The sequence below is a fragment of the Capra hircus genome, chromosome 3, assembly GCF_001704415.2.
Source record: "Capra hircus breed San Clemente chromosome 3, ASM170441v1, whole genome shotgun sequence".
In the NCBI taxonomy this organism is placed as follows: Eukaryota; Metazoa; Chordata; class Mammalia; order Artiodactyla; family Bovidae; genus Capra; species Capra hircus.
In genome coordinates, this window is record NC_030810.1 from 44,084,233 (window position 1) to 44,156,321 (window position 72,089).

The 72,089-nt window shown below is 37.4% G+C and overlaps 1 protein-coding gene and 1 non-coding gene across 4 annotated transcripts; both read right to left on the reverse strand.

Annotated features, from left to right (window-relative positions):
• On the reverse strand, window positions 10,942–11,013 carry TRNAK-UUU. Its single transcript has one exon. It is a non-coding gene; the product is annotated as a tRNA-Lys (tRNA).
• DEPDC1 (DEP domain containing 1) lies at window positions 12,553–35,768 on the reverse strand. Of its 3 annotated transcripts, none has more exons than XM_018045413.1 (12): window positions 35,627–35,768; window positions 32,390–32,655; window positions 29,732–29,888; window positions 28,956–29,074; window positions 28,403–28,533; window positions 27,042–27,089; window positions 24,095–24,235; window positions 21,345–22,196; window positions 20,736–20,908; window positions 18,344–18,520; window positions 16,792–16,977; window positions 12,553–16,084 (listed from the first exon to the last, which is right to left on the reverse strand). In XM_018045413.1, the coding sequence occupies exons 1-12, from the start codon at window positions 35,672–35,674 to the stop codon at window positions 15,944–15,946; spliced, it is 2,439 nt and encodes an 812-aa protein (XP_017900902.1). In that variant the 5' UTR covers window positions 35,675–35,768; the 3' UTR covers window positions 12,553–15,943. The 3 variants fall into 3 exon arrangements, with proteins under 3 accessions (XP_017900902.1, XP_017900897.1, XP_017900907.1); XM_018045408.1 differs by having other exon boundaries at window positions 18,335–18,520; XM_018045418.1 differs by lacking the exon at window positions 21,345–22,196.

Here is a 72,089-nt window from a genome sequence, read left to right on the forward strand (position 1 = left end):
CCTGTGCCCTGGTTTAGAGCTTTTCCTCAGCATTTTGGTTCTACTGGCCTTTAGCTCAAAGAAACATATTTTGGCATGGTTATTCTGTACCATTCAAGATAGAGTAGCAATGAAATCAAAACTCCTGCTCTCAAGGAGTATATTAAATTCCTGCTGTTAAACACCACATACTAACTGAAACAACAGAAACATTATCTTAAGTCTCTGGAGGTTAGAAGTCTAACTTGGTTTCACAGAAACACTTTTCTTCTGAAGCCTCTAGGAAAGAATGTTTCCTTGACATTTTCAGCTTTTAGAGGCCACCTATATTCATTGACTTGCGGCCTCTTCCTGTATCTTGAAGCCAGCAGCACAGAATCTTGTCTGTCCTCTGCTTCCATCATCACATCTCTCTCTGTCTCTGATCTTCCTATCTTCCTTTTATAAGGACTCTTGTGATTATATTGGGGCGACACAGATAATCCAGGATGATCTCTCTATCCCAAGATTATTTCAGTCACATTTGCAAAGTATTTCTTTCTTTTCTTCTTCTTCTTCTTGTTTAAAAAAATCATACAAGGTGTTATAGTCACAGGTTTTTGCCATTAGGACATAAACTTATCTGGGAACTTATTCAACTTCACACAAGAAAATTACATTTCAGTAAAGTCCACCTTTATAGGATAAATTTCTTGAATACATGTCAGATAAACTTTTATGATGTTTGGGAAGGAGAAAGATGGGGAAATAGGAGGACTTGAGCTTATCCCCTCTCTTGAATACACTAAAAGTAACATTAATAGCTGAACAACCATTGACAAAAATGACTGGAACCTACCACAAAAGATATTCTATATCTAAAGACAAAGAAGTCACAAAGAGACAGTAGAAGGGGTACTTTTCATGATATAATCAAATCCCATACTCACCAATTTGATTATCCACAGATTGGAAAATAACTATATTGCAGAGTTTCTCCCACAAGAGTGAGAGTTCTGAGCTCCATGTTAGGCTCCCCAGCCTGGAGGTCTAGCACTGGAAGCAGGAGCCCCCCCACAGCATTTGGCTTTGAAGGCTAGAAAGGTTTGAGTGCAAGAGCCCCACAGGACTAGGGGAAACAGAGACTCCTTGTGTGCACTTGGAGGGTGCACACAAGTTTTCAGTTTCCCTGGGACCCATGGCAAAGCAGTGACTCCATAGAAGCCTGGGCCAGATCTAACTGTGGGTAAGTTGGAGTGTCTCCTGGAGAGGCAGGGGTTAGCTTTAGCTCACGGTTGGGGTGAACACTGGTGGCAGAATCCTCAGGGAACACTCACTGGCATGAGCTCTCCTAGAGGTTGCCATTTTGACACTGAGACCTGGCCTGACTCAATAGTCTGCAGGTTCCAGTGCTGGGATGCCTCAGGTGGAAACACAGCCCCATCCATCAACAGACAGGCTCCCTAAAGTCATCATGAGCCCACAGTTGCTGCCTCTAAACACAACCTGTGACATGGCCCTGCCTACCAGAGACAAAATGCAGCTGCATCCACCAGTGGGCAGGCACCCGAAGCAAGAGGAAGTACGATTTTACAGCCTGTGGAACAGATTGCACAAAGATAGGAAGCTATAAAAAATGAGATGCCAGAGAACTACGTTCCAGATATAGGAACAAGATAAAACCCCAGAACAACTACGTGAAGTGGAGATAGGCAATATGCCTGAAAAAGAATTCAGAGCAATGACAGTAAAGATGATCCAAGATCTTGGAAAAAGAATGAAGGCAGACTGACAAGATTATGAGAAATGTTTATCAAAGAGCTAGAATATTGAAAAAAAAAAGATGAACAATACAATAAATGAAATGAAAAGTACACTAGAAGGAAGCAATAACAGAATAAATGAGGCAGAAGAATGAATAAGTGAGCTGGAAGACAGATTGGTGGAAATCACTGCAGTGGAACAAAATAAAGGGAAAAAATAGTATGAAGTTTTTATGATGTTCTCAGCAGTATCTCTAGTAACTCCCTGACTCAAATCCATAGCTCAGCAATCTTGACTTGCTCTTGTTACCCCAACCTGAAGAACACATTTGCTATTTTTCATCCCCAATGATTTGCCTCTGTACACTACCCTATGGAGTAGGCAATGGCAACCCACACCAGTGTTCTTGCCTGGAGAATCCCAGGGATGGGGCAGGCTGGTGGGCTTCTGTCTATGGGGTCACACAGAGTCAGACATGACTGAAGCGACTTAGCAGCAGCAGCAACAACACTACCTGAGCTCTGTACCTACATCTGTGAACCCTCTGCCTGGAAAAACACCCATCCAAGGTATCACTTCATCTGAGAAATGGTGCCCCTTCCATTTACTCCAAAAAGATCCTTTGTCTTTACTACGGGCTCCAAAATCACTGCAGACAGTGACTGTAGCCATGAAATTAAAAAGACACTGGCTCCTTGGAAGGAAAGCTATGACAAACTCAGACAGTATACTAAAAAGCAGAGACATCACTTTTCTGACAAAGGTCCATATAGTCAAAGCTGTAGTTTTTCCAGTAGTCATGTATGGATGTGAGAGTTGGACCATAAAGGCTACTAATGATGATAAAGTGTTACTCAGTCGTGACTCTTTATGACCCCATGGAGTGTAACTCACCAGGTGTCTTTGTCCACGGAATTCTCCAGGTAAGAATACTGGAGTGGGTAGCCATTCCCTTCTCCAGGGGATCCTCCTGACCCAGGTATTGAACCGGGGCCTCCTGCATTGCAGGCAAATACTTTATTCTGAGCCACCGTGGAAGCCCAAAGAAGACTGAGAACCAAAGAACTGATGATGCTTCTGAATTGTGGTGCTGGAGAAGACTCTTGAGAGTCCCTTGGACTCTAAGGAGATCCAATCAGTCAATCCTAAAGGTAATCAACTGTGAATATTAATTGGAAGGACTAATGCTAAAGCTGAAGCTCCAAAACTTTGGCTACCTGATGTGAAGAAATGACTCATTGGAAAAGACCCTGATGCTGGGAAAGATTGAAGGTAAAAGGAGAAGAGAGCATGCTATGAGAATGGTTATATAGCATCACTGACTCAATGGACATGAATTTGAGCGAACTCCAGGAGATAGCGGAGGAGTGAGAAACCTGGTGTGCTGCAGTCCATGGGGTCACAGAGTTGGGACAGGACTTATCGACTGAATGATGACAACAATGGATTTGATCACACACTGTATTGGAAGAAAAGTTATGACCAACCTAGGTAGCATATTGAAAAGCAGAGACATTACTTTGCCAACAAAGGTTCGTCTAGTCAGGGCTATGGTTTTTCCTGTGGTCATGTATGGATGTGAGAGTTGGACTGTGAAGAAAGCTGAGTGCCGAAGAATTGATGCTTTTGAACTGTAGTGTTGGAGATGACTCTTGAGAGTCCCTTGGACTGCGAGGAGATCCAACAAGTCCATTCTAAAGGAGATCAGCCCTGGGATTTCTTTGGAAGGAATGATGCTAAAGCTGAAACTCCAGTACTTTGGCCACCTCATGTGAAGACTTGACTCACGGGAAAAGACTCTGATACTGCGAGGGATTGGGGGCAGGAGAAGGGGATGACAGAGGATGAGATGGCTGGATGGCATCACTGACTAGATGGACGTTGAGTCTGAGTGAACTCCGGGAGTTGGTGATGGACAGGGAGGCCTGGTGTGCTGCGATTCATGGGGTCGCAAAGAGTCGGACACGACTGAGTGACTGAACTGAACTGAACTGAACTGAACGTGATAGTAGTCTTGCTCCATTAGTTGAAGGCTCCTTGAGAGTAGGGAGTGTATCATTCATCTTTTCTAGCTTCATCACTCACTCATAGAAGTTGGCACACAGTGAAAGCTTAAGTAATGTCAAATAAATGAGTATCACTGAAATTGTTTAAGTATAGTAATTATGAGAGGATGGAGGGATGGAAAAATTGAAGGAGTTTATCTTGAGTTTTTAAGTAAGTTTAGTAAAGAGCAGCTTTCTCTGCTGAGCCTTAGAAACAGAATGGCAGACAGGAAAGATGAGATGAGATGAGATATACATGACTCACAGGCAGTGAAGATAACAAGAGCTGGAGGCGCAGAAGCTTCAGGGCTGCTCCTCTCAGTTGGGGTGTGCTTTTGATGTGTGCCTGCTTTGATCCCTGCTGTGTAGCTATGGCCCAAGATGTTCTGGAATGAAGAAAAACTACTTACTGTCTTCTGTTTCCAAGATCCAGAGTGTGTTAGAAAAGAAGCACATGGGGAGGGGGCAGGTTTATCTGGTGGCAAAATAAAGTCATTTCCCAAAGGTAGTCTCTCCCAATGGTTGAGAGCTGATGCTAAAGAAAAGAGGATGCACAAAGGGGACACTGCTGTGTGCAGAAGAGAAAAGCTGGATGCAACATAAAAGCAGAGACAAAGAAAAAAAAAAGCAGAGACAAGATAAAACAGAAAAATGTAAAAGGGCAGCTGTGCACAGGTGAAGTCAGCTAAGCTATATAATTAGTAAAGGACACAGTGGGACACTGGGCCATACATGGAAGGATTTTGCCAGCCTCTTGGACAACACATGGGAATATAGTTAGTGACATTCCAGCACCTTATACCAAGGAAAAGGACAACACAGATAACAGATCATGACGGGGGCAGAGGGAGAAATACACTGCTACTTCTCTATGTAAATGGGGCCAAGTAGAACTCCCATTTGTGTACCCTATTTTTGAAAGCACAACTTGTATTATAAATTACACCCAAGTAAAATCATCCTAAGTAAAACCTGGCTTAAAACTCAACATTCAAAAAACTAAGATCATGACATCTGGTCCATCATTTCAGGCAAATAGAAGGGGAATAAGTAGAAGCACTGACAGATTTTATCTTAGGTTCCAAAATCACTGCAGATGGTAACTGCAACCATGAAATTAAAGATGCTTGCTCCTTGAAAGGAAAGCTATGACAAACCTAGACAGTGTATTAAAAAGCAGAGATATTTCTTTGATGACAAAGTTCCTTATATTCAAAGCTATGGTTATTCCAGTAGTCGGATGGATGTGAGAGTTGGACCATAAAGAAGGCTGAGCACTGAAGAATTGATGCTTTGGAGCTGTGGTGTTGGAGAAGACTCTTGAGAGTCCCTTGGACTGCAAGGAAATCAAACCAGTCAATACTAAAAGAAATCAACCCTGAATATTCACTGGAAGGAATGCTGCTGAAGCTGAAGCTCCCATACTTTGGCCACCTGATGTGAAGAGCCAATTCATTGGAAAAGACCTTGATGCTGGGCAAGATTGAAGGCAGTAGAAGAAGGGGACGACAGAGGACTAGATGGTTGGATGGAATCCCCAACTCAATGGACAAGAGTTTGAGCAAGCTCTGGGAGATGGTGAAGAACAGGGAAGCCTGGAGTGCTGCAGCCTATGGGGTCACAAAGAATCGGCCACAACTGAACAACCAGAACAACAACAAATCATCCTTATTAAATTTGAGATGTGGATTCAGTTATTCTCAAAACTACTTTTTTGAAATAGAGCTTTCATTCATAAATTTTCTAAATTTGTATGATAGTCAGATCATCTTGACCATCTCAGACTAACCTAGTGTAAATGTTAAACAAATTTCATCTCCCCAGGTTGGTAAAGAGAGAAAGGAGATACTATGAACTCTCAAAGGAGAAAAAGGGTCCAGGTGGAACAAGCTTTGGAGAGTTATTGTTAGAAGAAAAATCAAGTACTATGATGCCACACATATTAAACGAGATTAGGAGTAAAAATCTGGGGCTGTACCTAAGCAAATTTCTGATGGACTTGATTCAAAAAGGAATCACTTCCAGAATATGCAGTATTTTAGGGTTAATTGCTCCATCCCTACATCTAGGTATTAGATGAAATATATGTGGAGGTCAAAGTCATTATAGTTCTTCTGCTATTGTTGCTGTTTAGTCACTAAGTCTTGTCTGACTCTTTGCAACCCCATGGACTGTAGCCCACCGGGCTCCTCTTTCCATGGGATTTCCCAGGCAAGAATACTGGAGTGGGTTGCCATTTCCTTTTCCAGGGGATTTTCCTGACTCAAGGATTGAACCCACTTTTCCTTCTTGGCAGGTGGAATCTTTACCACTGAGCCACATGGGAAGCCATAGATCTTCTACAAAGGCCTAAATCATGTGATTTAAAACACCCCAAAGCAGACTTTATTTTATTCACCAATAGAAGAGTTTCTGCACGTTGTGGATACTCAACAAACAGTTGATGGAACAAGAATAAGTGTAGAGAAACTGAAGCACTGAATCTATTAAATTTGTGCTTGTGAATGGGGATAATAACTGGGAAGAAAATCATGATTTTTCAAAGACCTGTTGAGCCTCTGAGGCTTGGGCTTCTGTGATTTAGTCCCAGGAGAGAATTAATATTAATAGTTACATGTTTTGAGTTCCATGAATACCAGATATTGAGCTAGACAATTTAGATACATCGTTGTTAATACTCAGAATAACTTTCCAAGTTACATATTATCTGTTTTATTTATGTGTATATAGGCTGTGAAAAAGTTAAACAATGTTCCCAAAGTTACATAGCCATTAAATGGCAAAGTAGTAACTCAAATCCATATGACTGCTAAATCAATGCATTTTACTTTTATCACATTTAATATTGTATATATTTTGAAAAATTTTATTCCTTGTAGTAAAATTAGTGTATGTTCATTCGAATAAATTCAGAAAAGAAAGGTGCAGGGGGACAAAGTCAGCCATGATACCTTCACTCTTTTGTAAACATATGGCAATATAATGTTTCTAAAAAGTCACCGCAAACACTGAAATAACAATCACAAACCTTTGCTCTTAGGGGAATTATAGAGTTAGGTTCCTGCGAGCCTTTGGCCCTAACATTTTCATGAACTGACTAATCTATAACCTTGTTTTATGTATGTTTCTGTTTAAAAATGCATTATTTAATTGTTTTGTTGATTCATTAACATTTAACTGATAGCCGACAGTACTATAACTCGTGCCTGAATGGAGTTTACATAACACATTCATTTGCTCTTCAGGTATATCACCACTTTGTTATTCTTAGGAACAAAAGGCAGCACTTCAGCACTATACTTGGGGTTCATTTTAAACAGTGAAGCCACCTATCAAAAGCTCCAAAATAAAAACATGGCACTGCATAACTGTAAAAAGGACACTTACGTACAGCATGAGAGCTGAAACAAGAAGGTAGAGCCTTATCTTGCTCAACCTCAGCTGGAAACATGCATGTCAGGCGATTCAAATATGGTGTTATTTGGGCATGTCCATCAATGATCATGGAAATCATAGTCTACTATGTAATCACAGAGCTAGCAACTGAATGATCATGTCAGCTTCTGCTTTCTAAGAGGACAGATATTAGGCAGTTTATTCCATTCTTATCAATTTTGAAGAAAGCTGTCTACAGATTCCCTTGAAAGTATACATTATGATTTTAGAGAAAATTTACTCTAAATCTGAATTGCTCAGGTAAGACTTCTCTTCTTTATCTTATTTAGAAGCAAAGATTTAGAGGTGGGGATGAAGAGAGGGAATTGTCATTCATTTTAATATAAGGATAATCTCAGATATTTTCCTTTTCCAAATATTTATATTTATTAGCACTCTATTTTGGAAAAGTAATGTCGGATATGACAGAAATTAAAACAGTTTTGGGGGTACACACATTTAAAAAAAAAAGACTCCTTCATAATCCCCAAATTCAGCAATCACTGTTTATCATTTTTTATAAATATATTATAGAAATACTCTATGCAGCTACCAACATATATATCTACATTTAAGTTTTATAAAAGACATAAAAATGAAAAGATATACAGGATCGGATAAGTATCCCAAATTCTATTTTATCCAAAAAGGTAATGATATATTTTATAACTCTTAAATGCACTAGGTAGAAAGACAGTAAAAATGTCTTGAGATTTTTGTTCTAATTTTAAGGGAAAGGGAACTATTATCAATTGATACCATCCTGTACGCATACTTGTGCTAGGCACTTTATACATTTTATGTATTTTGAGGTCTCAAAGATGTCATGAAGGAAGTATTATTCCCATTTTATAAATTAAAAATACTGCATTTCAGGGAAGTTAAGTAATTTCTTTACTGTCACACAGCTGATTATACACAATTAAAACCCACTTCCAGAGCATTATTCCAATATCTATGCTCATTTCATATAGATAGTCTAAATCTTACACGTTATGCTTAACATTTGAATTATTAATACGGATATGGCAGTTGATATTAGCTCAGTGGTTTAAAAATCTCTAATGAGGATCTGTAAGGACCTATAAATTCATCCTTCTTCAGTCTGTGATTAATGCCACTTTGTACTTGACATTATAAAACCATAAATATTCAGTAGAGTCAAATCTCTTAGAGAACATCAGACACTAAGAAGAATGGCATCACAGACCTGCAGATGGCACTGCTGCCCACAAGTCATCCAAATCTAACTTACTAATAGGTTTCTTAAAAATATATTCACTTTACAAATTATGCAACAGATTCCAAAAGTTAAATTTCCACTGTCTGTGATTTTTAAACTATGTAATTCTTTCAACTTATGATTTGATTTTGAAATTTAATTTTCTGTTTACTGACCAATAAGTGCTTAATAGCAACACTTAATAGCACTACAGCCTAGATGAAATATAAATCTGAGTGGAGGGGACACACAATGTTAAGATGGGTTAAAGAAAGACTTTGGACTCTTCACTTGAGCATGAAGTAATGCCTGGCAAGTTAGATCACTGAATTGTAAGAAGACAGGTAGAAACTGCTAAAATCTAAAGATGGATGCAGTCTTTAGGATTTCCAAGATATAAATCAGAAAGCTGACAAAAACCCCATAAATACAAAAGTCTGAGACATTGTACATAATGAATAAGAATGCAGGTCCTTTCATTGTATTTTTAGCTTCATCATGAACTTTTAAGAAAAATACTGCTAATCTCAGTCAATCATATAAGCCTTAGAAGACAAAAAGAGCTACTTTATTCTGAGTTGTTGAGAGACAGGATACTCCAAGATTTCATAGGGTTTTATCTGATTGTTACGATTACAGGCAATTTAAAATTTTCAATTCCAAATCATCTATTAATATGACAGACATTACTTTTTAATAAATCAACAAACAATGAAGCAAATAATATCCCAAAACATTAATTCTCATAACCTCTCTCATATTAATCCCTTTTCTAGATTGTTCATTTTAATGCTAGGGATCCCTTGCAGTGGATATGAGGTGTCCTCCATAGAACCCCTTCTGTGCTGAGTCATTCTCTTCTCACCAGTCAGGGATATTGGCTGCAGTCCTTTTTAGGAACCATGCTTGACTGAAGGGAACTTCTTCACCCAGGGTTGTACTTCTGAAATCAGTCCATATTGAGTGACTGGTTTACAGGAAGGTACCTTCCCTGGTGGCTCAGATGGTTAAAAATCTTCCTGCAATGCAGGAGACCCAGGTTCAATCCCTGGGACAGGAAGATCCCCTGAAGGAAATGGTAGCCCAATCCAGTATTTTTGCTTGGAGAATCCCACGGACAGAGGAGCCTGGTGGGCTACAGTCCATGGGGTCATAGAGAGTCAGACATGACTGAGTGACTAACACTTTCACTTAGATGAAGGTACAAAGGCTCAGTTGCTTTTTTCAATTTGGGACAATTCTGAAGGCCCATCCCAGCTCCAAAGCCTGTTCATTGGATCAGTTGAGGCCTCTGTTACAATTCTGCTGCAGTTCAACCTTTTCTTTTGCCCCATCCTTCCCACTCTCCATCACTTTTGCAAGTATTGCTAAGTGTTGTTCAGTTGTTAGAGTCGTGTCTGATGTTTTGCGACCCCATGGTCTGCACCATGCCAAGTTTCCCTGTCCTTCACTGTCTTCCAGAGTTTGTTCAAATTCATGTCTATTGAGTTGGGGATGACATCTAACCATCTCATCCTCTGCTGCTCCCTTCTCTTTTGGCCTTCAATCTTTCCCAGCATCAGGGTCTTTTCCAATGAGTCAGCTGAATGTACTACTCAGTAATCTCCGACACACAAATATTTGTCTCAGTACTGTAATACGGGTAACATGACCTAAGGCAGAACTAAGACTAGTCCTACAAAGCTGACTAAACTAGGATTTTGGATCTGGATCAATCAATGGCTAGCTTGTAATGAAGAATCTATTATTGGTGGTTGGTAGAATACTGACAGGCCTTGCCAAAATTTTTACTGGTGGTGAGTTTACACCAATTCTCAACCAAGAAAACAAATCTAAAACAGTATCACTTAATTGTCTTCTCATTTACAGTTTTTAAAAATAAGTCTATAATTCTTATTTTTGTTCCTTTGTATAAATTGTTTTTCTCTGAATGCTTTTCCTCTTTGTCATTAGTTTTCAGCAACTTGATTACATGTGCCTTGGTGCAGGTTTTTTTTTTTTGCTGTGTTACTTGAACTTCTATAGGTTTATGGTCTTTGTCACATTCAGGAAAACCTCATTGTTTTTTGTCAGTAACTTTACACCTTCCGTTTTTCTTCTTTCATTTCTAGGCTCTAATTTACACAATTCTCAGTTTCATATTTTCACATAGCTCATTGAAACTCTGTTCTTTTCATTTCTTTCAGTTTTGCTTCCTTTGTACTTTATTTTGAAAGTGAAAGTCACTCAGTCGTGTCTGACTCTTTGTGACCCCATGGACTGTACAGTCCATGGAATTCTCCAGGCCAGAATACTGGAGTGGGTAGCCTTTCCCTTCTCCAGGGGATCTTCCCAACCCAGGGATCGAACCCAGGTCTCCCACATTGCAGGTGGATTCTTAACCAGCTGAGCCATAAGGGAAGCCCAAGAATACTGGAGTGGGTAACCTATACCTTCTCCAGGAGTTGAACCAGGGTCTCCTGCATTGCAGGCGGATTCTTTACCAACTGAGCTATCAGGGAAGCCCAAAATCATACCTTCCCTTACTGGGAATCAAACCCAGGCTGCAGCAGTAAAAGTGCTGAATCCTAGCCACTAGACTACCAGGGAACTTTATTTTGGGTAGTGGATATTGCTGTTTCTAAGCTCATGAATCTTTTCTTCTGCTGGGTCTAATTTGCTCTTAATTTTATTACATTTATTTTTCATTTTAGATATCATAATCTCTAGAATTATCTTTGAATCTTTTTTGTATCTTCCATGTCTGCCAATATATTCCTGATTTTCTTTATATCCTAGAATATATTTATAATGTTTATAATAACTGTTAAATTGCCTGTTAATTTCATTATCTCTGTTATATCTAGGTACATTTCTATTGATCACTTTTACCTCTGGCTATGGATTATATATTTTTCTGTTTCTTTGCATGTCTGATAATTTTTGACTGGATGCTAGACATTGTAATTTTTATATTGTTAAATGTGGATTTTGTTGTATTTCTTTAAAGTATTGTTCTGGCACACAGGAAGTTACTTGAAGAGCAATGTGAACATTTTGAGGCTTGTTTTTAAGATTTTAGCAGGGTGAATTCATAGCAGTTTTTATTCTAGCGCTAATTTGGCCCACTATTGAAGTGCAACTCTTCTGAAGATGCTACCCAATGCCCCAAGTATTAGAGGTTCTCTATACTTTGACAGATGGGAATATGTATTCCCAGATCTGTGAGGTACTGAGATTGTTTGGTTTACTGCTTTTCATTCCATTCTTTCTTTGTCCCCCAAACCCCTTTTTAAGTACTCAACTGATTTACTTCACCCTGTCCAACGCCAATTAGTACTCAATAAAACCTTTCAACTACTGCAGATCTCTGAAGAGTTTTTTTTTCTTTAACTTTTTGTCTTCTGTATTTTTTAATAGCTTCCTCACTCATCCTCTGATCTCTAGCTACTGAACGCACCGAAACGCTGAGCTTTATTTTGGCTGTCCCTCCCTGCACTGTGGCCTGGCAGCTGCCTGGAGGCAGTAATCTTGAGACAATCATAGGGATTCTCCTGTGGCTCAGCTGGTAAAGAACTTGCCTACCAATGAAGAAGATACAAGAGATACAGGTTTGATCCCTGGGTTGGGAAGATCCACTGGAGGAGGAAATGGCAACTCACTCCAGTATTCTTGCCTGAAAAATTCCATGGACAGAGGTGGATGTGACTATGCACACATACATAGGGCTTACCTCCTTTGTTTTCATTTTCTGAGGAATCAGTCTTTTATTACCTTTAGTTGGTATCTATTAACAGTTGCTTCATACATTGGGCTGGCCAAAAACCTTGTCTGGGCTTTTCGTAAGATGTTATGGAAAAACTTAAAAGAAAGTTTTGGCCAACTCAATACTTGGTTTCCCAGTTGCTTATGGAAGGATAAGTTAGACCAATTAATGATATGAAAGTTGTTTTCATAATGAGCAAAAGTCAAGACTATTTTCAAATGTCTTATACATTCTGCATTTCCTCAGTACACATCCTGGGAGGTTTTCTGGAGAGATTAAAAACAGCTATTCTATGTATTTTTCCCCCTAGTTCTTAAGAAAATAAGATTCTTAGTTAATACAAAAGCTAAGTTAATCCTGAGTTAATAAAAGATTCTATAGGATAAAGTTGGTATACTTTATTGTATTTAGAACTGTGAATTTTATTCCAGTGAACTGACTTTATTTCCTTAAATTTAGAGTTTAATGTTAAAACCACAATCCTTCATTTCTCTTCTAGAAGTTTCAACAGTAATACCACATGCACACACATGTGCTTTACCTTCAAAATCAAAGGGAGATATATCTGTTGGAGAGGCAACAGGCTGCAGGTATATAAAATTCTGGAACTATTTTTAATTCTTCCAAACATGAAGTAAAAATATCACCACTGATAGAAGAGAACAGAAAATATATTGTGAGATATGAGGACAGAGATTGGAAGGAAAGTTTCAATCAGCAGAAACTTTATTAAATTCAATATAAGAGGAAAGGACCTAGAAATTGAGCTTAGGCTTGCTAATAAGTTCAAGATTTAAATACATTACATTGCCTCTTTTAATTATCCTTACAACTTGGTTAAGTAGATGTTATTATTCATATTTTATGGATGAGGAAACTAAGAGTTTAGACTTTCCAAGGACAGAAAGCTAGTCAGTAGGAAATTCTTTGTACTTTCCACTACTGAGTATAGATTAACTAGATAGTATATGAGAAGTGTGGATCACTAAATGACAGCAATTAGCAGAAGCTAGTGGGAATGCTTGGTGGCGATAACTTTTGGCATCAGAAATAAAATTTCCTATGTGTTCCAACAGATTTGCTAGACCATTTCATATCCTCTTCCCTGAAATTTGCAACATCTTCCCCCAAATGCTTTACTTTCAAGGGCTGATTTTGATTATTTTTTCCCAAGAAAGTAAAAGTATTAGAAGAAACTTTCTTTTCTTTTTTTTAAATTTTTTTATTTAATTTTTTTTTTTTAGTTTTTTATTTTTTTAATTTTAAAATCTTTTCTATAAGCATTTAACATCAAACCAACCCATCAATATTTGAAATTAAAGACTCTTTTTTCCCCCTGATACAATGGTATCTGTGCACATTCCAGTCAAAGGCTAAGCATTCTACTTGTGTAATGTATCCTGTATGCTTTCACATATTCAATGATTGCTTCTGAAGACATTAACGTTTTCTTTCTCTTTATACTAGACCAAATATTTTCAACTAGTATGTACAATCAGAAGCTTTCTTTCATAACTAAAAATAGTTTAATAAGACACACACTACAAATAAGTTTAACAAGAAATTGTTCACAATTTTGTTTTGGTTCCTTCCCTTCTGCTCAAAGCAATTGAGAGGACTCTATTTTTTCCTACAATCTCTTCTAGTGCTATAATTCTAGGTGTTTCTAGTATTAATTTCTAATATTTTAGAGTGCCTATTTTATGCTAGATACTGTGCTAAACACTCCTGTCATGCATTATTGTATTTAATGCTCACATCCTAATAGACATGTACTATTATAATTTTTATCATACAGATAAGAGAAAACTGGGATTTAGAGAAGTTAAACAACTTGTCTGTGGTTACACAGTAAACAGCACAGTATGATTCAAATCTGACTTCAGAGTTCACATTATTAAAGTGTTATATCATGTACTCTTTAACCTCAATTGAATGCACACTAATGGAAATGAAAGTTTACTATGCCTTTATAGTATTTATATACTTAATATCAATCAATAAATATAAAATTAAATTGTTACAAAACCCACAATAGTTTTTATCACAATACACAACATAATTCACACTAGTACACACCTTTAAACAAATTTTTGAGTCTACAAACACCTTGGGAAGAATTCTAATTTGGTTCAATATTTTTAGCTAAGGTTTCTGGGCAAAAGATATATTATTTTCTGTTCCTATTTTTAATAAAAATAATAATCTCAAATGGAACATTGTCATTTTACTGTATGACATTACACTGAGAAATCAAAACAGTCATTGAACAATAAGCGTCTATTACATCCCAGTCAGTATGTATATCTTTACACTTACCAAATAGATATTAAATAATCTTCAGAAAAATTGAGAAGAAAAATTGCTTCAAGTTTGTACTGTTGGTCAAGCAGAAATTTGGAGAACCTTCTATTAAGATGACAGGAACTTACACTTGGGATTTTCTTCCATGAAATAATAAAGCCAATGTGATCCCAGTTTGACATTTTATTTATGCAAAGTATTCAGGGCACTGATTCTCAAAGTTGGCTGAATACTGGATTCACCTGGAGAGTTTAAAAAATACTGAGGCCTATATGCTATCCGTTAAAATTTTGATTTAATTAATATAAGGTAGGGCCTGAGCATTTTTTATTTTAAAACTCTCCTGGTGCTTCTAATATGCACCAATTTAAAAAACACTAGTTTCACTTTTCACTTTCATGCATTGGAGAAGGAAATGGCAACCCTCTCCAGTGTTCTTGCCTGGAGAATCCCAGGGACGGGGGAGCCTAATGGGCTGCCGTCTATGGGGTCGCACAGAGTCGGACACGACTAAAGCGACTTAGCAGTAGCAGCAGCAGCAGTAGAGAACTGTTTCATCATTAAAAAGGCTAGTCTTCAGTAGGAATGAATCCTCATGACTTGATTTCAGGGGGTGTACTATTATTTTAAATATATAATAGGTATATTTTCCTTGATTAGAAAATATTTTAGGGGAAGAGGTTTTCCGTTTTATTCATCATTTTCTCCCCACATCTTGAAGAATGAAAGGCATATAGCAGTTGCTAAATAAATATCTTTTAAATGAATATATGACTGCTTTCTACTTCTTTCATATCTCTACCTTCTTGGGGATTCCTGACAATTAGAATGCAAAAGATATTTACTGGAAAAAAATGAATGTCTGAAGCAGTTGGGGTAAACATTAAAGGCAAACCAAAGTCTTATATATACATATTTTAAAACCACATAGATACATAAATAGATCAAAAGTAGAAAAAGAATATATGAGTGCAATATTTAGTAGATGAAAATTAATTCATCAAGTTTCCAAATATTCTTCACATTCTTACACTTAGAAACAAAAGTAATTATAAACAACTAAAACAACTAGTTCTTTAAGTGACATCCATAAGCATGTGCAGATAAGTTTTTTTTTTTAAACAGAATTACAGCTTAATCTTGATGAGCAAATGTCAGTTTTCAAAATTCAAGTAAATATAGTTTTAGCACACATCATGATAAATTTTCCAGATAGCTGTATAAAAAACAACAGATCATTTCTGGTTAAAATACCTGGTATCATCTACTGTTATTTGCTCTCAGTTAAGGTCTACTAGTTTCTCAGCAGCTTCACAATGATAAAAACTATTTGGCACCTCCTTATATAATGTTTTATTAAAAAAAACCAAACAACTTTATTAATAAATAGACTTCCTTTTTAGTACCTGAATTCTTACATATGGCTTCACTTACCAAAGTTCTAGAAGTAGTACATAATTTTCAATTCAATTAGTATCTTAAACTACGAAACTTTGGTTTTCTTAAAAATAGCATTGGTTGCTTGATTGTAGGTTTGTCACCGAAAAGTACTGCTTCACTTTCAGAGGTTGGAAATCTTTTCTGATATATTAAGGGATATTCCTTCTGAAACTTAAAAATGGGGTTGAACAATTAGAGGATATTTAACATTATTATCCAAGCTGAAGCCACTGGTCAAGATTTTATAAGGATTCCGTGCTCCTCTCAAATATGTATTTGATAAGTATCCTTTTACTTTATCCTTGCTTCTCCCTTCACTTTCTCACATATGAAAGGTATCTTGTAATATTTCTTGGAGCCCAGTTAGCATTAATGCTCTAGGATTCTCTTCTGATATTAATTCTGCTAAATTCCAGATGTTCTTTCTTCTCATTGGTAACACCATGAAGGTCACTGGGATCTACTTGGTATATTTCATATTTCTTTGAGTGTTTCAGATCTGGAATTGGACATGCTAGAATCATGTGGCTACAGTGCTTTGATATAGAGCTAAAAATTCTAAATGGCAATGATGAGTCACTAAAATTTACATATTATAATCTAAAGTTTATAATTATTTTCCTAAGGTATAAATACAAATATAGCGTTTTCCATGCTATAAATACAAAATACTTGACATAAAGGAGAGTATATGCTATTATTGTTATTATTAATTTCAGGACAGAGTAAAACCAAGGAGGTAGAAATACGTAAGTTATATATATATATTTAAAATTCAAAATATTAAAATAAGAAATTAGATTCTAAATGCTTTTAAATAACAAACAGCAATAGCATCTTAGAAATATTTATGATTAGGAAATTATTCAATTTCTTACCTGTTTTAGTTTTCTCCTTTTCTCCTTTAGAGGCAAACTCTTATTTTTAATAATATTCTCTAAAAGTTCTGCAATTGCAGCTTGAGAGGTAGAAACTTTCTGTTCATCAAACTCCTGAGGACTGATCTGCTTACAGTATGAATACGTTGGCAGAGGAGCAATCACTCCATCTCCAGGATTTTTAATCTGTAAAGAACAAAATGATACAGTCAAATCTATTAATTCAGGTCATGTTCCTATTTGGTAAATGATTCTTTCAATGGAATTTTGTTCATATTATTTTGCCACCAAACATGCAACATTTTAAGAAAACTGTATTATGCAGCAGAGAAGCAATAAGTCAGTAGAGTCTTACTCCCAGTCCTACAACCTACTACAGCTTTATAACCATCAGCAAGTTATTTAAACTTGTCTTGATTTGTCTCATCCATAAAATGGGGATGTACATAAGATATTGATAATGTAAAATCATCATTAGTACCATTAACTATAGATTTTATCCTTTTAACTATGAAACAGTAACAATCAACATGATATTTTAATTCATCTTAAAACACTAATGTTTTGAAATAGTGAGTGTTCATCTACGATTTCTGAGGTGTAAGAATATGGGCAGGGCCTCTAACATCTGTAGACAAGAGAAAGAAATTGTAGGTGATAGTTATAATTATGGTAAGTCATGGCAACATTAGAATGGTATGCGTAGGAAGAAACATGAGTATATATGCTGGGCAGTCAAAGACTGAATAGAACAGATGTGTTGTTTCTGGCTGCTTAGATTCCTTTTCTCCTTTCCATTCTACTCCCAACTATCCTTACTTTTTTGAATAACAGACTATTCTCTAATCTATGTAGAGTCACTCAGAGTATGGCCCTCTCTCCAACTCGCTCACCCTCAACCACTTAAAAAATGTGCATTTAACCTAGATTGGGCCAATATGAGTCCATACCAGTAACTTTTCAAATCAAAGGTGAAGGAATGGCTCTTTTTCCCCATGGAATGTAAAGAGCTTTAATGGACCATAGGGCTTCCCTCATAGCTCACTTGGTAAAGAATCTGCCTGCAATGCAGGAGACCCTGGTTCGATTCCTGGGTCAGGAAGATCCACTGGAGAAGGGATAGGCTACCTACTCCAGTATTCTTGGGCTTCCCTTGTGGCTCAGCTGGTAAAGAATCCACCTGCAATGTGGGAGACCTGGGTTTGATCCCTGGTTTGGGAAGATCCCCTGGAGAAGGGAGAATTCCATGGACTATATAGTCCATGGGGTCACAAAGAGTCAGACACGACTGAGTGACTTTCACTTTAATCAACCATATCACATCATGTGAAGGAGCCAGTTTTCAACTACAGGACTGAAATGGAAATAAGAGATGAAGGGATGGAAAAGAGTCCTCTGGCTATTTGAATCTCCATATTCTATCTATATTCCTGACTTTTGGAGGTTATTTACGTGGGCTGAAATAGTTTCCCTTTTTGATAAGGCTAGTTTGAGATGAGTTTGACACTTGCAATAGATTAATGCAAAGAATTTTAAGACTTACAATACATACATGGCCCTTTCTTAAGTAGTCAAGATGTTTCTCTACTGCAGCCTGCAGGTAAGAAGGCACTTGAAGAATTTCCTGTTGATGATCCATCAAGAAAGATACTAATCTTGCAGCAAGAAGCTCATCAAGATCTACTTCTTCAGCACAGCGTAACACACTCCGAGAAAAAGTGTGTATCATCTAGAAACATAATAAAAGACGTGAATTCAAAAGCTTAAGGTTTTATATAAATTAGAGTATCAGTAAATTCTAGGTAGCATTATGCTAACAGTTTGAGATAAAGTGATAAGCCAACTTCAGCTTAAAAAATGAGGACAATAACATAACATTAGAAAGAATAAAATGCCAATTCCTTTTATTTTAGTACTTGTTAAGTAATTCCTTAATATAAATTCCAAACGACCACAGAAGACTTAGCTTTTTAACTTTGTCACAATTTTATTAGTAAATACATAGATTCCATTAATACCTCATAAATATGGTGCCCCTAAGTTGGGAAGTTCCCCTGGAGAAGGCAGGAAGGGATAGGCTACCGACTCCAGTATTCTTGGGCTTCCCTGGTGGCTCAGATGGTAAAGAATCTGCCTGCAATGTGGGACACCTGGGTTCGGAATATCCCTTGGAGGAGGGCATGGCAACCCATTCCAGTATCTTGCCTGGAGAATCGCTCTGGACAGAGGAGCCTGGCAAGTTACAGTCCCCAGGGTTGTAAACAGTCAGACATGACTAAGCGCAGCACAGCACAAGGACTGTTAGAGAAGAGTGACTTATAAAATTGATCCCACAAAAACACAAATAGGAGAATATACCACATATAAACACACGTGGTTACAAGGTTGGCACCATATATCTTTTGAAATTGGAAAATAGTTTTTAATGCTATTCCATCAGTCTTTAAAGACAATGTATGTATTATTCGGTTCCATCATGATGATCTTCAAATCCTGGGATAAATTTTAGGTTTCAAAACTAATTTACTCTCATTTATATCCATATAAGCCACCAAATATAAGACACACACATGCATGCACCCTTGCACACACTATTTTCCAGCTTCAAAAGATATATGGTGCCAACCTTGTAACCACGTGTGTTTATATGTTATATATTCTATTTGTGTTTTTGTGGGATTAATTTAATAAGGCACATATAAACACACACTTCATTCTAAAATAATTTGAATACAAAATTGTATTTTAGGTATTGTGCACATAATAGATGCTGAGCATATTTATTAAACTATTTTTGGTTTTATTTCTACACGTCTGGCAGGTTTTTCCTATCTTTTTCTAAGGTTCAATCCTCAGATTTTTATTCTTTTTTTTCTCAGCTTTGTAGAGCTCATTTACTCCCATACTTTCAACTACCACTTTTCAAAACACGTACTTTCGGCCCTGATCTTTTTTCACCAGTCTCAGGTTTCCAACACTCTGTAGGATAAATTTCACTTGGATGTCCTATAACCTAACTGTAAAAGTGTAAAACCAAAATTATCTTCTTTCTACTCATATCTCTCTAAATATCTTCCCCTACAAACTTGCCTATGCTTTTTAGTGGTGCCACAATCACTAGAGTGCAATTTTTTCTCTTTATATTAGGTCTGTTATTATTAAAAAACTGTCCTTACTGAGTGGAAGAATGGAACTTAGCTCTTGAGTCCTTGCTACAAGAACATCCTGTAAATTGAAGCTGTGCTCTGAGGAAGTGGCAGTTCTTTATAGACAGAGAGACAGACAGAGAAAGAGAGAAACAGAGAAAGACATATTAGAGGTACAATTTCAAGAGTTCATTTCCAATGGGGATCTGCATATGAATGCCTCATCCCTCATCTTCATATGGAGCCCAAGACTATTTCACAGAAGTTCTCCCAACTTCCTGCCTACAGTGATAAGCCATCCTAATTCACATAATACATCAAATACAACTTTTCCACTTCCAGAGTATCTGAAACACTCTGACTTACTACATATGAATTTCCCATTAATTCTCTATTTCAAGGGTTACAGTGCCCTTCAGCTTTCAGCAGTGCCTATATCTCCTTTTCTTTCCCCACCAAACAGAATTGGCATGAGGCAATATAATATGGTCTGACAGTCTGACTCATTGTAACACAGAATGAATGAAGAGGCAAAGTCCTTAGACAATACAAAGATCAAGATGTGAAAGTATAAAAGACTGGGCATAAAGGATTAATGTGCATTCCGCTGTACATTAGGGAAGGTTAGACTTTTAAGTCTTTTAAACTCAAGAATCTAGATTTCAAGACCATGATATCACTTGAATAGTACTCTTAGTTTGGTTTTCTATCTTTTTTTTTCTGCTGGGGACGGGAGAATGGTGGTGGTGGTGGTGGTTTATGATTCAGACTTATTCTTTCCTTAAGAAATCAACTTACCAGTGATCTTGTACCCATTGCATCATGAAGTTGGGGCATATCAACATTTTGACTCATTCGAGAAATCATGCGCATTAAAAGTTGAAGCTTTCTACGATTTGGTGGGGGAAGTAACAAACAACATAACTGCAGTGCATCGATGGCAACCCTCTCTAAATGAGGTTGCAGCAAACCTAGGAAAGCAAAGTCACCCCCCAGGAAAAAAAAATCATCAATGACACTAGTCATTTTAATACTACCAGCATACAATTATATAAGGAAGGCAAAATAATATTTTGATATTTTAACTATTCCATGAAATTTACACATTCTTCAAAAACATGGTAAGGTACTCATTATTTTCTTCATAACCCACTGGATTATGAAGGACTGAAAATCTTTCACCAATTATAAACTGACTTAGAATAAATGAAATTTAAGGCAAAGAAAAGGAGTGCTTTAGGTAAGTAGAATAAATCTTGGTTATGCCATGACAAGTCTTATACAACAAGAATTTTTTCTTTTGGAGAAAAAAATTAAGCAATTTCAGAGAAGAAAAGCCAGGTAAGCAAAACTGGGTTAGTAAACACTAAAAATTAATATTACATGCATTGAAAGCATCAACCTTACTTTGTGTGCCAGTCAACATAGAAGAAGCTGGAGGTAAAGAGTTTTCTGAAAGTTCTACTGTGCTTTTGCAGAGTCTTTTATTGATTGTGGTACTAGACTCTCCGAGTTCACCTTCCATAGCTGTTTGCACACTGGTGCTGCCTTGTCCAAGATTTGGTTTCATGATAATTTCAGCCACTGGCATATTAATATAACTATTCCTTTTTGTACTACTTCTTAAAAGTAAACTCTGAGATCTACAAAGCTGTTTTGGTTTGCACTTTCCATTATATAACTCCTCTTGGTCTTGAATGGTCAAAGTAGAGGTTCTCTTATAACCAACAGAGAATGGCTTTTGAATACGTTCCTCTGAATGAAGATTCATCAGGGATTCCTGTTTGGTCTCAGATTCTAAAGATTGCTTATTATTTTGTCCTTCTATGTTCAGAACAGATTGATGGAAGACACTGGAGACCTCTTTATTTGAACTCCCTGGTAAATCTACAATTCCTTCTAATGAATAGCACCTTGGTTTGATGTTAGAGGATAGAACATGCATTCTACTTAAGCCTACTAAATTATGACAACTTCCTCCCATTATGTCATTAGCACTGGCTCTTCTGTTTTTAAAATTAACTAGCTGCATTTTCTTAGCATATTTTTCTTGAAATCCTTGATCACTTATCTGCAGTCTCTCAGTAGTATCTGATTCTTCTTTTGTTTTGTCTTTATGAAGAAGACTGAGAAGAAGACACTCAGTTGATTTGAAGGAATTCAGATTGTTTAAATGAAGAATTTTTGAAGACTGTGGATCATCTTGGATTTTATGTATCCCACTGGGTCTATCTGAAACTGTGACGTAGCCACAAACAACTACCAGGAAATGAAACAAAAATTAAGATGCAACTGTATGATAGTGGACAAAAATAAAACAAAAACAATAGCAATATTAAAAAAATAAAGAATCACTATAGTATATATTGTTAGTATAGTACAAATAGCAGCTGCTTAATTCAGAAGCCACTTAAATAGGACACATGCAACATTCAGTTACAAAGTGCAAGACTAGAGGTTTTCCAACTTGTGATGAAAATAATATTAAAATTTATTTCAACAATCTAATTAAATGGATTGAGTCAAATACATTAAAAAATATCTACTTTCAGTCTACAAGTATTAGAAAGCTCTTAATTATAAGACAACTATAGTTTAAGAAAACATATATATGATCTTTCTCTCAGATACCTGGTACATAGCTCCTAAAACCTAAGGAATTTCCAGAGTGATTGGAGCCTTTTATTCTTCACCATGAGCCTATTTGAGCACACTTCAGTTTATGCTAATGAGTTGACTTAGGGCTGGCCTGAGTAAAGTTGAGTAAAGAATCTACCTGCAATGCAGGAGACCAGGGTTCAGTTTCTGGGTTGGGAAGATCCCCTGGAGAAGGAAATGGCAACCCACTCCAGTATTCTTGCCTGGAGAACGCCATGGAGAAAGAAGTCTGGCAGGCTACAGTCTATGGTCGTAAGAGTCAGACACAACTTAACTACTAAACCACCACCAGTGCTGGCCTTGCTTAGAAGGTTGGAATTTCAGTCCTACCTCAAGGAGACCTGGATTTGATCCCTGAGTTGGGAAGATTTCCTGGAGAAGGGAATGGCTACCCAGTCCAGTATCCTGGCCTGGAGAATTTCAGGGACTGTATAGCTCATGGGGTCAGAGTTGGACATGACTGAGCGACTTTTACTTCACTTGACTCTGGTGTTTCCCAGGTGGCACTAAGTGGTTAAGAACCCACTTGCCAACGTAGAAGACTTAAGAGACATGGGTCTAATCCCTGGGTCAGGAACATTCCCTGGAGAAGGGCATGGCAGCTCACTCCAGTATTCTTTCCTGGAGAATCCCATGGACATAGGAGCTGGGCAGCTAAAGCCCACAGTGTCACAAAGAGTCAGACACGACTTAAGTGACCTAGCATGCACACATGCATACCTCCCTGGAGGGGGTGGTAGGGTAGGTGGTGGTGGTGGTGATCAAACTTAATCAACAATGACCAATGATTTAATCAACCATGTCTATGTAGTGAAATCTTAAATTAAAATGGAAACAACACAGCTATGGGAGCTTACCAGTTGGTAAATACATGGGCAAACTTGGAAGAGTGACATTCCTGAAGAAAACTTAGAAGCTCTGCACAGCCCTTACCCCCATTTCTTGCCCTATATCTCTCTTCCACTTGTCTACTCCTGACTTATATACTTTATAATAAACTGGTGATCATTAGTTAAAGCACTTTCCACAGTTTTGAAAACTATTACAGTGAATTATTAAACCTCACGGGGATTGTGGGAATCCCTGGGTTTGGTAATGAGTCAGGGAGAAGGGCTATGAAACATGAGGACCCCATTTGCAGCTCCTGTATGAAGTGAGGACAGTCTTGATGAACTGAGCCCTTAATCTGTGGGGTCTAAGCTAGTCCTGGGTAGTTAGTATCCAAGTTGAAAAACTTTGCCCTCAACTTTTGGGGTCTGGGTTAACCGGGTAGTTTCAGAAATGAACTGAATTGCAAGATGTGATTGGTGTAGAGAGTTGGTGTTAGAATGGTATATCTGAATGACTGAAAACATAACAGAAACCAGAATATTTCTGAGTTTTAAAATAATTTATAGCCTGTCACTTTCATACTTATCTATACTTTTAGATCCTTTAAATTATGGGGGACTTGGAAACCAGTAAAATAAATTAAATAATAAGGAAAAATCTATACATACCCAAAATGTTTACAAATAATTCATAATATTCAAAGGTAAGTAGAGGTTCAGGGAGATCTAGAAAATAATCTGCAATTGTTCTGAATACATCTCGCTCAAATCCAATATAAGTTGGATTATTCATGTCATTACTTCTTGGCCCTAAGTGGAAGGCAAAAAAATAGTGAAATTTATTTCTTTTAAATATAATTTTTAAAGACACTTATAAAAAGCCTAAAGCCTGTATTTATTTCATGAAGGATCTATGCTTAACAACAAATTCTGTCATAATTCAAAAATTTAAAAGGTTGTGCATATCTCATGCCTTCACACTATCTTTTCACTAGAAATCACTGCAATTATTAATATTTTGTTTAGTTTTAATATTTGTATGACTGAAAAATTTGAAATATATTTTAAAAGCATTGGGGAAGTTTATTTTAATGGAATTTTATCACAATTCATTTTATATAGCACAGAATATTTAGATATTGCAAATAACTCTTTCAAATTATCTTTTGCAAATTTATATTTTCATGATTAAATTTTGCCTGATATAAAGCATACTCTGAATGAATTTAAATAATGTCATTACATTGCTATTCAATTAGCTTAACATTATTGAAATAATTATGCCTACTTATTGGTATTTTCCTCAGGAAATTCTGATCTCATGTTATAGATGAAGAAACTGAAGCTTAGAACCACTTGCTCAAGATTCAAGAGCCTTTGATGGCAAAGCTAAAATTAGAACTCAGAGCTCTGTAACAGCAAGTCATAGGACCTTGAGACTCAACAGCATTTAAAGTGCGGTTCATGGACAACATAATCAGATAGTGTGAAGGCATGAGATATGCACATCAATATGCCTATTAAAAGCATAATCTCTTCTATACAGTACAGAATCTATCAGAATTCCAATGCAGCTAGGGATTATTGGTCTAGAATTTTTGCTATTTGTTCACTAACTTAGTAGCTTCCAAATACTGATCTGGGCATCTTCACTAGAAGAATCTTCTGAGATAGGATTTTTTTAAAAAAATCCTGACATATTCAATCAGTTGAACCTGAAAGTTTGGTGAGTATCTCTAGTGACTATATTATGCACTAAGATTTGAGAGTTACTCTACTATCTTTCAAGGTAACACACACACATACACACTTAATAGTTTAAAGGCTAATGATGGCTTTATATGGAACAAAATAGTTTTTATAAGGAGGATATGAGATATATTCTTAATATGTAGAACAAAAATTTTGATAATCATTACAAGTTTTTTAAGATAGAAAATTCTTTACTGGAATTAACATATAAAATTTACAGTTAGAGAATCTAGGTTTGAATATATAGCTCCTCATGTATCAGAAAAAAAGCCTGAATTTTCTTTTCTAGAGAAAAATTGGGAATAGTATATTGATCACTGATTCTTGTAGGTCACAGGATTACTGTGGGGGAATAAATAACAAACATGTTAAATGAAAGTCTTGATATTGCTTCTGGCTAGACATATTGTTGTTAAACTGGAATCCAGTAAGTTATATCTTTGGTATCATTTATGTATAACGTGCATAATAAGGGACTGCAAGGAGATCCAACCAGTCCATTCTAAAGGAGATCAGCCCTGGGATTTCTTTGGAAGGAATGATGCTAAAGCTGAAACTCCAGTACTTTGGCCACCCTCATGCAAAGAGTTGACTCATTGGAAAAGACTCTGATGCTGGGAGGGATTGGGGGCAGGAGGAGAAGGGGACGACAGAGGATGAGATGGCTGGATGGCATCACTGACTCGATGGACATGAGTCTGAGTGAACTCCGGGAGTTGGTGATGAACAGGGAGGCCTGGCGTGCTGTGATTCATGGGGTCGCAAAGAGTCGGACACGACTGAGCGACTGAACTGAACTGAATGCATAACATGGACTGGGAAGCAAAAGAAACAAAACCCTAAAGATGAGGTATCAGAGAAATCCCTGGAAGTATGCTATCTGAGTTGCTAACTATGAGGCAAGGTATGAGAGAGAAAGGCAGGTAGGTAGGGGAAGGTAGAAAGAGAATTTCAAAAAGCTTATGTTTCTGTTCAAGATCTTTACCTTGATTTGATAAATAGAAATTTTCTGTATCTAATATTATTTACTTTATTGCTACTCTGTTATTTTGTCATATTGACACCCAGTGGACAATAAGGGAATATATACTTATTTTGAACATTAATAAAATACAAATTTTATAAGACCTAGAAAATTACTTCTGTAATATAATTATTAAAATATAATTTTACTTTTGATGATTAAGAAGCATACACCTCTGCACACATTTTTAAAATTGACTTTGAGAGCAATTAGTGTTTTGTACTTGAACAGGGCCTTAAATTATAAAAGTCAATCATCATTGACCAGTATGGAAAAAGCTTGAAGAACAAAACATTAAAAAATTATCTAACTTAGTGAAGATCATTCTTTTTGATAAACATAAAAGTCCCATTAATATATCCTATGGAGAAGAAGTATATCATGAAACATCTGAATGCTGAAGCTGCATACAATGGCCAGGGGAATGAAGTGGGTTTTATGAGACTTCATTTCTAATTGAAACTTTATATTTACCAGCTGCTTTATTTATAAGTTGCTATTTGAACTCCCTGGACTCATGAGACAATTGATGTAGATTATATCTAAAAATTGTTTGAGATCTTCTAGGTTATGATTTTATGATCTATGAAAACTGAGTCATAAATGATTAGCTTGGATTATAAAATCATTATCTGCACAGAAAAAGTTAAGTGCTCTATAATACAATCCACATGCAATGAAAGGTAATCAGTTCTACTAGATCTTCATTTAAACATCAACAGAAATGATATAGTTCAATTTTATCATGACTTTCATGAATTAAAATAATCCCTTGGTTCTTATTAAATACTATCAATATAATACATACACATATCACACATATACCGTTTGTTTACTTACAATTTGCTAGGCACTTCATGGCAGATAGTACCCAGTGAGGAAGATCATCTACACAAAAAATTAATATCATTTAATTATACAATTATTATAACAGTATATTTAAAACTTCACACTTGCTACATAATTATACATATATTTATATATATGTATATGTACTACCAGAGTTAAAATTGATTACATATTTAATAAGATATAGGGTTTTAAAATACAAGTTTAAAAGTTAGCTATGCTTCTTGAATATTACGGATTTGAGTGAGACCTATGACAGAAACAAGCTATATTTTATAAAATATATAAATATAATTAATGAAATATATATTAATATATAAATATATTAATAAAGTATATATTAATTAAAATATTATATTTTACTATTAAGGTGATTTCAAAGCAAGGCTTGCTTAAAATCTTTCAATTGCCACTAAGTGTAATATGATGCATAAGTGTTGCAGTTTTTTGACACAAACACATAAACCACACATACATTTCACTTGAAAAGTTAATAGTCATAAAGAATAGAAAACTTAGATGAGAGCATATACTCAAGTTATTTCAGGTAATGAAAGATGGGATTGATCCAAAGCTGCATACAAATACAACATAGCTCCTAGTTTTCAACATTTACTTTTTGTCCTTATGATTAAAATCTCAAAAGTTCTTGCCCACAGAAAGAATCTCAAAGTAATACATGTCAGTTAATTCTACAGCCAGCAACTGATTATTAGGAAAAAAGACAAGAGCCAACATTTTGAGTAAATTTATTAATACACTTCCTGTAATGTAAATTTTCCAATGCAACTGGCTTGATTTCCCTGATTTTCTTTATATTTGAAACCAATACATTATATAAAATACATACAATATGAAGCCGGTATTCTTTTAAATACTGCTCTTAAGTTTGGACTTATATTTTACTTTGTGTTACTTTGGTTTTGCATGTGTCTTGACCCCTTTAAATCTGTATGTAACTTCTCATGTAAGCTCCAGAAAGGAATGGACCATTTTTCTCTTAATCATCACTAATCTTTAGCACAATGCCCAGCACATTGTAGGTCCTCAATAAAATGTGGTTAAACAATAGTTTCAATTTTATTTGCATACTCTTTGGATGTTTACTCTGTCATTAAAAAAATTCATGCAGGAATCCACCTTAGGAGCTAAAACAATACTGTGAATAATATTCATTTTAAAATTATTTTGTCATGATTACCAAAATACCTCTGATAAAACAGTAGTCTCCCTGATGTTCTCTCAGTTGAAGCATTCTACTTTATATATTTTGGTTTTTCTTTATCCTCACTATAGCTGCAGCCTTTTTTAGCAAGTTTAAAATGATTCCAACTTCTTTTATTGATACCAACCTGATTTGTCTTGCAGTATAACTACTCCATGTTTACTTGTATTGGTCATGTTGTACATTATATACTGAGGAATTACTTGTTTGGGATTTATGACTTCTTCTAGGGAGGATACACCTAGAACGGTTTGCAGGCTAAATAGAAGAAAGAATACAAGCTTTTTTTTTTTCTCCATAAAATAGGTGGAATAGAAATATGCGAGTATGAATAGAAAACAGACAAAGATTTCAGAATATTTTTCTTAAACCTCTAAGGCTTATATTTAGTATCTACTTTAAAGTATATTTATCTTTATAACCTTTGAAGGATTCCAACATAGACCCCAAACTATAGCTACAACTTTGAGTCAAAGAAAAAGCAAATCATAGTCAAACCATTCTACTTCTACTCTACCAGAACAATAAATACAAAAGTATTTATTATGAAACACATATACAGGTGAAATTCTAAGTGTTGAGAATTAATTTGCTCTTCTTCAACTGAGCATATTGATGAAAATAACAAAATAACATCCTAAACACCCCAGGAACTTGGTTACAGCTTAGTTTTAGCTTACTATATCAGAATAACATATCTCCAAACTTCTTCAACTTCTTTCTGGCTTATTTCTCTGTTTTCAGCGAAATTTTCTTGATCTTCATCAATTATTTCACAGTTCATTTTCTCTGCATTTTCCTGAAAAAAGAATTACTTTGGTTTAATATGACATGCTCAAATTTTAGAAATAATGAACTGATACTACTTCTAACATATAGTAATTCTATTACTATCAGTCTACTGTGGAGCTGTAAAGGTGTCACTTGAAGAAATAATATAGTATTTGGGGCTTCCCAGGTGGTACCAGTTGTAAACAAACTGTCTGCCAGTGCAGGAGACTTAAGAGACACAGGCTCAACCCCTGGATTGGGGAGATCTCCTGGAGAAGGAAATGGCAACCCACTCCAGTATTCTTCCCTGGAGAATCTCATGGACAGAGGAGCCTGGTGGACTACAGTCCATGACATTGCAGAGTTGGATATGAATGAAGCAATTTAGCCCTTAGCATGCACTGTAATAGAGCTTTTGGTTTTGTATCTGCCCCCACTACTGTCAAATTAATTTAAAATGTAGGCTTAAATTATACAAATAGTATTTCAAATATGTCTCACTTTTTATTATTATTTGAGTTCCAAACAAATTTACATATATACATTTAGAATATAATATAGCTAAGTGATTCCAAGCATTGGCTTCAAATCTTAAAGAATCATTTACTTTTAATTATTCCATTGATATTATTCAGCACACAGTAATTATATTTAAACAAGTGATTAGTAAAAAGGATGTTTTTACCTGAGAGAAATGTAGTCCATGTTTTTTGGGAGTTCTTCGAGATAAGTTTCGCAATTTAAAAATACTATCTTTATCTTTGGAAAAATTCTCTATGCTGTTTTTTCTCAATTCTGGATGCCTTCGTGGAAGAGTTTTAAGTGGAGAACTTGTAGGAAATCTGGTTTAAGAATATGCAATTAAATAATGTGAGGTAATGAACTTTTAGTGCCTATTTATCTTTTCAATTGTGGTTCTGGGAGAAGACTCTTGAGAGTCCCTTGGACTGCAAGGAGATCAAAAAACTCAATCCTAAGGAAATTCAACCCTGAATATTCACTGGAAGGACTAATGCTGAAGCTGAAGCTCCAATACTTTGGCCACCTGATGCAAAGAGCTGATTCACTGGAAAAGACCCTGATGCTGGGAAAGATTGAGGGTGGGTGGTGGGGGGGAGTGGGACAGAGGATGAGACAGTTGGATAGCATCACTAACTCAATGGACATGAGGTTGAGCAAAATCTGGGAGACAGTGAAGGACAGGGAAGCCTGGTGTGCTGCAGTTCATGGGTCTCAAAGAGTTGGACGTGACCTAGCAACTGACCAACAACAAAAATCTTAAAAATAACTCAGAAACACTGGGTTTAATTTATCAAGGAATGAATATTCTACATAAATTAATTTTCTCCTTAAGCCTTTAATTTTTTAAAATAGTTTCCTGATATCATGAGTAAACTGTATATTTTAACTTTATTCCTATATAATTCAGGGTTATTATTAGGACTAATTCTTTAGGAGAGGTATGACTTACATATGAAACAGTTCTAGAAAGTTACATTTTCTAAATTTCTCTTATTATCTAATTTGTATATATTTTCTATCCTTTGTGACCATTCAATTTTCAGAACTCTGTTGTTCCTTTTGATTATAATGCTTTTCCTCCCTTCAATTTAATATAAAATATTTCAAAGATACAAATAAGTACAAGGTGTTTTTATAAAATAACATCCACATAGGTGACCATCAACAAATGCAACGGTTAACATTTTAACAAGACTTCTTAAACCAATTCATAGTTTTATTATCACTGTAAAAGGCCTAGAGGTAGGGAGATTAAGAGTTTTGCAGAATTTCAGGTAAGAGAGAACAATAGTCTAATGAAAAAAATACCATGAAGACAAGCAGACAGATCAGAGAGTACTGAGGCAGCATGATATACATGGTTTGATAATTATATCATATTTAAAGAGGAGAAGGGAAAGAATGAAAGCAACTACAGGAAAGACTGCCACTCATTCAGATATGAATATAAGAGGTCAAAAGTTAGCTTAGGAGATGGTAGTGATATTTCATATGCTATATGATATGTGAATCGCCTGTCTAATAGGCAAAAAGTGAGTCCTAAAGCTCAGGAGCGACATTTGGGTTGGAGACTTGAAAATCATTAAAACATGGCATGAAAGCAGAGACACAGTAGGAGATTGTCTAGGGAGAGAGGTGAAGTATAGACAAGCCTAGGACCTTGAGGACAATAAAAGCTAAAGGATGAGCGCAGCAGAGAAACTCAAATGGTGACTAATGAGTAGTGCAGAGAGGAAAGATTTATAGAGTTTTATACAAAGTATTTATACATTTGTTATTGTAGTTTACTTGTGTGACATAAATCATCTTTGACATATAGGCAAAAATCTATTTCTACATTTCATTTGAAAAGTACTAATTTTGTAGAGTAAAAAAGCATGTGTATTAGAATCCAAAGATCTAATTTAAGGGATATATAATCAAGAACTCTGGGTGCATGAGAGAGAACTCAATTATGCAGACCCAAGGGAGTCAGAAAGGTCTCTTGACCTCAAGGTGGGCTACAAGACAGCTGACATGAGAAGAAATGTATTCACTAGTCTGATGAATGTGTATATGAGCATATTTCAGACTGAAGGATAAGATTTGTTGACGCATGGTCTCCACCTTTTCACCTGTAAAAATGAGTTAATATCTACTCTGTTTAGCTATTCTAGGTATTAAATAAGGAAAACACATAACTCATAAAGTAAGGCTGCTGCTGCTGCTGCTAATTCGCTTCAGTCGTGTCCGACTCTGTGTGACCCCATAGAAGGCAGCCCACCAGGCTTCTCCATCCATGGGATTTTCCAGGCAAGAGTACTGGAGTGGGGTGCCATTGCCTTCTCCAAAGTAAGCCTGCTAGTACATGATAAATGCTTATTTTTTTCAAATTGTGGTATATTTCATTTTTTAGTTATTAAATAAGCTTGCTATTATTTATCTCATCACATGTATTCTTAGATTATATAGATTTATGTCTATTGAAAGCAAGAACCTGTGAGAATTTGTAATTCTTAAATCTATGAAACTAAATGTTGATAATGTTCTGTCCTTCACATGTTATAGAGCTTTCAGAAGATGTTGAAGTTACAGTATCTCCTCCTTTCCTCACAACTTTCTATTTTATTATATATACTATCTATCATTATAAGGTTTGAATTGTGCAGGAATTAAAGGACTTTAACTTCTAAGTGGTTTCAATTGAACTAAGAGCAATAGTTTTCTAAAGAAAATATTACTTCTCTTAAAGAGGCTGCTGTCTTAGTAACCATATAATAGAAGCAGAGTGAAACTTTATGGTTAAGTAATTCAGTTTTGCAATTATTTCTTTGTTTAATACCTGAATAGCTGACTGTTGTCATCAAGATTTTCTGTCCCCCATTTGCCTTTGATATCTTCAATTACATGATTCTTAAGAAATTTTCTCAATAGCTGGATAGTCTGTTGCCTTGTAACTTCAGGACCAAAATTACTATTAGTTCTTAATAAGTCATAAAGCCAGTCCACTGCTTCTCCTGCTGTAAAACAGTTGCCATATTTTTTGAAGTGTTGCCTATGTTTTCTTAGGGGCATTCCCACTCGAAAAGACGTGGTAATTTCATTCCACTGCAAAATGAAAAAAAAAAAAGTTTAAAAAATCCACTCATTCCTTTCACATATTATTAAATCATTGAAATTCATGAAGAAATCATTTGTCTTATTTGTGCTAAAATTTTTTTACATCTCATACTAATTTCTTATTATTAATTACAGTGTTACAAAAATATTTTTATGTAATGGTTTTTGACTAAAAGTACTTCATTGGCTGATTAGCTTACTTAGAAAACCTAGGAATAATGGAGAACTGTAATGGGCCCGCCTTTAGTCCTCAACAGAGAAAGCATTTATTCCTGTTTCTACAACTTCAACTAATATTAATGATATGATAGTAGCATTTGTGTCAGACATTATGCATTGCATTCATTACTTCACTTTAATTCTCACAATTCAATGAATGGGTACTATTATCATCCCATTTTCAGATATGGAATATGAAGCACTGAGATATTTAATAACTTGACCAAGGTCACACACCTGAAAACTCTAGAACTTGTACTCATAACTAAACACGTCAAACAAAACTTATGGCAGGCAGTAGTTTTACTGGTAAAATACCTTTAGTATTAAAAAAAGTTTATATATTTACTAGTGAAGATCCCAATAATGAACATAACAGATGGAGTAAATTAAAATTTAAGTCTATTGTTTGTTTAATGACACTGTGATATATTTACATTTTAAAAAGATAACCACACTTTCAGAAATCTTTTTCAAATTACCCAAAATTTTGGGTTTGTGGTAGGTCTAAGAGTGGTGGTATAGAAGGTGGTGGTGATAAACGTTTTTTTGGGGAGTACAATTGCTTTACAACCTTGTGTCAGTTTCTGCTGTACAATGAAGTGAATCAGCTGTATGTATGCATATATCTCCTCCCTCCTGGACTTTCCTCCCCTGTCCCCTACACCACCCATCTAGGTCAACACAGCACCAAGCTGAGCTCCCTGTGTTATACAGCAGCTTCCCATTAGCTATCTATTTTACACATGGTAGTTGGGTTTCCAGGTGGCTCAGTGGTAAAAGAATTTGCCTGCCAATGCAGGAGATGCAAGTTCAATACCTGGGTCCGGAAGATCCCCTGGAGGAGGAAATGGCAACGTACTCCAGTATTCTTACCTGGAGAATCCCATGGACAAAACCTGACAGGCTGCAGTCCACGGTGTTGCAAAGGGTTAGACATGACTGAGCACGCTCACGTGTATAATATATATATATGTATGTCAATCCTAATTTCCCAATTCTTCCCACCCTCCCTTTGTCCACACCTCCATTCTCTATGTCTGTGTCTCTATTCCTGCTCCAGAAATAGGCTTCATCTGTATCATTTTTTCTAGATTCTACACATATGGGTTAATATAAAATATTTGTTTCTCTCACGGACAGCTCATAGAGCTCAATATCAAAAAACAAACAACCCAAGTCAAAAAATGGGTAGAAAGCCTAAAAAGACATTTCTTCAAAGAAGACATACAGACGGCCAATAAACACATGAAAATACGCTCAGTGAAAATGGGTTTCCCTTGTGGCTCAGGTGGTAAACAATCTGCCTGCAATGCAGGAGACCCAGGTTCAATCCCTGGGTCAGGAAGATCCCCTGGAGAAGAATACATAGAGATGGCCCATGAACACATGAAAATATGCTCAACTTCACTAATTATTAGAGAAATGCAAATCAGAACTACAATAAGGTATCACCTCAAACCATCAGAATGGCCATCATCAAAAAAATCTACAAACAATGCAGGCGAAGGTGTAGAGAAAAGAAAACCTTTTGCACTGTTGGTGGGAATATAAACTGATACAGCCAAGTGGAGAACAGTATGGAGATTCCTTCAAAAACTAAAAATAAAACTACCATATGACCCAGCAATCTCACCATTGGGCATATGCCCTGAGAAAACCATAATTCAAAATGATACATGTACTCCAATATTCACTGCCACACTATATTCAATAGCCAGGACATGGAAACAACTCAAATGTTCCATGACAGATGAAAGAGTAAATAAGATGTGGTACAGATAGAGCAGAACATATAACTTTTTAATTGAAAAAAATCCTACTTCAGAGGTGAAGAAATCTGATCTGTAAATCCAACTATGTTAGTACTTGTTACGCTACCACTTCTCTAACCTATGTGGTCCCAACATCATAGCACAAAATTTAAGGGCTGAAAGAAAACACAATAACTGTATTCTTTTCTTTATACACCTCCACATTTCATGTTATTCAAGAAAGTTATACTGAGCTGCAGTTTATACAGAGAATAAGTTGTCTGTTATTCTACAGATAACAACACACTTTCACCTACAGTAACATCTACTCTGGACAACTCTCAGCTCTACTTTACCAGTGGGGAAACTGATGCTCACACAAGTGATCCTCCTAATGTCACATAACTAGTGGCACAGTATCCTCGTGGACTGACGATCCAAATACACAAGACACTGTGTGCAAGTACAAATCCTGTGACTACCAACAGTGGCTCCTGATGGGTACTTACAATAGTCTGAGATTTAGCTATTAGAAATAGCTGTTATTGAGTTGTATTCAGTCGATACATCCTGTATTTAATTCCACAGGACCGGAAAATGAAGCTGTCACAATCTGATCCTACAAAACACGGGAACTCGTTCTAAATTGCCCTAAAATCCTGCTGGGGGTAGAAAATCTGGCGCGAGGAGCGTCTAAACTCAGAATATTCTAAGTCATCCCAGGAGACGCCGAAAACACCAAGAACAGAGTCGCTCAAGAAGTTGGGTCGATGCGCCTACCCCGGGAGCCTGGAGCAAAGGAGGGGGACAAGCGTATCCAACGGTATCGCAAAGGTCCGCGATACCCGAGAACTCCCCTCATCCGCCTCTTCAGCGATCTCCTGGGCTCTGGGGCCCATCCCTACGCCCTAGGAAAAACTATGAGCCTTTTCACGTAAAACCGGCCATCACTCCGCTGGCCAGTCTCGTCGTTCGCGCTGTCTTACCAGCTTAGTGGCCCGATAAGGGCCTGGAGGCACATCCCGATTCTCCATTCCGCCCACCGGGCCCAAGGGTCCCTCAGCGCCCGGTGCCCGGGATGGCAGCGGAAGGCGACACTCAGACCCCGATTCCCGGGCGGCGACACAGATCCCCACAACCGTCGGCCCCGCCGTTGATTTGAATACCGCCGAGGGCTGCGCTGATTGGCTGAGCTGTCTGGCCACGTGACGCACCGCCCTGGCCAGCCGCAGGGGGCGTGGGCTGTGGACACAATCGCTCCAGGCTGCGGTGCAGGCGGGCTTGGCTGAGAAAAGCTGATCTTCCTCCCAGCGGGGTGAGACCGGCTCCTTAACCTCACCTGGCTTCTCTGAAGTTGTTTATCTGTCTTGCGGTCCTTGGCGAGGCGGAGTCATGCTTCCACACTCAGAATTGGTGAGGCGGTTTATTCCCCTACAGGATGTTTGGAGCCCAGCATTTGGCTTAAAGGAATTTGGAATTTGAAAAGGAAAAAACGAACAAACACAAGCCTTTTCTGCCTGGTCCCGCAGGGTCCCAGGCAGTTGGTTAGCAAGAGAAACAAACTTGGGGCGTAGCTTTCGCCCGACTGACCGCTTGGTTTTGCTTTTAGGAAGCTTTCTGGGTATAAGGGACCACAATTCCCCACAATTCCATCCTCCCCAGTGCTGAATGTGAGTTAACGCCCACTAACCGCCCCCCAACCCCCCCCTCCCCCCCGTGATGCAAAACTTGCCAAATTGCTTCCCTTAAAATCTATCTCATCACACGAAAATCCTGGGTTTATTTAAATCGTGGATATACAGAAACTAAAGTTCCCAGAACTTGCTCAGAATCTCAGGTCCTGTTGGCATATCTCAGACTTCGTACTTTTAATAAACGTTCTATCACGAGTTTGAAACTGTTTTGGTGGTGGGAGTCCCTTAGTTCAGACACTGAGAAATTACCTGAGTGAATTGAAGGCGTGGAAGAATTAATTTGGAAGTTAAAGGACAATTTGAAAGGATAGACTATAGTAAAAAGGAGTGATAACGGAAAAATTTTAAGGGAGAACACGATGGTGTGATCACTCACCTAGACCCAGACATCCTGGAATGTTAAGTCAAGTGGGCCTTAGAAAGCATCACTATGAACAAAGCTAGTGGAGGTGACCGAATTCCAGTTGAGCTATTTCAAATCCTAAAAGATGATGCTGTCAAAGTGCTGCACTCAATATGCCAGCAAATTTGGAAAACTCAGCAGTGGCCACAGGACTGGAAAAGGTCAACTTTCATTCCAATCCCAAAGAAAGGCAATGCCAAAGAATGCTCAAACTACTGCACAATTGCACTCATCTCACATGCTAGTAAAGTAATGCTCAAAATTCTCCAAGCCAGGCTTCAAAAATACATGAACCATGAACTTCCAGATGTTCAAGCTGATTTTAGAAAAGGCAGAGGAACCAGAGATCAAATTGCCAACATCCTCTGGATCATGGAAAAAGCAAGAGAGTTCCAGAAGAACATCTATTTCTGCTTTATTGACTATGCCAAAGCCTTTGACTGTGTGGATCATAATAAACTGTGGAAAATTCTTCAAGAGATGGGAATACCAGACCACCTGACCTGCCTCTTGAGAATCCTGTATGCAGGTCAGGAAGCAACAGTTAGAACTGGACATGGAACAACAGACTGGTTCCAAATAGGAAAAGGAGTATGTCAAGGCTGCATATTGTCACCCTGCTTATTTAACTTCTATGCAGAGTACGTCATGAGAAACGCTGGACTGGAAGAAGCACAAGTTGGAATCAAGATTGCTGGGAGAAATATCAATAACCTCAGACATGCAGATTTCACCACCCTTATGGCAGAAAGTGAAGAGGAACTAAAAAGCCTCTTGATGAAAGTGAAGGAGGAGAATGAAAAAGTTGGCTTAAAGCTCAACATTCAGAAAATGAAGATCATGGCATCTGGTCCCATCGCTTCATGGAAAATAGATCGGGAAATGGTGGAAACAGTGTCAGACTTTATTTTTGGGGCCTCCAAAATCACTGCAGATGGTGACTGCAGTCATGAAATTAAAAGACGCTTACTCCTTGGAAGGAAAGTTATGACCAACCTAGATAGCATATTCAAAAGCAGAGACATTACGTTGTCCACAAAGGTCCATCTAGTCAAGGCTATGGTTTTTCCAGTGGTCATGTCTGGATGTGAGAGTTGGACTGTGAAGAAACCTGAGCACCGAAAAATTGATGCTTTTGAACTGTGGTGTTGGAGAAGACTTGAGAGTCCCTTGGACTGCGAGGAGATCCAATCAGTCCATTCTAAAGGAGATCAGTCCTGGGTGTTCATTGGAAGGACTGATGCTAAAGCTGAAACTCCAATACTTTGGCCACTTGATGCAAAGAGTTGACTCACTGGAAAAGACTCTGATGCTGGGAGGGATTGGGGGCAGGAGGAGAAGGGGATGACAGAGGATGAGATGGCTGGATGGCATCACCGACTTGATGGACATGAATTTGAGTAAACTCTGTGAGTTGGTGATGGACAGGGAGGCCTGGCGTGCTGCGATTCATGGGGTCGCAAAGAGTTGGACACGACTGAGTGACTGAACTGAACTGAGTATAATGATGTGCAGAGTTGACTTACCTGTTGCATTATTTTGTTACCTATTGCATTATTTTGTTGGAGATACATATCTTTCTGAACAGATCAATGGTTTGGAATTTTCAGAAAGCTCTTAGTGGATAGGAATAATCAACTGTGCTTTGTATTGTGTTAAGGAAAAGAAGTACAGTGATAGATATTGCAAAATAGTGTTAACCATTTTTTAAATCTGGCTTTATGACACGTTGTTCTAGGGTTTTCTTTTTTCTTTTGTTTCCTGTTTCCCTTCAGAATGAAAGAAGATGAGAATGTGGAAGTCAATATGTATTTTGCATGTTTTGTCTGGCTTCCTAGTTGCACATCATCTCATATACAGCCTTCAGTATGAGTAGCCACAGCCTAATATTGCCTGTTTTTATGTAATATTACCTGACAGGGGATACCATTAATGGCACAGTACTAATTTCAAATGATAAAGCTTCATCTGAAACATTATCAAAGGTAGCAATAAAAGTGGGCTTCCCTGGCGGCTCAGTGGTAAAGAATCTGCCTGCCAGTGCAGGAGACTTCTTTGCTCCCTGGGTGAGGAAGGCCCCCTGGAGAAGGAAATGGCAACACATTCCAGTATTGTTGCCTGGGAAATCCCATGGACAGAGGAGCCTGGTGGGCTACAGTCCATGGGGATGCAAAAGAGCCAGACTTGACTTAACAACTAAACAACAGCAGCAGCAACAACGAAAACAATAAAAGTACATCTAAATTTTTGTAAGAAAATGGCTGGAGGAGTTCTGAAAAGGTGTGTAATAAGATGTAGGTGTCACATCTTGAGACCTCTGAGACTCTCATTTAGTGACTTCCGTGTTGCTTGTGGGCTCACTCTGCATCACCCACCATCCTCTGACCATTTGTTTCGATAAGAAAATATCTAAAAGTCAAGGTTTTGTCAAACATGGGTGGTTTGGCTTTTGTTAAGGTGACTTTACATATCTTTGCTCTTAGCAACTGTTCATTCATTTCATAGTTTGATTCTTAGAAGTAATTTTTTATTTCTCTCATTATCGAGGTTTTAAGAGTCACTTTATCATCTTTTCCTCATTCTTTGACATCAGAATGTCTCATGTAGGTTATAAACCACCTGAATTTGGATTATTTGGGATATCTGTTAAAATGCAGATTCCTTAGATTCCCCAGTTTTGGGGGAGTGTTTGTGTGTGGTTGGGCATGGCAGGATAGTACAAGGTGGATTCTTAAGGATAGAGGAGTCTGAGTTCTCTGAAGATTTCATAGAGCTGATCTGCTAGAATGCCCATAGATTTCCTACCTGTAGACTTATATGTGTAAGAAATAGGCCTCTGTTAATTTACTTGTGGCTGAACCTAATCGTAATTGACAGAATGAATATCACAAAGTAAAATGAAATGAATGCATCACCTCTTAAATGTAAAAGACATAAAATACGGTGAAACAAATTTTTCCACCTTGACAGACATTATCTGTCTTAGTAAGTTTTCTCCACTTGCCTTGAAGTTTAATTTTTTAAATTAAAAAATTAATTTAGACTGTAGTTTGTTTATTGCTCTATCTCTAGCTGCTGCTGAACAGTACATAGTAGTAACTTAATAAATAATTGGTGAACAGATGAGTTTTTTAATCACTAAAGGAAAGTTTATATATAGGTGGTATAAGTAAATTATCTTTGCTAGGAAACATTTTATGAAATCTTTGTGCATATATGTCAGTTATCCTTGAAATTTAGCTATTCCTCCATGCTATGTTTAGAGTTTGAGTTCATGAGTATTGACTAATATTTGGTAAGATCTGAGGAAATTTCCAGTTCTCTTGTATTGCTCTAGTTTCCTCCCTGCTTCTGAAACTGGTAATAATGATTATTTTATTTCCTGGCACTATCTTCTTTTTCTTGTCCGTCCTCCTATAATTTTCATTTTATTATTATTTTCCCTTCAAGTTCTGAGAGAATTCTTCCAACTGAGCTTTAAATTCATTGGTCCAATTTCCTTTACTCTATGTTTCATGTGCTATGCTTAGTTGCTCAGTCGTGTCCAACTCTTTGCAACCCCATGGACTGTGTAGCCTGCTAGGCTCTTCTGTCCATGGACATTCTCCAGGCAAGAATACTGGAGTGGGTTGCCATGCCCTGCTCCAGGGGATCTTCCCAACTCAGGGATCGAACTCAGGTCTCCCACACAGGCGGATTCTTTACCCTCTGAGTTACATAGTAACTCACTCTAAAATGCTCCAAAAGGATGTTCTTCTTTGAACTGCTGATGTTTTAATTGTGTGCATTAATTTTCTTTATGTATTCTTATGAAAGATTGTTTTGAAAATTTACCATCAGTAACTGATATGAGTCTTAGTGAAGTCTGGATCAGTCAGTTCAGATCAGTCAGTCAGTTGTGTCTGACTCTTTGCGATCCCATGGACTGGGGTCACACCTGGCTTCCCTGTCGATCACTAACTCCCGGAGCCTGCTCTAACTCATGTCGCATTGAGGCACCATCCAACCATCTCATCCTCCATTGTCCTCTCCTCCTCCTGCCTTCTGTCTTTCCCAGCATCAGGATCTTTTCCAATGAGTTAGTTCTTCACATCAAGTAGCCAAAGTATTGGAGTTTCAGTTTTAGCTTCAGTCCTTCCAATGAATATTCAGGACTGATTTCCCTTATGATTGAGTGGTTTGATCTCCTTGCTGTCCAAGGGACTCTCAAGAGTCTTCTCCAACACCATAGTTCAAAAGCATCAATTCTTCAGTGCTCAGCTTTCTTTATGGTCCATCTCTCACATCCATGCATAACTACTGGAAAAACCATAGCTTTGGCTAGATGGACTTTTGTTGGTAAAGTCATGTCTCTGCTTTTCAGTATGCTGTCTAGGTTTGTCATAGCTTTTCTTCCAAGGAGCAAGAACTTTTAATTTCATGGCTGCAGTAAACCATCTGCAGTGGTTTTGAAGCTCCCCAAAATAAAGTCTGTCACTGTTTCCATTGTTTCCCCATCTACTTGCTATGAAGTGATGGGACCAGATGCCATGATCTTAGACTTTGGAATCTTGAGATTTAAGCCGGCTTTTTCACTCTCCTCTTTCACCTTCATCAAGAGGTTTTTTAGTTCCTCTTTGCTTTCTGCTATAAGAGTGGTGTCACCTGCATATATGAAATTATTGATACTTCTCCCTGAAATCTTGATTCCAGCTTATGCTTCATCCAATCTGGCATTTCTCTTGATGTACTCTGCATATAGGTTAAATAAGCAAGGTGACAATATACAGCCTTGATGTACTCCTTTCCCAATTTGGAACCAGTCCCTTGTTCCATGTCCGGTTCTGTTGCTTCTTGACTTGTGTACAGATTTCTCAGGAGACAGGTCAGGTGGTCTGGTATTCCCATCTCTTGAAGAATTTTCCACAGTTTGTTGTGATTCAAAAAATCAGAGGCTTTGGCATAGTCAATGAAGCCAAAGTAGATGTTTTTCTGGAATTCTTTCATTTTTTCTATGATCCAACGGATGTTGGCAATTTGATTCCTGGTTCCTCTCCCTTTCCTAAATCCAGCTTGAATATCTGGAAGTTCTCTATTCATTTACTGTTGAGGCCTGGCTTGGAGAATTTTGAGCATTACTTTGCTAGCATGTGAGATGATGCAATTGTGTGGTAGTTTTAACATTCTTTGGCCCTGCCTTTCTTTTGGATTGGAATAAAAACTGATCTTTTTCAGTACGGTGGCCACTGCTGAGTTTTCGAAATTTGCTGGCATATTGAGCGCAGAACTCAATATCTTCTTTTAGGATTTAAAATAGCTCAGCTGGAATTCCTTCACCTCCACTAGCTTTGTTCTTAGTGATGCTTCCTAAGGGCCATTGACTTCACACTACAGGATGTCTGGCTCTAGGTGAGTGATCACACCATCATGGTTATCTGGGTGATGATCTGTTTGTATAGTTTTTCTGTGTATTCTTGCCACCTCTTCTTAATAAGTCTCTCACATTGCAGGTCTCCCACATTACAAGCATATTCTTTACCAGTTGAGCCACCAGGGAAGCCCAAGATTACTGGAGTGGTTAACCTATCCCTTCTTCATCACATCTTCCCAACCCAGAAATCGAAGTGGGGTCTCTGGCATTGCAGGTAGATTCTTTCCCAGCTGAGCTACTAAGGAAGCTGGGTACATCCATGGAAATATTTTAAAATACCTACTTTTTACTTTCAACCATCCATGTTCAAATTCCTGTATCCTCAATTATGCAGAAAAATGCTATAGTTTAGGGTTGGAAGTATAGTTGACATTCATTGTTTTGTTTGGCAACTCACTCTTATTTCTTTTGAGAGTAGCATACTTCCTTATTTGGAATACTAAGTCTCCCACTGTGGCTTATATTCTGAATGGACTCTTCCATCTTCCCCATGTCCAGCTGATTCATAGCAATTTGCTTCCCTGACTCAATGAGGTAGTCACGTGACCAAGCTGAGTTAAGCAGAGTCCTCTGAGATTTTTTTTCAAACTGAGTCAAGATGGAAGAGGTTTCCCTTTCTGGTGACTGAGAAGATATGAGCTAGGAGCCAATGGAGGCTATAATTACAACTGAATGGAGTCTTCTGTTCTGTTAAAATGCACTGATGCAAAAAAGGAAAAGGAGAGCTAGCGAGTGCTAGTTTTAGTCTTTCTGAGGCTAACTTATATTCCTATAATTTGATTACGTGATTCATAATTTTTTTTTTTTAGTTTGTTTAGATCTTTGTTGTGTAAATGATGCCAAACCATACTTGAATCCACTCACCAGGGTTCAGTAAAGCCAATCTACTGACACTGGGTTGTGCTGAAGGAAGTGCAGTGTTTATTACAGGTGCCAAACAAGGAGTGTGGTAGCTAATGTTCAAAAACCCCTAACTCTCCAACAGGTTTCAGGGAAACAATTTTAAAGGCCAGGTGAGGGAGAGGAGCTGCATGGTAGGTGATCAGCTTGTGTACCATTCTCTAATTGGTTGATGGTGAGGTTTTGTTTTTGTTTTTTGGTGTTTTGTCTTTCGTGGGGAGTTTTCCTGACATCTCTACTCTCCTGTCTAGTACACAGTAGATGGAAGTCCTTAACTCATTTCTCCAAAGCCTCTAGTAAAGCTCATGGTTTCAAATGCACTATCCAGGTACTGAGTTTTGGAAGAGAAGTAGAAAGATGGGGTCTTATATTTAGGCTGCTGTATTCTATATTTTTCTGTGTTGTGCTTGTGTTTAATAGAATAATTTACAGGAAATAAACATTTGATATTGAAAGGACTGAAAAATTTAATTATGTGATTTTTTTCCCTATGCAAAATTATATTAGCCAGCTTCCAAGAGAGCCCCTGATGAGTCATGCTTCCTGGTATTTATGTCCTTGGGTCATCCCATCACAGACCAAGTATGGCTAACCTCTGTAACCAGTAGGATATTGAGTAACAGTGTTATTCTTGACACTAGATCAGAAAAGAAATTCCTGCTCAAATCTTGCCATCTCTTGGGTCTTTCACTTTGGGAGAAGTTAGCTGTCATATCCTGAAGCCGCTCAGGAAATCATTTGGAGAAGTTCCTGTGGAGGGGAGCTGAAGCTTTCCATTTAGTAACCAGCACTGAATGAGTAAACTGCCGTAGGAACCTCCAGCCCCAGTTAGGCTTTGTATTGCTAGCCTTGGGGAGCATCTTGACTGCAGTCTTATGACGGTCCCTGAATCAGAGCTACTAAGTCATATCTGAATTCCTGACCTATAGAAAATATACGTTTAAAACATTAAATATTCATTGTCCTAAGCTATTAAGTTTTGGGAGAATTGTTACATAGCAATACATGATTTCTTAAGAAATCAACTGTATAAAGGATAGTAGAATTTATTCTGATGGGAAAGATTAGGGGAAGAACAAATATGAACAAAGCTTTCTTCATTGGACTTTTAAATTATGAGATGCTAAGTATAAATTTTAAATGCAGAAGTCAAATATGAAGGTGGACACAAAATTCTTAAGTTTTATAGAGAGAACAGAATTACATAATGAAATTTGAAAGGAATCTGTATATAGATTATATTTAAAAATATAGGAAGAGATGTGGACAAAGAGAATTGAGCTCATCACTGAGTCACAAGGAAGAAAAATTAACAAAGAAGTCTGAGAAGAGACAGTCATTGAGATAGGAAAAGAAACTAGCCTGTGTCTTAAGGAAACCTAGAAGATAAACTCTCTCTAGAAGGGAGTGGGCCATCCTTTATAATGACCTGAGAGATTGAGCAGGATTATAATAGTAGAGACATGTCTGTGGGAGTTGTGAAATGGAGGTCAGTAACACCTTCATAAGAGCAGTCTTAATGTAGTAGGGAAAGAATGAAGCACAGTTGGAGTGACTTGACAAGAGAATGGGAATAAGGAGGTTAAGACAGACATCACTAACAGGTTCATGAAGTTCTGCAGTGAAGAGGAGGTGAGAAATATGAAGGTAGTTGGAAGAGGGGAGTTTATTTCTAGTTTATGTGTTTATAATTAAAATAAAGATATAGGATATGAGATTATATTTGTAAGCTGATGGGAATAATTAACTTCAAGAAAATAATTGGTGATGCAGGAAAGGGGATAACTATAAGAGCAAACCCCATAAAAGACTCAGAGGGAGTGGAATTGTTGCAGGAAGGGACACCCCTTCCAGGCCCCAGAGTGGCTCGTCTGTCTCGGAATTGAATTGTCTGAGGAGACATGTGCTGAGACTCACAAAGCAAGAGACTTTATTGGGAAGGGACAGCCAGGTGGAGAGCAGCAGGGTAAGGGAACCCAGGAGGACTGCTCTGCCACATGGCTCACAGTCTTGGTTTTATGGGATTAGTTTCTGTGCTGTCTGTGCCCAGTCATTCTGATTCAGGGTTCTTCCTGGTGGTGCATGCATTGCTCAGCCAAGATGGATTCCAGTGAGGAGGATTCTGGGAGGTTGGTAGGACATGTGGCGTCTCCTTTTGATTTTTCCTAAATTCTTCCAGTTGGTAATGGCTCATTAGTTCCATATTCTTTACCAGGATCTCCTGTGGTAAAGTTACTGTGCAAATAATTATTATGGTGTCTGGCCAGGGTGGGTGGTTTCAGTTAGTGTTTCCCCAGATGGGAACAGAAATACTTCCTCTGTCTATTAAGAAGACAACTGTGGGCCTTTTCCTTAGTAATACAAAGACTGTGGGAAGTGAAAACATGCCAGAAAAGCTGTCTTGCCATCTCAACTCCTAGTCTATATAATTAACTGAAGGAATTAATCTCTGATACAGAGTTTTGATTGATTATTCATTAAAGGAATATATATTGAACTCCAACAAAGTAGAAGTTACTTAGGAAAAATGATAGAATATCTTTCTCTAGGAGATTAAAACCTACTTTGGAAGTGATCATGTACATAAGTAATTCAGATGCAAGAATTTAATGGTTATAATGGAGATGTGTTCAAAGTGCATTGAAGCATAAGAGAAAGAAGAACCCAAGACTAAGGGGGAAGGCTGCTTAGCTGAGACTTAATGGAAACTATAAGGAAAAGTAGGAATTTGCAGTTGAGCTGGTTAACAACAGCCGTAATAATAAATATAGCAATGATGATTTGGAGATGCCTCGTTCATACATATATGAGAGAACACAATAAAAAGGTGGTGATGAATCCTTTTCTACTTTTCTTCCTGTGTTTTATGTGAATGCCTTCACACATTTGCATATTAGCTCTTTAGTGGGATATCCTTGGAGTTCTCTGTTTAGCTGCATGGAAGTGTAGGGCAACTCACTCCTGTGTTCATGCCTGGACAGTTCCATGGACAGAGGAGCCTGGTCAGACACAACTCTTTGTGCATACACACACAAGTGTATTGGTTTAGACTGGATTGCTTGTAAACCACAATAGATTTAGAATCCCTTAGAGATAGGAAGTTGAACATTTCCTTAAAAACTAACACCAAGATCAAATAGTTTTAAAGTGGAAATTTTGCATTTTAGAATCTAAGTTAATTTCTGTCAAAACTGTATATTGTGTGTGTGAATACACAGGTGTGTATATAAATTGAAATTCAAATTAAAAAACACTTGAGTGTATATAGGGTATACTAGCTAATCAGAATTTTCTGTTTAATCAGAATGGTATTGGTTTTAATATTGTTGAACATCTTTCTAAAATAAATCACTTTCCTTTGAGGTCTTGTAAATGCTTAAAAATGTGTATTAAAATTATAGGAAAAAATTTTAAGTAATTTTCAATTTTATTTTGGTTAGGATTTTACTATACTTGAATACTACAGTGTTTAGGTCCTCCCTGCCCCCCAACCTTGGGTTTCTGCTTTTATAATAATTCTAATGCATGATTGTGTGTGTGTGTGTGTGTGTGTGTGTGTGTGTGTGTGATGTGTGATAATAGGTAATACAGTTTTATAACTTACATTCTGCTATTAATGTAGAACTTTAGTTTTTTCCTTACAGCCATTCACATAAAATACTTTTATCTTATGTCTTCTTTTATTCTATCTGCTTTTTTTTGCTTCATCCTTTGTCTCTTCTTGTGGAGAGGTAATAATAAGGAAGGAGGAAATTCTGGTCTTCATATCATATGTCATTTTATAGACTTGTATTTTTCTGTGAACTTTAATGCTAATTCTTTGTTCTCTTTTAACTCTGCTTAGTCAGTACTTTTACTATCCTCCAAGGAGTAATAATAATAATTAATGAATTTTAGTGAGTATATATGGAAAATGCTAATATAATATATAACCATCAAATGTCTGGATTCCCCTTTGTTTAATGTATTTTTTGTGTTTTTCAGTGAAAAGTGATTCATTAATAATCAATTAGTCTTTATCTGTACAACTATACTAGTTTAGGATATGAATGTAATGATGTATATATGTATGTATGAATTCCCAAATCAGAAAAAAAAAATCCTTTGGTGGACTGCTTCATAACTATATTACATACGTGGGAAATCTGGTAAACTCAGGGTATGACAAAAGCATCGGTAGAAAGGAATTTATAAAGGAGGGGCAGTTTGTGATGTTTTTGGTCAGAAAAGACTGCATGAAGAGTGTAAATGACTCTTCTTTGCAGGAAATTCATAGAACAAGGAACATTTTCTCTACTATAGTGGACATTTATTGATTGATTATGCAATATCCCTTTCCCCTAGCCACCTTCCTTATGTGTGTGCTTAGCCGCTCAGTTGTGTCTGACTCTTTGTGATCCCGTGGTCTATAACCTGCTGGTCTCCTCTGTCCATGGGGATTCTCCAGGCAAGAATACTGGAGTGGGTTGCCATGCGCTTCTCCAGAGGATCTTCCCAACCCAGGGATTAAATCCAGTCTCCTGCATTGCAGCAGATTCTTTACCTTCTGAGCCACCAGAGAAGGCCCTAGATTTTACTTAGGACATCCACCCTTTTGGTGTATGGCCCATAAGTACAGGGAGCTGTACTACTGCCAGCTAAGGGGGTAGCCCTGGATTGTCTTAAATGGAAAAGACCCTGATGCTGGGAAAGATTGAGGGCAGGAGGGAAAGGGGGTGACAGAGGATGAGATGGTTGGATGGCATCATTGACTCAATGGACATGAGTTTGAGAAAACTTTGGGAGATAGTGAAGGACAGGGAAGCTTGGTGTGTGTGGTCCATGGGATCATAAAGAGTTGAACATGACTGAGCGACTGAACAACAGCAACAACAAAAAAATCTCCAATAATATACATATGCACATAATAATATATATGTGGACTGCATAGAAAAGCCATAAAACCTGACTTTGGGAGGTCCTGTGTGGGCTGTAACACCTGAGCTAATCTTGACAAATCAGCTGAAGTTATCCAGGTGAAGAAACGGAGAGGAAGTCTCTTGAGAAGGAGTAACTTATACAGAGTCATGGAGGTTTGTTAGTTATGGACCGTTTGTGTTAGTTTCTCACTCACGTCTGACTTCTTGCAACCCCATGGACTGCAGCCCACCAGGTTCCTCTGTCCATGGAATTCTCCAGGCATAATTGCCATGCCCTTTTCCAGGGATCTTCCAGACACAGGGATCGGACCCCAGTCTCTCCCGCATTACAGGCAGATTCTTTACTGTTTGAGCCACCAGGGGATAGTTTTTATCTGACTAGGGTATATAGTGCAAGGAACTGAAGAGTGAGATAAAGCTGGAGAAGTTAGCAATCCTCATGATGGGTTAGGATCATGAGGATGCTTATAGATTGTGTGAGGATTTCATATTATACTATTCCCTGATCTATTCTTGATTAACCTTGCTTCTGACTTTCAAATTCATTTTCCTACAGACAGTCACATTGCAGTTGGAATCTTTACATTTAGATTCTTCCTACAGATGATCTTCCTATAGTCTTCCTACAGATGATCCTTCATGCACCCACTTAATTTTCCACTATATATTTTTAAATCTCACCTTATAATAATGTAATTATCTTATGTATTGTATATATACACATTTAAAACTCAGTGTTATAATTCTTGCTTTCAAATATCAAACATTTTAAAGAACTACAGAGAATAGAAATAGTCTATTATATTTGCTCTTATATTTACCATTTCTCCTGCTCTTTCTTCATTCTCAATGCTGCAGGCATCTTCTGGGTATTTCTGTTCTGTCTGACGAGGTTCCTTTAACAATTCTTTTGGAACAAATCTACTTGCAAGAAATTCTCATAGTTTAGTTATCTTCATCTGAGACTATGTATATTTTACTTTCTTTCCTAAAAGATATCTTCTCTGTATATGGAATTCTGGTTTAAAAATTATTTTCTTTTAGCATTTTTAAAATGTTCCATTTCCTTCTGGCCTCCATGAGACAGCTGTTAATTTGAATAAGCGTTTCCCTATAAGTAATCCATTAATTCTCTCTGGCTGCTTTCATGGTATTTTCTTTGTTTATAGTTTTCATCAGTTCAGTTATGGTGAATGTGGGCAAAGCTTTGTTTGGGTTTACTGAATTTATTGAACTTGCAGATTTGTGCATTTTTCTCTACATTTGTGTAGTTTTCAACCATTATTTCTTCAAATATATATATGTATAGATCAAATTGCCAACATCCTCTGGATCATCAAAAAAGGAAGAGAGTTCCAGAAAAATATCTATGTCTGCTTTATTGACTATGCCAAAGACTTTGACTGTGTGGATCACAATAAACTGTGGAAAATTCTGAAAGAGATGGGCATACCAGACCACCTGACCTGCCTCTTGAGAAACCTATATGCAGGTCAGGAAGCAACAGTTAGAACTGGACATGGAACAACAGACTGGTTCCAAATAGGAAAAGGAGTACGTCAAGGCTGTATATTGTCACCCTGCTTATTTAACTTCTATGCAGAGTACGTCATGAGAAAGGCTGGACTGGAAGAAATACAAGCTGGAATCAAGATTGCCAGGAGAAATATCAATAACCTCTGATATGCAGATGATGCCACCCTTATGCCAGAAAGTGAAGAAGAACTAAAGAGCCTCTTGATGAAAGTGAAGGAGGAGAGTTAAAAAGTTGGCTTAAGGCTCAACATTCAGAAAGCGAAGATCATGGCATCCGGTCCCATCACTTCATGGGAAATAGATGGGGAAGCAGTGGCTGACTTTATTTTTTTAGGCTTCAAAATCACTGCAGATGGTGATTGCATCCATGGAATTATAAGACACTTACTCGTTAGAAGGAAAGTTATGACCAACCTAGATAGCATATTCAAAAGCAGAGACATTACTTGGTCAACAAAGGTCCGTCTAGTCAAGGCTATGGTTTTCCCAGTAGTCATGTATGGATGTGAGAGTTGGACTATGAAGAAAGCTGAGCACTGAAGAATTGATGCTTTTGAACTGTGGTGTTGGAGAAGACTCTTGAGAGTCCCTTGGACTGTAAGGAGATTCAACCAGTCCATCCTAAAGGAGATCAGTCCTTGGTGTTCATTGGAAGAACTGATGTTGAAGCTAAAACTCCAGTACTTTGGCCACCTGATGTGAAGAGCTGACTCATTTAAAGACCCTGATGCTGGGAAAGATTGAGGGCAGGAGGAGAAGGGGACGACAGAGGATGCGATGGTTGGATGGCATCACCAACTCGATGGACATGGGTTTGGGTGGACTCTGGGAGATGGTGATGGACAGGGAGGCCTGGTGTGCTATGGTTCATGGGATTGCAAAGAGTTGGACATGACCGAGCGACTGAACTGATGATGAACTGATATATTTATATTATTTATTAGCAAGCTTTTCCTTTACTCTGTCTGGGACTCATTAAATAATAATATCAGACCTTTTATTATTGTACCAGAGATTCCAGATTTTCAATTTAATTTTTTCATATTTTCCTGTTTTTCAGATTCAGTTCCGTTCAGTCACTTATTGATTTTCTTTCCCTCTGAGCGTTTTCTTGGTTATAAGCAAGTAATTTGGGGTTATATCTTAGACAGTTAAATATTATGTTATGAAACTCTGGGTCTTATTTATAATCCTATGAAAAATACTGATATTGTTGATTTTGCTAGCAGTTGGCCACTTTAAATTAAGACCACAAATTGCAACCAGCTTTCTACTGATTGTGGTTTCAAGGTCAATTCTGTTTTCAAAGCTTTTGTTCTGCAAAGAGTCCTTTTGTGTGTGTGTACCATTCACAGTGGCCAGTAAAGAATCTGGGCAGTGATCTAAATACTGATTCACTTCTCAGAGTTGTTTGGATGCTGTTTCAGGTCAAATACACATATGTGGGGCTTCCCTGGTAGCTTAGCTGGTAAAGAATCCACCTGCAATGCACAGATCCCCGGGTTGATTTCTGGGTCAGGAAGATCTCCTATAGAAGGGATAGGCTAGGCTACCTACTCCGGTATTCTTGGGCTTCCCTGGTGCCTCAGACAGTAAAGAATCCACTGGCAATGCAGGAGACCTGGGTTCTATCCCTGGATTGGGAAGATACTCTGGAGAAGGAAAAGGCTACCCACTCTAGTATTCTGGTGTGGAGTATCTCCATGGATAGAGGAGCCTGGCCGGCTACAGTCCATGGGGTCACAAAGAGTCAGACTCGATTGAGCAACTAAGCACAGCACAGCACATACATATGCAGCTAGGGTTGAGCATTGTAGTTCATAAAAAATTTATGGTGTGACTTTCCCACAATCTCTAGTCTGCAATATTTCCTGTACTTACCTATTTCCTTGGTAAAGTGCCTGCCCACAATGCGGGAGACCCGAGTTCGATCCCTGGGTCGGGAAGTTCCCCTGGAGAAGGAAATGGCAACCCACTCCAGTATTGCCTGGAGAATCCCATGGATGGAAGAGCCTGGTGGGCTACAGTCCATGGGGTCACAAAGAGTCAGACATGGCTGAGCGAGCTCACTTCACTTCCCCTTTTTTGGTCCTCTGGCCAGAAATATCTCTTTGTTTACTCCACTCTCATACTTCCTGTGACTCTTCACTTGGTGCAAAGCAGCAAGACAAAGGTGGGTGGATGGGAAGGAATTGCCTTACCCTCTTTGGATGACATTATCTACAGGAGAGGAAAGTTCCCCTCACTTAGAATTTTAGACTCCCATACCTCTCACTGCCACTTTTGCCATTGTCTCTGAGCCACCACTGGAGCCTAGCCCCTGAGGGGCCAGTGCATTAGAGAATGGAGAAAAAGGAAGAAAAATGGAGCTCTTGTTCTCTCTCTGAGTGTTAGGTCACACCTTTCCTGCTCCTTGAGCCAGAATTGCAGAAATTCTCTTCGCACTTCTCTGTTCTTGACCAAATTCTATTTCTAGATTTTGGGTTGAGTTGAGTCCAGGCCAGGGAATGCCAGAGTAAAATGAAAGTTAAAATTCAGTGTCAGTTTAGTGGTACTCTGATTTCTAGTTTTTCTTTCCCACTCTGTGTGCTATACTTTAATTCTGAGTCCTCAAGTAGCTCTGCCCTATGCATTCTGTTCAGGTTTTATAGCTGTATTTGGTACAATAGTGAATTATTAATAAATAATTGGTTGGTTAATTGTGGATGAGAGGTTATCATAGCTTCTAAGTTTAGGAATTTTTCAATAAAATATATTTTGGAAATAATCTGTTTTCTTTTATTAGGGGAAGTTTAATATCTCTCTTGTAAAAGTCTTCTAGATATTAAACTGATTGTCCTTTGTTATCATGAAAGAAATAATATTTTTCACATTATTGTTTACTCCACAAAGTATTTGCTACAGGTTTAGTATGTTACTGATTTTCAAAAAAGAATTGTTTTATATGTCTCTTTATTCTGAGTAGGTTGTAATATATTCATTAGTGTCTTTCATTCAAAATGAAACAAAAGCCTAAGTATGTCTGAAGAAACAATCAAAATGTTATACCATATAAAATCAACCACATAGTATAAAATATTCTAGCAATCAAATAATCTCAAGCATTTCAATAACATTTGTTCTTTAAAAATTTATGATGCAATAAATGAAATTTTCTTTTTTACTATAATGGCTTCCCTTTTCCTTAAAATATTGGGTTCATTCTTATACCTTAAAAGTAAATTTAAAATGAAATTCTTGTGTAAGTGGACATAGGAGTAAAGAACACTGTTGAGTCTTTTATTAGGTGAAAGAATTTATAACTAGAAACTGCTACTCAGGACACATGTTAACCATTGAGTATAGTGTTTATTTGCATCAAGATTACCAAAACTTTAATTTATTTCTGGGTTGTTCCTTTATAAACTATATATAAGTTGCAGTTTACTTACTCCTTGGGAGAAAAGTTATGACTAGCCTAGACAGCATATTAAAAAGCAGAGACATTACTTTGTCAACAAAGGTCTGTCTAGTCAAGGCTATGGATTTTCCAGTGATCATGTATGGATTTGAAAGTTGGATTGTAAAGAAAGCTGAGTGCCGAAGAATTGATGCTTTTGAAGTGTGGTGTTGGAGAAGACTCTTGAGAGTCCCTTGGACTGTAGGAGATCCAACAAGTCCATCCTAAAGGAAATCAGTCCTGAATATTTATTGGAAGAACTGATGTTGAAGCTGAAACTCCAATACTTTGGCCATCTGATGTGAAGAGTTGTCTCATTGAAAAAGACCGTGATGCTGGGAAAGATTGAAGGCAGGAGGAGAAGGGTATGACAGAGGATGAGACGGTTGGATGGCATCACCGACTCAATGGACATGAGTTTGAGCAAGCTCTGGGAGTTGGTAATGGACAGGGAAGCCTGGCATGCTGCAGTCCATGGGGTTGCAAAGAGTGGACATGACTGAGCAACTGAACTGACCTGAAGTTGCAGTTACAAGCAATTGTAAAGGCATTGTGTTGTAGTTGGTACTTTAAAGCTTGTGAACATTTAATATTGTTCCATTTTAACTGCATGTCAGAGACTTTAGACTTAACTGAAATTTAGTCCTTACAATGAATTCTAAAACCAGGACACTTGGTGTCATGAACACTGTAAAATGAGCTATTGGACTCTGAGAATCAGGCTGGGCAAGAATGAGTCTAGTTTATCTGCCTTCTCTTGTCATCATCATGAGATTAATTAGGTTGGATGCCTGCTTCCTAAAATCCTAAACTTTTAGTAGGCATTCATTTCCTAGGGACCATGATGCTTTTAATCATAGCCTTAGTGTTAACATTAATTCTAAGATTCTCCAGGAGTACCTATTAGGAAATGACAAACTTTTTTTAGACCACAAATTTTTGACTCTTTTATAAGTAATCTTTCCTGTTGAAGCTTTCATATATTGCTTCAGTAAATATTTATTGACTGCTTACTGTGTTCTGGGACTTTGCTAGATATTGCTAAATTAGTCAGTAAAACATAGTTTGAGTCAGACTTATTTAAAATCTAGCAGGAAATAGAAGCCAATAATATAAAGTTTAACTTGTGTTGTGATAGAATTATATCGCTTAGGAGTATAGAAGAACACCTAATTCAAAGAAGGCCTAGGATAACACTCAAGACCAAGAACATATTAGCCAAGGGAAGGGATGATTGAAGCTCTCTTTGACTTGTGACTAACTTAGCCTGAGATCTCCTGACACCTGTAGCTTGTAAATAGTGATGCTTTATGATTCTAATTCAATGTTATTTTGTACCTCTTAAAGAATGAGTGCCCAGAAATGTTTACATACTTTTTTCTATCCTGATGATATGGACCTTATTAATATATAATCATGATCAGATACAAATGACTAAAACAGTGATTTATTTAAAGAAATGTCATAATTACCAGTTACTAATAAATGATTTTATATGTGTACAGCCTCCTAAATCAAGTTTTTTATAATAATTCTTGATGAAATCTGTCAGCAGCTTTCATTTACTGTTTTCTCATCTGACAGTGGATTCATGGATCTATTTGCTTGTCTTGCAGTTTTGTTTCTAGAGCTCTTCCATTCTTTTTTGTCCTTTATGAAGAGGGTTAAGAAATGTTCTTGTGAAACATCAGTCCCATTTTTTGTTAGATTCTTTACCTAGTTTATCCTCAGTTTTCCAGAAAAATCACTGCTTTCAAGGATAGTATATGTTCATTTAATGTCTCTGATACAGTATTCTCAGGTGTCTTTTGCTTTCTTTTCTCCTTTTATCACTGGAAGTTTCATTTCTGAGTTTATTCCTTCCAGTTAGTATCTTGATGTTTTCCTACAGCACAGTAAGATAAAAGCAAATAATCTTGTTTAGCTGGAAAAGATGAATGATTGAATAAAATGAAAGGAAAATATAGAATTCAAAGCCTTCGGGAGAGGAAGATCATGGCTTAAAGGTAATGGCGACAATGAATATTTCTGTCTTCATGGAGAAAAAGGCTTTGAGAGGTCAAAATAGTTTATTTCCAGGTTATTTGCAAGTGAACTCCAGACCAAGGGGAGAGTGACAGCACATGGGGACCAATGTACTCTGACAGAGAACCTGGATATTACAAAATGTACAACTATGTGGGCTTCTAAGTGGAGTGTTTCAGTTCAGTTCAGTCACTCAGTTGTATCTGACTCTTTGCAACCTCATGGACTGCAGCACTTCCTTGTCCATCACCAACTCTCGGAGCTTACTCAAACTCATGTCTATCGAGTTGGTGATGCCATAAACCATGTCATCCTCTGTCGTCCCCTTCTCCTCCCACCTTCAATCTTTCCCAGCATCATGGTCTTTTCCAATGAGTCATTTCTTCGCATCAGGTGGCCAAACTATTGGAGTTTCAGCTTCAGCGTCAGTCCTTCCAATGAATATTCAGGGATGATTTCCTTTAGGATTGACTCGTTTGATCTCCTTGCAGTCCAAGGGACTCTCAAGAGTCTTCTCCAACATCACAGTTCAAAAGCATCAATTCTTCGGGTCTCAGCTTTCTTTATAGTCCAACTCTCATTTCCATAGGTGACTACTGGAAAAACCATGGCTTTGACTAGATGGACCTTTTTTGGCAAAGTAATGTCTCTGATTTTTAAATGCTATAGACTGGGTTAAGTCACTATATAGAGCTGAATTTTTGCTGTTTTTATTACTATGATACCTTGTATTAGTATTAAGCAATGAGTACCCTATGATTAATAGTCTAAGACAAAAAATGAGACAGCTAGCTTTTCACTTAAAGCAATTTCTAGTCTGTTATTAGTTACTTAGTTTCAAGACTTTATTGCCTCTTTAAATCATAGTTAATATAGATAATTAGATACATTTCTGCTTCCTAATCACTGCTTATGCAAGCCCTCAGAATATTTTATAATTCAATTTTTTGTTACTATCATATTTGTTTTATAAATGGAAAGAATTCGTTTTTCTGTTTTGGTGAGAGAATTCTCATTATGGTAGTTGAATAATACAACACTGAGTTAAGCCAAAGAATTAAAATCATAGTATATATCGGTATTAAGAAATGTACACATTTTTGAAGATCTTAATGATGGCAAAATTGAAGAATAAGAAGTGATTTTAACATTTATAAATTCAATATCCTGGAGCATGTTTTATGTTTGAAAATTGCTTAAAATTTTCATTACAAGGTTTTAAGGGCATTTTCTATTTTGATTGTATAAAATAGAGCAAGGATAACCCAGAGATTTACAACTTCTCAGTACATTGCATTCACTTAGTGCAATTCAAAATGCATAGCTCTAAAACGAGTATGTGAAGATTCAGTACCTGCCTTTCAAAGAGTTTACACTTTTCAAAAACAAGGATAATTTCAATACCATTCCATGATAGGTGCTTTAATCAGGGCATGCACAGTGTGCTATGGGTTCACATAAGAGAGACTTAATCTCATCTTGAATATGATGTCTTCCCTAGGAATAGCTTCCTGCCTTATGAAATATAGCACAGTTTGGGGGAGTCTTGAATACCTACTCTGTAGAAGCTGCAATAATAGTAAGAAATGACTGATGTACCCTGGGATAAGAGTGCCTACATTGGAAGGCTGGGTAACTTGGAAAACACTGGTAGATGCCTTTATGCCAAAGAAGTAAATCAAAGATTGGAGACTTTGATTACAGTTGAGGGACTGCAATGCTAACAACTTAGTGATTTAGCATCTCTGCAGTGTTCCTATTGAGATAGGATTTCTTGTGGAGTCTGTGGGCTATGTGTCCATGTCTCCCCTTCACCTTTCCTCCCACCACATCAGTCACCAAAGGACAGCAGAAAGTGAATCTGGGACAACCAGGTGGGAGTGAGTAAACCCTAAGAAAGAGTAGAGATGATGTATCAAACAGCTAAGTTTTGCTTAAGCTGCAGAGTGCTTGTAGTTCATTTTACACGTGCCTGATGTAGAGGGACTGCCCAGATAAAGGGGAAGGAGTTTTCTAGAAAATGGTAGAGCTCCTGCCACCTCACTGGGTGTCTGAGAATGGCATTGAAAAGTGTCCAGCATGATGTGCTCTCAATTGGCCTGGAATTCTAGGCAGGGTGGACTTGTGTGTTTGGAAGGTTATGCCATGGCCCAGCTCTAATCAAGTGTTAGGTAAAGTTGAGTAGAGAGACCTGGGCTTCAAAGGACCAGAGTGGAGACATTTTTTTCTGTTTCATTTTTTCATGAGACTTTGTTTCTTGCAGGGATTTTTCCTAAAACCAGGAGGTTTTGATTCCCCATTAACAAAGTCAGCTTCCTGGAAATAATGCTATTGTGCATCCTGAAAAATATGATTCTGAAAGTGTTGGGTAGTTGTTGCTGGTGGTAAGGATGGCATTGTGGAATATCCCAGATGTAAAACATTCAATCATGTTATTGGAGAGGTTAACAAATTTTATGGGGGCACACATTTAGTTTGGTATGGTGCTAACAGAAAGGTGAAACTTCACTTTGATATATACCATAAAATCTTTTCTATTTTTGTACCTTTAACTTGAATGAAAATTATTATAACTGCTAATAAGTGCATGATAAAATAAACCACACAAGAAGTACAGAATAATTCTAGAGTCAGGGAGAAAGTTTCTTTAAGAAAGTGAATGAGCTCTTTCTTGAAGGAGGTTACAGGTACAGATTGGTGCCTATGTTATAATTTGTACTGGACAACTCATTTAAGCTTTTCAAAGGATTTTCACATTTATCATCCCACATTATCCTGACAAAAATTCTATAACAGTGATCGTACCAATTGGACTAATAAACTAAGCCATAAAGAAGTCAGGTATTATCTAAGGAAATATTTTGTTACTGAATATCTGAGACTTGGACCCAAACCCCCTTTGTTCTGATCTGTTTTATTTCCATAGGATTTAGTCACTTTCTTATTGTATCCTTCATTATTTAAGTAACAAATAGAATCCTGTGTATTCTGATATTTTTACTGACTGTCAAAAGTTCAAAAGTACTCAGACCATACACTAAGAAAATAGTTAAAAGTGAGTAGTTATTAAAGAAAAACTGATATTTCTGAATTAGTCCCTAGAAGTTTGGAAAAATGAATTATCATCAAGGATCAGGTCAACTTGGGCAGGTGAATTACATTAATATAATAGTGACCTTTCAACCTTTCAAAGTTCTGCTCATGAGAATTAATATAGACAACTTTTTCTTTTGATTAGTAGTGTAAGTGAAATGTCAAAGTTTTGTTCCCCACTCCTTTTGCCGTGTTTGCCTTGGAAATGGAACTGGGAGTGCTATTCTTGTCCTAGTTTCAATACTGAGGCCAGGAAATGTTAGAGAGGTGTTGAGTTGTCAGCATTAGCTCTAGCTTTCTCAAAATGGAGGGAGCTTGGCTCACCACTAACTCTTCCTTATGGTTATTACCATTGACAAGCTACTACTCATGAGCTGGTTAAGAATGACTTGTGTGCTCAGCAGAGTACTGTCATATTTCACACATTATCATCATTCTGATTTTTTTTGTCTGTAGGATTTGAGACTCTGCAATCTGTCTTTTATCACAGCTTCCTCTTCCTCCCTCCCTCCCCTACCTTCCAACATTTTTATTCTCCTGGGCTTTTACTTCATTGTTGTCTTTTGACTTTGCTCTGGATATTTTAATAGATAACAAGGCTCCTGCTTTTGGAAAATAAAGGAAAAAGATAAAATTTTAGCTCTCAAGAAGCTCACAGACTAGTAGGATAGGCCAAAAAAGGAGCCAGATAATGACAAAACCATGTGGCAACTTTAGTTGGACATTTATATTACTTTTATATTGCTATGCAACAAATTCATTCCAATGCCAAGGAAAGGCAATGCCAAAGAATGTTCAAACTACTGTACAATTGCACTCATCTCACATGCCAGCAAGATTATTCTCAAAATCTTTCAAGCTAGGCTTCAGTAGTATGTGAACCGAGAACTTGCAGATGTAAAAACTGGATTTAGAAAAGGCAGAGGAATCAGATCAAATTGCCAACATGTGCTAGATTGTAGAAAAATAAGGTAATTCCAAAAAAACATATACTTTCCCTTCATTGAGTATGATAACATCTTTGCCTGTGTGGATAACAGCAAACTGTGGAGTATTCTTAATGAGATAGGAATACCAGGCCATATTACCTGCCTCCTGAGAAACCTGATGCAACACAAGAAGCAACAGTTAGAACTGGACATGGGACAACAGACTGGTTCCAAATTGGGAAAGAAATACTTCAAGGCTGTTTATTGTTAGCCTGCTTATTTAACTTGTATGTAGAGTACATCATGAGAAATGTCAGGTTGGATGAATTACAATCTGGAATCAAGATTACTGGGAGAAATATCAAAAACCTCAGCTCAGATGATACCATTTTAATGGCAGAAAGTAAAGAGAAACTAAAGAACCTCTTGATGAAGGTGAAAGAGGAGAGTGAAAAAGCTGGCTTAAAACTCAACATTAAAAAAATGAAGATCATGGCATCCTGTCCTATCACTTCATGGCAAATAGATGGGATAAATGTGGAAACAGCATTAGAATTCATTTTCTTGGGCTCCAAAATCAATGTGGACAGTGACTGCAGCCACGAAATTAAAAGACGCTTCCTCTTTGGAGAAATAGCTGTGATAAAGTAGGCAGTGTATTGAAAAGCAGAGACATCACTTTGCTGAACAAAGGTCCATCTAGTCAAAGCTATGGTTTTTCCATACGTATGGATGTTCTTTGCTGCTGTAACTTGGAGGCCACCTTTACTTTCTTACAAGGAGGGCCTCTCCATAGGGAGCCCAATGCATGCCAGTGTTATCAGAGTAAGCAGGTGAGAGTACAAGAGTGCCAACAAGAGAGCAGTCAGATTTTTTGTAATTTAATCTTGGAAGTGACATTTATCACTGTTGTCCTGTTCTGTTTGTTAGAAGCAAGTCACTAGGTTGAGCCCATACTCAAGGGAAGAGATTAGCCAAAGACAGGAGGTAGAGATCATTGGGGGACCATTTCAGAAATTGCCTAAAATACCTGGAATAAAATGTCTGTCAAAAAAGTCCATAAATTTCTTCTTGTAGATGATGAGTATATTTTTTCAGGCCAGAAAGTGACTTAGAATTAGTGATTGAATTAGCAAGTTATCTCACTTCTGTTTAGGTTCAGAGTGTTCTAGATTGGACGCACTGAAAGGGCTAGAAACACTGGGGCATGTTGAGGTGACCAACATTTATTAAAAGGCTATGTGCAAAAAATTGTGTTGGGTGCCTTCATACTTTTGTTTAATCTCCAAAAAGTGTTGCATGGAAGAGTTAGCCTAGAGGGTAGAGCTTCTGTATGGGTTGTGCCCTGCCGTACTCTCAGGTCACTACCCATAGCGTGAGCAGCATGTGTTGGGAGTGTGCACATAGTGGATGGATGATTTTAGTGGTTACATCCTTGTGCCTGGAGTGAGCACTTCCTTACTTGTGATGTTATTTTGTCAAATTAATTAAGGTCTCTAAATCTTAATTTCATCATCTTCAAAATAGGAATTATTAAATTTCAGGATTGCTATGAGGATTACATGAGAACATCATCACCATCATCATCAATTATGCAGTGCTTACTAACATTGGGGCACTCTTCTCAGCATTTTGAATATACTGACTTTCACAGTAACCACATATGAAGGTATTTTTATGGCTCATTTTTACCAATGAGGAAACTAAGTCATGGAAAGGTTAGGAAATTTGCCTAAGGTCACAGAGCTGGGAAAAGTCCAACTCTATAGTCTGTGTTTTTGATGTCATCTTTCATGCAGAGGTGGGCACAATAAAGGACAGAAATGGTATGGACCTAACAGAAGCAGATGTTAAGAAGAGGTGGCAACAATACACAGAAGAACTATACAAAAAAGATCTTCATGACCCAGATAACCACAATGGTGTGATCACTCACCTAGAGCCAGGCATCCTGGAATGCAAAGTCAAGTGGGCCTTAGAAAGCATCACTATGAACAAAGCTAGTGGAGGTGATGGAATTCCAGTTGAACTATTTCAAATCCTAAAAGATGATGCTGTTAAAGTGCTGGACTCAATATTCCAGCAAATATGGAAAACTCAGCAGTGGCCACAGGACTGGAAAAGGTCAGTTTTCATTCTAATCCCAAAGAAAGGCAAGGCCAAAGAATGTTCAAACTTCCTCACAATTGCATTCATCTCACACGCTAGTAAAGTAATGCTCAAAATTCTCCAAGCCAGGCTTCAGCAGTATGTGAACCATGAACTTTGAGATGTTCAAGCTGGTTTTAGAAAAGGCAGAGAAACCAAAGATCAAATTGCCAACATCCACTGGATCATGGGAAAAGCAAGAGAGTTCCAGAAAAACGTCTATTTCTACTTCATTGACTATGCCAAAGCCTTTGACTGTGTGGATCACAATAAACTGTGGAAAATTCTGAAAGAGATGGGAATACCAGACCACCTGACCTGCCTCTTGAGAAATCTGTATGCAGGTCAAGAAGCAACAGTTAGAACTGGACATGGAACAATAGACTGGTTCCAAATTAGGAAAGGAGTACATCAAGACTGTATATTGTCACTCTGCTTCTTTAACTTATATGCAGAGCACATCATGAGAAATGCTGGGCTGGATGAAGCACAAGCTGGAATCAAGATTGCCAGGAGAATATCAATAACCTCAGATATGCAGATGACACCGTCCTTATGGCAGAAAGCAAAGAAGAACTAAAGAGCCTCTTGATGAAAGTGAAAGAGGAGAGTGAAGAAGCTGGCTTAAAACTCAGCATTCAGAAAATGAAGATCATGGCATCTGGTCCCATCACTTCGTGGCAAATAGATGGGGAAACAGTGGAAACAGTGTCAGACATTATTTTTCTGGGCTCCAAAATCACTGCAGATGGTTTACTGCAACCATGAAATTAAAAGACCCTTACTCCTTGGAAGAAAAGCTATGACCAACCTAGACAGTATATTAAAAAGCAGAGACATTACTTTGCCAGCAAAGGTCCATCTAGTCAAAGCTATGGTTTTCCATTAGTCGTGTATGGATGTGAGAGTTGAACTATAAAGAAAGCTGAGCACCGAAGAATTGATGCTTTTGAACTGTGGTGTTGGAGAAGACTCTCGAGAGTCCCTTGGACTTAAGGAGATCCAGTCAGTACATCCTAGAGGACATCAGTTGTGAATATTCATCTAAGGACTAATGCTGAAGCTGATGCTCCAATACTTTGGCCACCTGATGTGAAGTACTGACTCATTGGAAAAGACCCTGATGCTGGGAAAAATTTAACGCAGGAGGAGAAGAGGACAACACAGGATGAGATAGTTAGATGGCATCACTGACTCGATGCGCATGAGTTTGAGGAAGCTCTGGGAGGTGTTGATGGACAGGGATGCCTGGTGTGCTGCAGTCCATGGTATCCCAAAGAGTCGAACACGACTGAGGGACTGAAGTGAACTGATGCTAACTCTGAAGTGGTCTTAGTCTAGAGGAAAGCAACCTGATAAGCTCTTTAGGGCATTGCTATATTGTAGTGTGGCACAAATACTGATTTGTATAAGAATGATTGCAGACCATCAAGAAAACCATAAATTTTATATTATATACCTTGTATAAGGTATATATACCTTATATATATACCTTGTATAAGAAGGACTGGAAGTATATATTTTAGAAGGCTTCTATCAGATTCACTAAAATAGTATCAATTTGATGTTATTGTGAGTAAGCTTTAGGTATCTGGAAAATTGTTTTATATTGCACACCATATTCCTGAGCAGTGCACGTTAAATGAGGTATGACTATATAGAATGAGGTTTACTGAATGCAGTAGCTTTGGATATCTAGGTATGAAGTGAACCTCAACATTTCTTAGTTCAGTTTCCTTCATCTTACTGAAACTATAGAATATTCTGTAACCCATGAAGTGAATTATGTTAAAAGAAAGTGATCCACAAAATAGACTTCTGTTTCAAAATGGTATGCATAATCATCCACTTGTTGTAGCCTTTCCATATAGGTATGCATATATAATAGTATATTCATGTACTTTATTCTGTGCTGCTCTCAAGGAATAGAGAATGGAGCTTGTAGGTGAAGTGTTAGTTCTTAAAGAAAACAAGCATTTTATCTGTGAAGACATAGCAACCCCCACAAAGTCTTATGCTATTATAAATTCATATCCTCCATCCTAAATTGGCTCTCAACGCTGATTGGGAAGAAAAAAAATACTTTTATATTTCTGCAGTCATCTCACTGTCCTCATCTTACAAAATATTTAAATTAACCTCTCATTTTTATTCATTGTCTTGCTTTTCTACTTATAGCGTTTTCAGAATTTCCCTTCTTTCTTACTTCATGTATCTCTAAATAATAACATCTACTTTCATGCAATTAAAAATGTTCAGAAAGCATTTTAATGAATTCAGTTAAACAAGTGGACATTGGAATCAGAGCTACTTTTGTTTAGATGCTTATTCTGTTGTTTACTAGCTGGGAAACTAAGGAAAGATTCTCAAATTCTCTAAAATTTCATTTTACTTCTATGTAAAACATGTGTAAAAGTGATACCCTAGGTACATTAGGATGTTCTTAGGATTAAATTATATAACTCACATAGTACTCTTATTATAGTGCCTGGCAGGTAGTAAGAGGTCCATAAATGTTAATTATTATTGTTAATGCTACTATTATTTTTAATATATTTTTGTTAATATTACTTGTTGGTAATAGTATTTTTCAGTGCTAAGAACTTTCAGCTCTGTGCTTTCAGTTCAGATATCTTTTCTGGGATTCAGCCCTGCCTGTGCCCCACATCTAACTTTTAACAAAACATCTGCTAACTCGATTTTTATTGCTGATACCTTTACTTAAGACGTGGGCCAAACTCTGGGGAGAGCAAGGTCATTCATTCACTTTGCTTAATATAATGTTGACTAGACTGTTTCACATTTCAGGTAATTTTCAGTTACCAGAACAGTCTTATTTCTGCATTTACCATACAGTCTTGTATATTTTAAGACTGATTTCAAACTCAATTCAGCCTTTTTTCTTTAGAAGAGAGCTAGGTTTATTGGTGTCTTCAGCAGCTTGGATCAGAGTTTCTCCATCTGCCGCCTCCTCCTAGGTGCTAGTTTCTCTTTTAGGTTCTGGTGGAGAGAAGGAGAGGGAAAAGGCAAACTTCTCTTTATTGAACTAGGGGTTAAAGCCATTTGGTTACTTGTTAATTGATGAGGTGTTTGGCTCACGTTGATCATTTCTGTCATGGGACCCAGGAGGGTCCTGTTCAGGTTTCCTGCTGATTCCCTGATATGGGAGATCTAGCTTTGACTTGGTATTTTCCACATCCTTTACCCTTCAGTTCAGTTAAGCCACCCAGGTGTGTCCAGCTCTTTGCAACCCCATGGACTGCCACACACTAGGCTTCCCTGTCCATCACTAACTCCTGGAACTTGCTCAAACTCATGTCCATCGGGTCGGTGATGCCATCCAACCATCTTATCCTCTATCATCCCCTTCTCCTGCCTTCAATCTTGCCCCAAATAAGGGTCTTTTCCAATGAGTCAGTACTTCACATCAGACGGCCAAAATATTGGGGCATCAGCTTCAGCATCAGTCCTTCCAATGAATATTCGGGACTGATTTTCTTTAGGAGTGACTGGTTTGATCTTGTAGTCCAAGGGACTCTTAAGAGTCTTCTCCAACACCACAGTTCAAAAGCATCAATTCTTCAGTTCTCAGCTTTCTTTATAGTCCAACTCTCACATCCACTGGACTACTGGAAAGACCACAGCTTTGACTAGATGGACCTTTGATGGCAAAGTAATATCTCTGTTTTTGAATATGCTGTCTAGGTTGGTCATAGCTTTCTTCCAAGGAGGAAGCATCTTTTAATTTCATGGCTGCAGTCACCATCTGCAGTGATTTTGGAGCTGAAAAAAATAATGTCTGTCACTGTTTCCCCATCTATTTGCTATAAAGTGATGGGACTGGATGCCACGATCTTAATTTTATGAATGTTGAGTTTTAAGCCTACTTTTTCACTCTCCTCTTTCACTTTAAGCTTATACCACTGCAACTTCCTGCTGAGAGTCCTCTTGGAGAAGTTCTCCCAAGATAGCTCAAACCCAGCAACTTTCTAAAATATTCTCTTCACTCCACCTTAACAATAGGTGAAGTTTCACTTTCCCCTCTTTTTTTAGCCCTGTTTTTTTTTTTTTCCCTATGGTGATCCAGGGACAAATTAGTGAATCTGCTGGTTACACAGTGTACAATTGGGGAACAAAATATTTTTCTCCTTTTCTTGTAGAAATCCTGCTATTGAATAAGTAATTCTCTCAAAGTTCCCAATTTCCAGTGGATTTTGGAAGGATAATCACTCTTATAGGCTTGTGTTGAGAAAGGAAGAAAATAGTCTCTTGTCTTGGACACTGCTTATCACCACCCGTCTTCATGTATTTTGACTATCAGAGATGATGTATAATAGATATAGAAAAGAAGATGCTTGGATTTTTGCCTTTCATTAAGCCTTGAAGATGTGTCTGGCCCCAACTGCTAGTGACCGCTGAGCTTATAATGCAAGAACTTTGCATGTTTTGCATGTAATTTTGTCTTTGTAGCCATTTCTAGAAAACAGGACAAAATCTCTTATGGACCTCTGTTACACTCAACTAAAAATTGTCAGTATCAGAGATCTGGGATCATTATTATCCAGTTTTGATTTTGTATCTTCAGGGTCTAACAGTATCTGCAGAATAAATATTTGTTGAATGAATGAAAAGCCAAACATAATACAAAGAAAATATGATCCTAAACTCTTTACTACACAACAGATAAAAAACACAGTCCTGGAAATTGACACCCAAAGAATTTGCTAATGTCTTCTTTATATTGTAAAACACCCAAAGTTCTTAAATTGGTCCCTCTGTTACCATTGTATTTATTGTATAGATTTCTATACTTAATGCTTTGGTTTCACTTTCTATTTATTAAATAATTACTTTATGAGAACTCTGGGAATAAATTTAAAACTTTACTTTATTTCTACAGAGAGTTCTGTTGCAATATAATGACTGTGAAATGGTCTCAGATCTACTTAGGGTTATTAAAAGGCACAGTTCAAAAAATATTTTTATTTTTGTTCATTCTTTCCCAAATCACATTAAAATGGTCCTTTTGGCACTTAAGTGATTTTGTAAGCGTTTTATACTCACTTTAAAATGCCAGATTATTTTCCTAGTTTTTAAAATTTCTTTTTTGTAAATGATTTCCAAGCAAAGAACTCAAGAGAAAATTCAAATCTAAATTCAGTCCATCAGAGAAATATGAATAAAATTTGATGCAAAGTACTAAATTACATGTTTTGTAATTCCTTACAAATTTTGGCAGTACTACTGGATTTTTCAAGTAGATTTACCTGGGTGACCAACCATGAACCATCTTGAGTTACATTTGCTTTATCACTTGATGTAAGCAAATCACTACATATCTTTTTTAAAAACACAAAAAATATCATTTGGTGCTATTCCAATGCATTTCAACAATGTTTAGAAGAGCGAAAAAGATATAATCATTTAAGAAGTGCTGTTCGAAATATTGCTAGGAATTTATAGAAATTGTTAAAAAAAAAAAAGCTTGCATAGTCAACCTTTTCATTGGCTATTTCAGATGTCTATGCAGAATGGGCTTTATAAGACAAATTACCAGGAAAATAATTTCCTCACTGGTAAAGGATAATTGTGTACTAGGAGTCCATGTATAGCAAGTGTGTAATCTTCCATTTCATCTAGGTTAGCTACTGAAGAGCAAACATTATAGGGTCTAGATGCTAAGAATTCAGAAGGACAAAAGCAGTTTTTATAACCTTAAGTTGATTAATTTCCCTTTCTGATACTTTGTTGTTAGTATATAGAAATGCGGCAGATTTCCGTGTATTAATTTTGTATCCTGAAAATTTACTGAATTCATTGATGAGCTATAGTAATTTTCTAGTAGAGTCTTTAGGATTTTCTGTGAGTAGTGTCTTGTCATCTGCAGACAGTGGCAGTTTTATTTCTTTCTTTTCCATTTGTATTCCTCCTACTTCTTTTTTTCTCTGATGAAAAAGAAATAAGATCATCTTGTTTATGATCTTAGAGGACATGCTTTCAAGACCCTGTACTTAATGAAGCTGCTCGGTACAGACTTATTGTAATTCCAGTCTAGTACCTGCATGCAAGCATGCTGGCATGTGTGCATACTCAGTTGTGTCTGACTCTCTGCAACTCTATGAACTGTAGTCTGACAGGCTCCTCTCTCCATGGGATTCTCCAAGCAAGGATACTGGAATGGGTTTCCATTTCCTCCTCCAGTGGATCAAGCCTGCATCCCTTGCATTGGCCGACAGATTCTTTATCACTGAGCCGTCTGACTACCCCAGTTACCTAAAGCTGTAATAACTACTAGCATTCTATATTGAGAGATTTTCCCTTCTCCTCTAGAAACTTAGCCTCTTGCCATTACAGGATATCAAACAGAACCTTTGTTTTTGAAAACCTAGGGTGATGTGATGCAAATTGATTATTTTGGACTGAAAGGACTCCAGTGGAAGTATTCCACCCTGGGAGAGACATTGTTAGAGTCCTTGAGTTTAGGTGGCACAGATGATGCAAGTTTGTTGAGAATAACAGGGACCATCATCTTGTTCCCCTCATACCCATAGTTCTTAGAAGTGGTGCCTCTTTCATAAGGCTGACTGTATTGTGGCAGTAGAATTCATGGCTTGAGACAATTATTAATAATTCCTTGAGTCCTAAGTTATCGATGGTTGGACAATTCATATCATAGGGAAATCATGTCAAATTGAAGACCATAGTCCCTTTCCCCCAGTTTCTTGAACTATGTATGTAATCACTCCATCCCATAACTTAGCCACCCCATCCCATCACTGCAACTCATGACTATTGTATATATGACTTTAGGGTAGTAATTCTTGAAGTATGATTCCCTTTCCATATATCAGAATCACTTGTGAATGTTTTAGAAATACAAATTCTTAGGCCTACTAGTTAGAAACTCTAGGAAGTGGTCTATAGAGCAAATTTTTCTGAACTACTTATGGGTCCATAATATTACACAACAGGTAAACAGATGGGCCAGCTGGGTCTTATGAGCGATGGGAAACAGAAACATAAGAGCCATCAGGACACAAAACAATAACACAAAGTCTTTCTGGATATATGATGGCATGGTCTGTCTTGGATTTACTCTGTGAACGTTCTGAGTTTTTCCTTGTTTAAAGATTTTTTTTCTGCTTCTCTATACTTATGGCTTGAGATACTTATTAATGTTCCTTGAGTCCTAAGTTATCATAGAGAAGGTAGAAACACTAGTCTATAAAGAGATGACACTTTTTTAGCTCCACAACAGCTCACGGAGTTAACAGAGAATGATTAATGAATCAGAAACACAGTTTGAGGAGAAAGATTTGATTGAGTCAATTTCAGTAAGTTTTGGCCAGATTGACAGAATCATGTGGGACAAACAGGGCTGAAGGGGACTCACACTTGTGAGTCCCAACTTATGATAGCTGGGACAGGGGTTCATATCATAAATGTGAACAGCAGGATTCAAGATTGAAGGCCACTAATATCAGTGACTTTCATTTCTAATTTTTATTAAATTTTTTGTCCATAGTTTTATTCTTTTGTACTTTGACTGAGTCCTGTGCTCATTTCCATATGCCTGGATATATGAAAATAAATTGGCTTTGGCAAGAAATTTAAGTTTCTGCTGGAGTGGAAGGTGGTTGAGAGTTTGACTTCCATATTGGAGTTTTTATTGATTTCTTAAGATATAAATGTATTTCCTACAAAGCTCTGAAATAATAGCTCAATAAATAATTACTAATGTTGCAGTTCAGGCATTTTAATTAAGAATTTTTAACTTTCACTACTGTAATATTCAAATAATGCATGATTCAATGAGACGTTTTGGTTGCAAAACTGGAAGTTTAAGCAACATTTCAAATGAATTTAATTTTAACTCAGATTCTATGTAACTAACAATTATTTTTACTAATATCTAAAGACAATCACAGATTCATTATATCTTTAATCTTCCTTTTGTTTCTTTATTGTTAATAAACAAAGTCTTTGTTGTTGTTCGTCAGTTGCTAAATCATGTCTGACTCTTTGCAACTCCATGAACTGCAGCATGCCAGGTTTCTGTGTCATTCACTATCTCCCTAAGTTTGCTCAATCTCATGTCCATTGAGTCAGTGATGCCATCCAACCATCTCATCCTCTGTTGCCCCCTTTTCCTCTTGGCCTGTCTACATTTTTTATTTATTATTTCCTTACAACTAATTCTGCTGAATTCTCAATATTACAAAATCAAAGGGTGCCTTCAATCATAAAGACTTCAACATACAGTCCCTAAGCTGCCAAATGTCTTCATGTAGGGCTTACCTTGTGACCCAGGTGGTAAATAATCTACCTGCAAGGCAGGAGATCTGAGTTCAATCCCTGGGTCAGGAAGATGTCCTGGAGAAGGAAATGGCTTTTCATTAAGGGCCAGAGAGAACATATTTTAGGTATTTGGGGCCACATATGGTCTGTGACATATTCTCCTCTTCCTCCTTCCCATTGTCCTCCCTTCTTCCTTTTCCTTTTGCTCCTTGTCTTTTTTCTTCTTCTTTGTAACCTATTCTTAGCTCATGGGCTATGTAAAAACAGGCTGAATTTGGCCTGAGCTGTAGTTTTCCAACCCAGATTATAATCCAGAAAGGAACTTGAAAGTGATTTAATGTTCTCTCTTCGAACTCTGTGAATTTTCAGTCATCCTTTTGTGATTGAATCGTAAGATCGGATTGTAGAAAGAGGGTGAAACATGCACAGCAATGGAAGGAAGAACAAATAACTTCAGAAAATAAAGACTAGAAGCATCTGTCTTATCCCAGATGCTAAATAAATGTTTTCACTTAATTTTCTTTTTTTTTGTCACTTAATTTTCTAAAACATACTGATAGGTTTTATAATACCCATTCTATAAATGAGGAAACAGACATAAAGCGGTAATATTACTGAGTAACTTAAACTATTTGTTTAGTTTAAAACTCAGGTTTACTGAGTGCCTAAAACCTATCTTCTTTGTGATATATTACATTGTGATCTTCCATAGAACAGAGTGAGGAATACTGTACACCTCAAAATGGATTTGTAAACATTTAAAAAACTTTCTGAAAACATTCTGAAAACATTTAATGAAATTGCTCAGGTGTTAAAAGAATGTTCCAGGTTCTTATAAGGGTCAGTAAGTACAAATAAGTTTGGACTGCTTATAACTGTCTTTAATGATAACATATTGTTCTTTTGCACTGTATGTTGTTTGAAAAGTTCTGAAGTTCTTGTCTTAATAAACAGAAGTAATACATTGCCTCAGACATTATGTATACCTTATTCCCTCATCCATATCCATATACTTATAATCACAATGTATTCATGAAATATGCAAGGCAAGGGTGCCATTATTGTTCCCCTCTATTTTTCTGAGGCACTAGAGTATAAAGGAAGGAACTGAAATGAACTTGCTTAGTCAATGACAGAGCTAAGACTGCTCTTGAAATTATACATACCCTTAAGCTAATGGATATTTTACTAGATTGCCTCTTGTATGGTGCTTTATGTTTTTAGGGAGAGCATTTTCTTTCTTTCTAATGAATATACAGCTGGACCAACTTTTCTCAAATTAGCTTATCATCAAGGCTATTATTCCATAAATTTGCATCAGATGTTCCTTAAATCTAGCTTGATTACAGATGCTCCCTACAGCTCTATTCAATTGCTTCACTGTAAACGTTATGCTATCAAACCATTTAATTTAGCCATCTCCAAAGTTTTATTTAAATTGTTTAATATTATGAGAATTAAATAACTCATTACTCAAACCATAAAAGGGAGGTCATAATACAATAAAAGTGTTATGAATATAACTTCTCCTAAGTCTCTGACATAGTAATAAAATATTGTTATCAACTCTTAACATACCTTTGTGAGATATAGTGGAAATCACATTATATCTGAACTTTATAGATGAAGAACTCATGGTGGTGTATTGATTTGCATTCAGTTCAGTTCAGTTCAGTTGCTCAGTTGTGTCCGACTCTTTGTGACCTCATGGACTGCAGCATGCCAGGCTTCCCTGTCCATCACCAACTCCTGCAGCCTACTCAAACTCATGTCCATCGTGTTGGTGATGCCATCCAACCATCTCATCCTCTATCATCCCCTTCTCCTCCTGCCTTCAATCTTTCCCAGCATCAGGGTCTTTTCCAATGAGTTGGTTCTTCACATTGGGTAGCCAAACTATTGGAGTTTCAGCTTCAACATCAGTCCTTCTATTGACTATTCAATTTCCTTTAGGATGGACTGGTTGGATCTCCTTGCAGTCCAAGGGACTCTCAAGAGTCTTCTCCAACATCCCAGTTCAAAAGAGTCAGTTTGTCGGTGCTCAACTTTCTTTACAGTCTAACTGTCACATCCATACATGACTACTGGAAAAACCATAGCTTTGACTAGACAGACCTTTGTTGTTGATTTGCATTAGGTGTAAAAAAAATTCAAAAGTGTTTCATGGTTTCTTGTTCTTTTATAGAACAAGAATGTCTTAGTTTGTTCAGGCTGCTATAAAAGACTGCCACAAGCTGGGTGGCTGAAATAAGAATCTCCCACAGTTCTGGAGACTGGGAAATCTAAGAACATGGCACTGGCAGATTCAGTGTTTCATAAGAGCCTCAGTTCAGTTCAGTTGCTCAGTCATGTCCGACTCTTTGCGACACCATGAACTGCAGCATGCCAGGCCTCCCTGTCCATCACCAACTCGTGGAGTCTACCCAAACCCATGTCCATCGAGTTGGTGATGCCATCCAACCATCTCATCCTCAGTCGTCCCCTTCTCCTCCTGCCCTCAATCTTTTCCAGCATCAGGGTCTTTTCAAATGAGTCAACTCTTTGCATCAGGTGGCCAAAGTACTGGAGTTTCAGCTTCAACTCAGTCCTTCCAAAGAACACCCAGGACTGACTGATCTCCTTTGGATGGACTGGTTGGATCACCTTACAGTCCAA

Excerpts from the sequence above, each read along its gene's own strand:
- DEPDC1 (XM_018045408.1), bottom strand. The coding sequence starts at position 35,674 with ATGGAGAATCGGGATGTGCCTCCAGGCCCTTATCGGGCCACTAAGCTG. Across the intron at positions 29,889-32,389 it reads GACAACAGTCAGCTATTCAG|ATTTCCTACAAGTTCTCCAC; the intron begins GTATTAAACAAA and ends TTCTTAAACCAG. Across the intron at positions 20,909-21,344 it reads TATGTTGACTGGCACACAAA|GTTTGCTGCAACCTCATTTA; the intron begins GTAAGGTTGATG and ends TTGCTTTCCTAG.